This window comes from Rhamphochromis longiceps, linkage group LG23 (assembly GCF_057381845.1).
Source record: "Rhamphochromis longiceps isolate RC_006_pf linkage group LG23, R_longiceps_female_GT1.1, whole genome shotgun sequence".
Taxonomy (NCBI): domain Eukaryota; kingdom Metazoa; phylum Chordata; class Actinopteri; order Cichliformes; family Cichlidae; genus Rhamphochromis; species Rhamphochromis longiceps.
Window position 1 is genome coordinate 10685040 of NC_140578.1, and position 61307 is coordinate 10746346.

At 39.4% G+C, this 61307-nt stretch overlaps 4 protein-coding genes across 5 annotated transcripts; all 4 read right to left on the reverse strand.

Moving 5' to 3' along the window:
* Positions 1-21201: 21201 nt before the first annotated feature.
* Positions 21202-23114, reverse strand: LOC146641334 (granzyme B-like). The gene is made up of 5 exons (XM_085398720.1): positions 23057-23114; positions 22831-22984; positions 22448-22586; positions 21946-22170; positions 21202-21838 (listed from the first exon to the last, which is right to left on the reverse strand). Exons 1-5 carry the CDS (start codon positions 23112-23114, stop codon positions 21611-21613), a joined length of 804 nt encoding a protein of 267 aa, XP_085254846.1. The 3' UTR covers positions 21202-21610.
* Positions 23115-23590: 476 nt separating this feature from the next.
* On the reverse strand, positions 23591-29277 carry LOC146641335 (granzyme G-like). The gene is made up of 7 exons (XM_085398129.1): positions 29220-29277; positions 28994-29147; positions 28689-28821; positions 28312-28539; positions 28099-28216; positions 26420-26488; positions 23591-23658 (listed from the first exon to the last, which is right to left on the reverse strand). Exons 1-7 carry the CDS (start codon positions 29275-29277, stop codon positions 23591-23593), a joined length of 828 nt encoding a protein of 275 aa, XP_085254255.1.
* Positions 29278-32998: 3721 nt separating this feature from the next.
* Positions 32999-34221, reverse strand: LOC146641336 (granzyme G-like). Its single transcript, XM_085398131.1, has 5 exons — positions 34164-34221; positions 33935-34088; positions 33630-33762; positions 33256-33483; positions 32999-33160 (listed from the first exon to the last, which is right to left on the reverse strand). The coding sequence occupies exons 1-5, from the start codon at positions 34219-34221 to the stop codon at positions 32999-33001; spliced, it is 735 nt and encodes a 244-aa protein (XP_085254257.1).
* A 14544-nt stretch (positions 34222-48765) lies between these two features.
* Positions 48766-60513, reverse strand: LOC146641337 (sterile alpha motif domain-containing protein 9-like). 2 transcript variants are annotated; one of them, XM_085399337.1, is made up of 4 exons: positions 60381-60513; positions 55204-55930; positions 54783-55065; positions 48766-53141 (listed from the first exon to the last, which is right to left on the reverse strand). In XM_085399337.1, the coding sequence occupies exons 2-4, from the start codon at positions 55918-55920 to the stop codon at positions 49516-49518; spliced, it is 4626 nt and encodes a 1541-aa protein (XP_085255463.1). In that variant the 5' UTR covers positions 55921-55930; positions 60381-60513; the 3' UTR covers positions 48766-49515. The 2 variants fall into 2 exon arrangements, with proteins under 2 accessions (XP_085255463.1, XP_085255462.1); XM_085399336.1 differs by having other exon boundaries at positions 54783-55068.
* Between the last annotated feature and the right edge of the window lie 794 nt (positions 60514-61307).

Consider the following 61307-nt stretch of genomic DNA (forward strand, 5'->3'; position numbering starts at 1 on the left):
GTTGTAAAATCTCAACACACTCACATAATACAACTCATAAATTCTTTAAAATTGTATACAAACCGTCAACATGCATGTAAAGGTTGATAGTAGCATTCTTGAAATTTAAAGCTGTGACTAAACTTCTAATAATACTGAACTAACAACAGTCTTGGCACTGTATTCTTTTTAAGCTGCACAACCACAATTACAGTAAATGAAATTTCTCCAGAGGCCTTATTGATATTTTAGGATTGTCTCTCAAGAAAACGAACAAGGTTGCAAAATAAATCTATACCGTTATTGCCATCATCTTCAAATGGATCAAAGGTCTGTTGAAGTGTAACCATCATGGTGTCACTGATGGAAATGTTAATTGATGGAACAACGATATTATTGTTTGTCTCCAGCTCTGGCAGTGGTCTGCATTCATCAATACCAAAGTCATTTTCACAAATACCATTCATATTTGGGTTATGTATTCCTGCATCGTTGATAATGCCCCTTTGCCACAGCTGAAGAGGGGTTTGCCCTCCTTGTGTTGAAAGTCCATGGTTATTCCACTGGTTCTGAAATTCTGTGGCAGCTCTTTGAATACGTGGCAAATATATATAATGAAGACAAAATAAATGGACCTCATTAAGTGAATCTAATACACCATGCTCCTCCATAAAATTGAAAAGATTAACAAAATGATATGAGACCACTCGATTTAATTTTTAATTAAATTTAATTTGTTCCACTTTTAACAGTAATACACAAAACTCTGGACTCGGACCTCTCTCTCCCACAGTCAACACAATACCCGTCATAATCACAAACAGAGAGCAACAGAATTATCATAAATCCAGTAACTCCAAAAACATTAATAACCTCCGGCCTCTTCAAAAATATCAACATCCATTCAACTCTATTGTCAATAATCCACCAGTCTCAATCAGTATGGCACTTTTAAATGTCCGCTCTCTGTCGAACAAGTCTTTTATTATTAATGATTTAATTTTAGATAATAAACTTGACTGTTTATTTTTAACTGAAACATGGCTGGGTTCGGATGCACCAGTTGTTCTCACTGAGGCCTCCCCACCAAATTTTAATTTCTCTTTTTCTATTAGAAGTGGTAAGAGAGGTGGTGGGACTGCATCTTTAGCCAACAACACACTCACCACCAAACAAATTTTATTTGATAATTTTACCACTTTTGAATTCCACGCTATTGTTTTCAGCAGCCCTCCAGTTTTATCTGTCACAATTTATAGACCACCTAAAGACAGCGCTGCTTTTATCAAGGAATTCTCAGAATTTTTAACAAACATACATTCAAAATATAATATGATAATTTTAACCGGTGATTTTAACCTGCACATAGATAATCCTTCTGACCCTGCAACAAAAGAATTCTTAAACGTTCTTCACTGTTTGGATTTTATCCAGCACGTCACGCAGCCGACTCACAACAGAGGACACACTCTGGACCTGGTCTTCACCCATGGGCTGTCCACCAGCGTGTCCTCTGTTGTTGACTTGGCTGTCTCTGACCACTACTGTGTGTTTTTTAACATCACCGGTTTTATTCAGCGGGAGACCTCGGTGCGAACTGTGAGGAGGCGCTATCTAACCTCTGAAGTGGCTGCAAATTTTACCAGGGTTTTAGTCAAATGCCCCCCTGTGATTTTACCTGCACCCTGCGATTTGATTTTTAGTTATTTTAACAGCAAACTGAAGAAAAGCCTTGACTCCGTTGCTCCACTCACCACCAAAAAGATTAACGTAAAACATGCATCACCCTGGAGAAACAAAGAAGTCAAAAAACTCAAAAGAAATTGCAGGGCAGCAGAAAGGAGATGGAGGAAAAATAAAAATAATATCAACCATCAAATATTTTCCGAGCAACTTAAAATGTACAATAATACATTAAGGAAGTCAAGAAATTCATACTTCGCCAAAATAATCAGTATTAACAAAAATAATCCCAAGGTCCTCTTTTCCACCATAGATCATTTATTTAACCCTGATTTTAAAAGCTCCAAAAGAACCCCCACAGACTCACTCTGAGAGCAGTTTGCAGACCACTTCAGGGGAAAGATCAGCGCCATCAGATCTGATATTTTATCTAATCGCGATATGATTGTAAACACATCTGAGGGCTCGATTGTACCTGAGGAGACACTGGACAGCTTTGTCCTGGTTAATGCTGAGAACCTTCAGAAAGTTTTCTCCACAGTGAGACCCACCACATGTCTTTTAGATCCAATTCCTTCTTCACTCTTTAAAACACTTTATGGATTTTTTGAGGCTGAGCTTTTATACATGATGAATTGCTCTCTTCAGTTGGGTGTCTTCCCTGCTGCCTTTAAAACGGCGTGTGTGAGGCCCCTTCTGAAGAAGAGCAATTTGGATTGTAATGATTTTAATAACTACAGACCTGTATCCAACTTACCATTTTTAAGTAAAGTCTTAGAAAAACTTGTTTTTACTCAGATTACTGATTTTCTGAATGATAGACAGATCCTGGAGATATTCCAGTCTGGATTTAGGGAGAACCACAGCACAGAGACTGCTCTCCTAAAGGTTTTAAATGATCTTAGATGTAACTGGGACGCCCAAAAGCTCTCAGTCCTGGTGCTACTGGATCTAAGCGCAGCCTTTGATACAGTAGACCACGCTATTCTTTTAAACAGACTAAAACACATGGTGGGCCTCTCTGGTGCTGTACACAACTGGTTCACTTCCTATCTCTCTGACAGATCTTTTATGGTGAGTATGGATACATGCTCCTCTAAGATCCATAAAATGACATGTGGTGTGCCTCAAGGGTCGGTTCTAGGCCCTGTACTTTTTAATTTGTATATGTTGCCTCTCGGCAGTGTCATCAGGAGGCATGGAGTGAACTTCCACAGTTACGCTGATGACACGCAGCTGTACATCTCCGTGTCTCCTGATGACACCAGACCAATGGATGCCCTTTTTAACTGTATCTTGGATATAAGATCTTGGATGGCAGAAAACTTTTTACAGCTTAACCAGGACAAAACTGAAGTTTTAATTGTCGGTCCTGAGGCTCAGAGAGAGAAACTTTTTTCTAAATTAGAGGCATTTTCACTATGTCCTTCGCTACAAGTGAAAAACCTGGGTGTTATTTTTGACTCTGAGCTTGGTTTTATCCCACATGTTAAACATGTAACCAAAATTGGATTTTATCATCTAAAAAATATAGCCAGAGTCCGCCCTATTCTCTCTCGGGCCAACACGGAGATGCTGATGCATGCTTTTATTACCAGTCGCATTGATTACTGTAATGCCCTGCTCTCTGGTTTTCCTAAGAAGAATATTTCAACTTTACAACTCTTGCAAAACTCGGCAGCTCGTGTGCTGACGAAGACCAGAGGGCGGGCCCACATTACACCGGTTTTAGAATCGCTGCACTGGCTCCCCGTGTGTTTCAGGATCGATTTTAAAGTTCTTTTATTGGTTTTTAAATGTCTTAATGGTCTTGGGCCTTCTTATCTCTCAGATCTGCTTTTACCATACGAACCCTCGCGGACCCTGAGGTCCTCTGGTACTGGCCTTTTGATTGTCCCTAAAGTCAGGACACATACTCACGGAGAGGCAGCTTTTCAGTGGTATGGTCCTCGTCTGTGGAACAGCCTGCCGGAGGAGCTCAGGGCCGCAGAGAACGTACATGTTTTTAAGAACAGGCTCAAGACCCACCTTTTTAATTTAGCTTTTACTTAGCGTTTATTTATTTTTTATGCTTATTTATTCTATCCTGTTATTCTATTATTAATTTAGGATTTACCTAATATTTATTGATTTTATTCTTATTCATTCTTTAATCTTCTTACTCTATTTATATTTATATTGTATCCTGTTCTTATTTATTTTATCATTTTACCCTGCATACATCGTATTGCGTCATATCTCCAGTGTTTCCTCGGAGGGCGCTCTCTGCACCGGGGCTGTTATTGACCGTGGCTGCTGGGTCTCTGGGGTCCTCTCAGCCTGGCTGGGGGGCTCCTTTGCCTCCCTCCGGCTGTGTGCCCAGCCCGGAGCCTGCGGTCTGTGACCGGCTCCCGGTGCAGACGGCTCTCTGTTATAATGTTTCCTCACTTGGCTCATGCGAGCCCAGCCCAATTTTTTACTCTTTAAGTGTGCGCGTGTGTGTGTGGGTGGGGGGATATATGTGTATTGAGAGTGTGGGGAGTGAGTTGGAGGGTGGGGTGGGCTGCTTTTAACTATGTAAAGCACTTTGTGCTACATTTTTTCTGTATGAAAAGTGCTTTATAAATAAAGATTGATTGATTGATTGATTAATTCTGCCCATAATCGCTCAATTCTTTGATTTTTCACAGACCTGCCAATGATAACACTATGCCTGTTCAGTCCTTGCCTGTAAAGCATGAAACGGGCAACACCAGTGTTTTCTAGTCCATGATCACATCTCACGCTGGATGGCATTCCAAAGTTCTGAACACCAACCATGAACAGTGACAAAACACTTGATGCCCTGTTGTTATCTAAACACGCAAGGTAGATGATGGTTCTACTGAAACCATCCACACAGCCATGGAACACCATCCTCCATCTCACAAGTTTGTGGTTTCCATCTATATGCCTATAGAAAAACGAAATAAGTATAAGTTATGTATGGGGAAACTATGACATGGTCAAGGATATGCACACGTTTGAGTAAATAAAACAATGAGTTATTTTGCTTTAGATAATCCATTTCGCTATAGACTTAGAATCAGGACTGTTTTTCTGTTAGAATTTTCTCACCATAACTGATTGGGGAAAGGAACACTGTACAGTCGTCGACGTATTGCATTGCGTCTTCTGAGGGAACGTCCAAAGGGGTCAATTTCTTGTAGACTTTGTCTTACACGCCACCTTTGGATTTGTAACCCACGTGATCTCAAGCTGCCATGCACATATCGTTCACCTGCATTTGTGGTATACTGAAGAATTTCCCTAACAACCCTGTTCAGGTTTTCATCGGATAATGTTGCATAAGTCAGTGGCTCAATGCCAAGGTCCTCTCTGTGCCTGTACAGAGTACGGGAGCTAACCCCTAAGCATGTTGCAATGCTTTGCCAGTTCATTCCAAGAGATACTAAATGAGATATTTGCTCTCTTGAAATGCTGTATCGCGGTCGACCTTGAGAGCAAGTCATGAGAGGTGGAGGTAGCAAGACAAGTCTGTTCTCAGATGTAGTTCCTTGTCTGGTTTCATAAGCAGTCAGTAAAAAAATTAGCCATCCATTTAAGGACTGTAATGTATTCACTGCTTCTCTATTTCTTGTATCGTCAACAAATCTTGAGTGTATTTATGCAAGGGTAAAGGATAAACACTGGGATTGTATGTATATATAGGAGTACAAATATATATGTGTTGAAAGGTAAAGGGTATGTATATATATGTATGACTAGAAAGGGCTGCACCTGCAAGGAGAATAAATATATGTCAGCATAAAAATATGTAGCATTAAGAAAAATAGAATACATGTGTGTGAAAGGAAGATTAATGGATTTATGTGAGAGTGAATATACATGGATATGAAATAAGAATAAAGGTGTGCGAGATGACAATATATGTATGTGAGAGTGAAAATATATGTATGTATGTGAGAGTGACAATACATGTGCCTGAAAGAAGAATATATGTATGTGAGAGTGACAATACATGTGCCTGAAAGAAGAATATATGTATGTGAGAGTGAAAGTATATGTGTGTGAAAGAAGAAAATATATATGTGAGAGTGAAAGTATATGTGTGTGAAAGAAGAAAATATATATGTGAGAGTGAAAGTATATGTGTGTGAAAGAAGAAAATATGTATGTGAGAGTGAAAGTATAAATTTTGGCTTGTACGGCCCCTCATAAGTTTGCCTAAAGATTTTGGAAGTTGTGCGGGTAGTTTACCCACAGCCATTTCAATGACGTTTTCTAAAATGGCAAAAATGTTGACCTGCTTTGTTGCTGTGCCTGTCTTTAAGGCGACCATGTTGTTCAGCCTAACAAGAAACTGAATTATAAAGTTTCTTTCTTTAGTTTCTTGTGTCCTTTGCCCTGGACTGGGGATCTGTTCTTCAGAAGTTTCAGCAGGACTGGTCTGATTTTCCCAAACAACAGAACCCTTTATCCTTTTCTCCTTTACCTTATTGATCTCTGATATTAAAATTCTTGTGACATTTTCTGCAAATGTTGACTGACGAAATACAATCAAAAATCGTAGCAAGTCCTTGGAGTTGTACATCTTCTGCAGTCCATGGAAAACAGACTTAACCACCCTGTTTATAGATGTTGGCAGTTCTGCAGGTAATTTTCCTGCAGTTTTTTCTGTGACTGTTTTGATGAGTGAAAACATGTCGATGGGTTTTATGACTAATTTAGTTTTTGTTGTAATGGTGTTTGAAAGCTTTACAACAAACTGAACGATAAAGTTTTTTTCATCCATTTCTCGTCTCTCTGCCTGTGTACGGGTCATAAAGACGGATTTGAAGAGAAGTGTCTGCATCTCCTCTTCAGATATTTCTATGGGCCTGGTTTCCTGTGGACTGTCTGCTTTAAAGGAATCCATTTGAGTTTTTTTCTGTGCTGTTCTCTGATCCCGTTACTAGTGTCTGTAATAACTTTTGTTTCTAATGTCTCTGCAAAGCAAACCGTCGGTGTTGAATTGTGCTATATAAATAAACTTGCCTTGCCTCCGCGCCTATTTATGAGCTGGTAGGACCAGATCAAAGCTGAAAATGTATCACGTGACACCGACGTCTGCTCTGGAGTGTGATGTCACTGGAGAGGGTGTAGCGACTGTTTTTATGTGTTGTCATTAGCAACAAGGACGGTAAAACCATCGTGTACGCTTGTTTATTTCCCTTTCACAATAAAGCTCAAGATCCTGTTGAGACTTTTCAAAATAAACTGAATGACGTGAAAGAGTGTTTACGGATGAGTATGGGCTCAAATTGTGGTCATAAATATGTTGTACTTGTAAAAAAGATTTGTATGTGTAAAAAAGATTTGTGTGTGGACTTAGCCAAAAAGTACATGTGAAACTGGAACCGGCAACCTTCCGATTACAAGGCGAACTCCCAACTCTTGAACCACGACCGCCCCACAAATAAATATCAAAATATTTATGACCACAATTTGAGCCCATAGATGAGAGCAAAAAAGAGCCGCCAGGTGCTAAAAATAAACCTTAGACTCAAACGTTAGAACAGGCCTTTCCCCGCAGCACGCCGTTGAATAAATACTCACGAAGAAAACGGCGGCCGTTACAACTTATGTATTGTTTCATGCATCGGTTAAAACACTCAACTCCAGGTACACGATGCCCAGCTGAGTCGAGCTGCCCGAGATTCACAGAATTTACAGAAAATGTTACATTTTTGTGATTTCTATCGTTATCGGGGCTATCCGGTTGTTCAGTGATGACGCGACGAATCCTACTTCCGGGTCTAAAGTAGTCTGCGTTTAATATGGCTTTTGTGTTGTTAACATGTTTAATGTTATGTATTTTCTTCTATTTAATCTCAAAAAGCTCCTAAAACAGTCAGTGATCCCTGTTGACCTCCCTCGGCTTTTATTACCGCTAATCATTTATTTAAGCTCAGTTTTTAAAACCTTAGGATGTAACTACAGCCCAGCCCATGCAGCAGTATATGAATGACTAACCTCGTATTGTGGATGGATTATCTCAGTTGTTCTCCTGGCTGAAGTTTGGTCCTTTTACAGCATCCTGCCATGCGATTACATTTGTTCCTGACCACCGAGAACACTCACGTTAACTTTTATCGAGTGGAAAAAAAGTTAGCTTGTTTATATTATGCTAACATAGCTGTGTCGCTAGCGGTCACGTAGCACATCATTATATACCAGCTAGCCCAACTTCAGTAACCCTACAAACGTCACTGCTGTCTTCATTTATGCTGGAAGTGATAGCAGAGCTGTACGTTTTAATTTGTTTCCAAAACCCCGCAGTCAGGACATGCTATATTGTATTTAGATAGAAGCTAGCGAGCTAACCCCCTGCTAACTTCTAACTCCGTTAAATGTCATAAATTCCGTTTTCATGGATGCCTGGATGTTAAACTCAATTGTTACACCTGGTAGAGCAGAACGCTGATCATTTTATTAAAGATGAAAGACTTTAGACAGTTTTTCAACTCTCAGTAATGCTATAGTGATCGTTTGATATATGGACCTGCAGCGGAGTTTAGACCCAGACACGGCTAGTGACGTCAGACTGAACAACCGGATAGATGCTTATATTGGGATATGTTCGTGATGGGTCGTTCGCGAACGAAATGGCTCTTAGAGCCGATCTTTGACGTGAATGACGCGAGCCGGCTCCTTATTGCGGGCCGGCACGTGGGGTTTTTTTTTTTTTTCCTCTCACTCTCTCGCACTTTTTTCCACTTCACTCTGCACGGGAGCCTTGTGCTTTACGCTGGGCAGAGGGGGGAGGGGCGGTAGTTACACTCAGTAGCACAGGAACAGAGCCAGAGGGAAAGAGAGAGAAAGAGAGCCAGGGACAACAACGTCACATTAGAAAGGTATAGTAATCATTCACAACTATTTTCAGTTGCAGATGATAAAGGATTCAGAAAGTTTATTCATGCAGGCCCATATGACAGAGAATATGCATGTTCTTTTTGTTTTCATATTATAATTTATATTTAATTGTGTTGTGGTTTGCAGTGTTTTGTGTTGTTTTCACTTTAAATTTGTAAAAGGAAAAAGCTGAAAATTTAAATAGTTAAAAGTTGAAATGTGAATAGTTGATTTTTGTATTATATGATTTATTTATTACATTTTATGTGGAGTGAATAAATAAAAGTATATTTACAGTGGCCCCTAGAGACAAAGCACATACAAACTTCAAATCACGTACGAACTCTGAAGCATGTACAAACTTCAAATCACGTACGAACTCTGAAGCATGTACAAACTTCAAATCACGTACGAACTCTGAAGCATGTACAAACTCCAAAACACGTAAAAACACGTACAAACTCCGAAGCACATAAAAATTCCGAAGCACATAAAAACTCAAAACACGTACAAAAGACAACAGAAGTGCTCCAGGATGCTGGGCGCAGTGTTGAGCTTTTGTTATCTTGTGGCTACACAAGCCAGCAAGTACCAACGACCGGATTTGGTGTGTGGTAGTAACAGGTAAATGAACTTTCTTTTTAAATTATTTGAATATATATGAGTGCCTGTGTATAAATACACAAACAACACACATATGCTTTCAATTGTGTAATTTAAGTGATCTAGTAGCTCTGATTTGGAAGTTCAGTTCATGCTAGAAATGTGTTTTGGAGTTTGTACGTGTTTTGTCTCTAGGGGCCACCGCATATATTTTTATATAAACATATATAAATAAAACCACTTTTTTTTTTTACGTTAGTAATTCCTTTTGTGCATAATTTTATATTATTGTTAATAATAAATGAATTAAAGCAACAAAACAACCTGAAGAGCCGGTTCGGAGCCGAAAGAGCCGGCACTTTTTAGCGAGCCAAACCGAAAGAGCCGGATCTCTAAAAAGAGCCAGAAATCCCATCACTAGGATATGTGATTTTGGTCACATCGCACATCCCTACTCTGAGGTCATAGCAAATTAAAACAAATGAAATATTTCACTGGAGCTTTAGATCCCTCTCTGTCCACAACAGAGGAAAAACAAGGCACCAGTGAAGGATCACCCTGCTGTGCTCTGGTCATATTCAAGCTCTGATTAATGTCCTCAGGAATCATTTCAGGGACGTCACATGTGGAGATTTTTTACAGAATCAATGGGTGACACGAAAGAGTCGTCTTCATCAAGCATAGCCATAAACGACCCCAACAAATCCACAATCTCACCCATTTTACGAGCCTGAGCACGAGTAATTGCGCACGCAGGAAACATCTCTGAAGCAGTGGAGCCTGAGTCAGCAGCAAGGGCAGGAACATCAACAACTTCTGGCGGGGGAAAAACATGCCCACCAGCTAGATCATTACCAAGAATGAAGGAAACTCCTTCGATTGGTAATCGCTGGCACACGGCGACTTTAACGTAGCCCGACACTAACGGCGAATGCACGTGTACCATATGCAGAGGGGCTTTGGTGACACTCATTTTTATTCCCCACACTACTATGTTGGAACCACAGGATGTTTTTTCAGACAAAGGCAGCACAGATTCTAGTAAGAATGAGTGGTACGCACCCGTATCTCTAAGAACCGTGACTGGCACTTTATCATTTTCTTCACCCGTCAATGAAACAAAGCCGCATGACACAACTGCGGATCAATGTCAGTTTTCGGGTTTTGTTCAGCCTCCGCGTGCACCTTTGGCGAGCAAGCGGTTTTAATCAAACCCACGCCTGCGGGGAATTTAGTGCCCCTCGCTTCTTTTCTTTTTAATACTGGACACGCAGCAATCAAATGTCCTGAGTCGTGACAATAAAAACATTCTCGACCGTTTGATCTAGCAATGAACGCTGATACATTTTTACGCACTGCTCGTGGTGACTTTTTTCGTTCAGAGAAATTTTCCTGAAACGAATTCTGTGCACAGAACACACTTTTGTGCGTTAAAACAAACTCGTCAGCCAGGAGTGCCGCGTTAGTGAGAGACGACACCTTTTGTTCGTTTAAATAAGTCACGATGCCTTCCGGCAAACACTTTTTAAACTCCTCCAGCAAAATAAGAGTTTAACTCTTCCACGGTTTTAACTTTACATGAACAACACCATTTCTCAAACAACACATTCTTTTCTCGCGCAAACTCAACAAAAGTCTGGTTAGCAGTTTTATTAAGATTCCTAAATTTCTGCCGATATGCTTCAGGGACAAGTTCACACGCCTGCAGCACAGTTTTCTTAAGAGTTTCATAATCTAAACTCTGCTCAATAGACAGGCTTGAACACACTTCTTGGGCTTTTTCCACAAGCTTACATTGGAGTAAGAGGGACCAAAACTCTTTCGGCCACTACCTATAACTATAACTAAACTAAAACACAAGCGGTTCATTAAAAGACATGAGGTTTTTTTTTAAAAACTTTATTATTGCTCAGTAATAAGACAAAAGTATTTATTACCTGAGTACGAGATCCATAAAAATACACCATAGCCATGCATTAGTTTAGTTTGTTTATTTTTAGCAAATGCATTTTGCAATTTAGAATAAATCTGCATTCATGTGCAAAATGTAGCATTTCCCAATGAGATTGAGAACATGCAGTGCCCTCACAGAAAGGGCCAAACAATTTCAACAACAGTGAGAGGTTCTGAATCGAGGTGTTTTAAATTGTAAGGTAAAAACCTTACAAAATTAAAGCTCCAACCCAAACAATCCCCCACGAGCAAGCACTTGGCAACAGTGGGGAGGAAAAACTCCCTTTCAACAGGAAGAAACCTCCAGCAGAACCAGGCTCAGAGAGGGTCAGCCATCTGCCGCGACCTGTTTGGATGGGGCTGATGCGAGACAGAACCAACACTGTAGGATTTTAAAATTGTTGAAATCTTGTGAATTGTATATATCATAGTCGAAATCATAGCCTGATTTCGACTATGATTTTGTAGGGAAACAATGTTTTCAGAAATTTCCCAAAAGAACAACAGTTCCTAGTGGTGTTTGAAGAGGATTGTTCAGATGAATTGTTGTTATTCTCCTTAACAACAAAAACCTTAATCCTCTTCTCCTTCATCCTGTTCACTTCAGATATCAACATTCTTGCTACATTATCTTCAAAGTTTAACTGCCTGAATTCCATGGCAGTCTGTACCATCATTTTAGACTTATATGTCTTCTTTAGACTCTTATAAACGGCTCTAACAAGTTTGTCTAAAGATTTTGGAAGTTGTGCGGGTAGTTTACCCACAGCCATTTCAATGACGTTTTCTAAAATGGCAAAAATGTTGACCTGCTTTGTTGCTGTGCCTGTCTTTAAGGTGATCATGTTGTTCAGCCTAACAAGAAACTGAATTATAAAGTTTCTTTCTTTAGTTTCTTGTGTCCTTTGCCCTGGACTGGGGATCTGTTCTTCAGACGTTTCAGCAGGACTGGTTTGATTTTCCCAAACAACAGAACCCTTTATCCTTTTCTCCTTTACCTTATTGATCTCTGATATTAAAATTCTTGTGACATTTTCTTCAAATGTTGACTGACGAAATACAATCAAAAATTGTAGCAAGTCCTTGGAGTTGTACATCTTCTGCAGTCCATGGAAAACAGACTTAACCACCCTGTTTATAGATGTTGGCAGTTCTGCAGGTAATTTTCCTGCAGTTTTTTCTGTGACTGTTTTGATGAGTGAAAACATGTCGATGGGTTTTATGACTAATTTAGTTTTTGTTGTAATGGTGTTTGAAAGCTTTACAACAAACTGAACGATAAAGTTTTTTTCATCCATTTCTCGTCTCTTTGCCTGTGTACGGGTCATAAAGGCGGATTTGAAGAGAAGTGTCTGCATCTCCTCTTCAGATATTTCTATGGGCCTGGTTTCCTGTGGACAGTCTCCTTTAAAGGAATCCATTTGAGTTTTTTCTGTGCTGTTCTCTGATCCCGTTGCTAGTGTCTGTAATAACTTTTGTTTCTAATGTCTCTGCAAAGCAAACCCTCGGTGTTGAATTGTGCGATACAAATAAACTTGCCTTGCCTCCGCCCCTATTTATGAGCTGGTAGGACCAGATCAAAGCTGAAAATGTATCACGTGACACCGACGTCTGCTCTGGGGTGTGATGTCACTGGAGAGGGTGTAGCGACTGTTTTTAGGTGTTGTCGTTAGCAACAAGGACGGTAAAACCATCGTGTCTGCTTGTTTATTTCCCTTTCACAATAAAGCTCAAGATCCTGTTGAGACTTTTCAACAGTGGCGTGTCTAGAAAATTTTTGTTGGGGGGGCCAGGTAGGGGCACAGATTTGGAGAAGCGTGGCAGATGTAATTGGCAGATAATGTTAAAAACAATTCTACCAACCGTTAACCATAATTCAATAACCCTATAAACCTAATAACCGAATGCGCTTTTAACTCTTATTAGAATGAGATTTTAACCACTACGGTGCAAAGTTTTTAGATACTGCGTTGATAAAGTACAAGAGATACAATCAGTCAGTGTTTATTCAGTATTCAAGGACATCAATATTTGCATAGTATTTTTACTGACATGTAGTGCACATATGTTTTGGGCAAAAACATTTTTAACATACAATTGGCAAATTAGCCAATGTCAATGCAAAACCAATGCCTGTTAAAAAAAAGAAGATAATCTTCTCACAAACTGGTGTTTGATTTTGAAACAGGAAAAAAGTGGGGAAACAACTGAAAAGACTAACATTTGAATAAAACCTGAAAGCAAGTAAATACTTTATATGCTGCCTCATGGTAAACTTTGGTAATATTGATGTATAAAGAACAGCACTGGCTGATGATGAAATACAGTCAGCTGGCACGGTGACACTGCCAGTATTAACCTGCAGGGCTGGACTGGGACAAAAAATCGGGCATTTTGACTACAGACCGGCCCACCAGGTATTAAAGCCATAAACCCTTTGAATGAAAACAAATGTTGCTGTGACAGTGATGTACAGTCTTTTTGGTATATGTATGATTTCTATACATTTTACGTCAGATAAAAACTTTGTTCGCAAGATTCAGATAATTATTTAATAAAAGCTAAATATTTGAATTGGGAATAAAAAAGAAAAGTATTTCTTTGTGCCCCCCTCTCCCTGTTAATGCCCTACCTGGGCCCCTCGCAACACTTTGCTAGACCCGCCCCTGCACAGTTACCAGCTGTCAGCTACTTAGAAAAGGATCCTGGTGTTATTTGTCTCTCAGAAACAGTTCATAACTTCAACTCATTCATGTCACCTAAAAGGTAAAGCTGTTTCTCCATCACCTGTTCAGCTCTGATGATTCAGTAAGGACATCTCCTGGTTTCATCTTCATGTTTCCCTCTCACCAGATAACCAAACAGATATCATGACCACCAGCTTTACGGTTGATACTAGAAATTAATATTAAATAAATTCTAACAACAGCTGATCAAGCTTAAACATGCTGCTGTTGTTTAGCGCGACATCCGCTGGTTTCCTGTTTCTGGCGCAAAGTGGGCGATAAACAAACAAGAGAGATGATCAGCTGATCATTGATCAGTTTCATGATTGAAGTAGCAATAGAAGAGGCAGCTGTAAAGACAGAATAACTCCAGCTTTGTGTCTTTTTCCATCCTAGCTGAAGTACGGGACAAACTGTGTCTCTTCTCAGCTCAATACGAAACGCGTAATATTTTCTCTAAATGAGGGACCATTGCATTTTTTAAGGAGCTGTTGGCAACTCTACTAACTAAACTTATGAATAAAATAAAGTTCACTATCAGTAACATCATAGCAACCGAACAGCTGTATAAACTCATCATGCTAGCTCACGCAGTACGAGTTATTGTAACTGACTGTAAAAACTCAGCACAACGAAAATAAACTCCACCTAAACTTGGTTTATATCTGACCCAGATAGACTGCAGGTCATAACTTCTTACCTGAAGTTCAGTTCACCTGACACTCGGACCGGCAGCCGCCTCGGGTCTCTCCTCCTGCCTCACCTTCCCTCATCCACCTGTTGCCTCTGTGGAAGCTCCGCCATAGCCACCACCTCTCATTGTTCATGCCATTACAAAAAAAAAAAAAAAAAAGTCATCAGCCCACCATGCAAACGTCCAATGGCTAGTCCAGCTATGTTAACTTGTTAATCTTTCGCAGAAAAAATGTTTTCTGCGGTGCCGTCTTTCGTGCTTGGCTCTCCTACCTTTGCTAACATGATGCGCATAGTGCGGAAGCCGGTGCTGCATTCACTTACCCTCGGATATCTGAGCTTCACTGTGAAACCATAATCGTACATTTGATATTTCATTAAATTTTATTGTTTTAGCTTCGGGGTGGCACCTGGGGTGGCCAGTCTGGTTGGAGGGGTGGCCTGTGCCCCCCCAGGCCACCCCGCTGGACACACCACTGCTTTTCAAAATAAACTGAATGACGTGAAAGAGTGTTTACGGATGAGTATGGGCTCAAATTGTGGTCATAAATATGTTGTACTTGTAAAAAAGATTTGTATGTGTAAAAAAGATTTGTGTGTGGACTTAGCCAAGAAGTACATGTGAAACTCGAACAGGCAATCTTCCGATTACAAGGCGAACTCCCAACTCTTGAACCACGACCGCCCCACAAATAAATAACAAAATATTTATGACCACAATTTGAGCCCATAGATAAGAAGCAAAAAAGAGCCGCCAGGTGCTAAAAATAAACCTTAGACTCAAACGTTAGAACAGGCCTTTCCCCGCAGCACGCCGTTGAATAAATACTCACGAAGAAAACGGCAGCCGTTACAACTTATGTATCGTTTCATGCATTGGTTAAAACACTCACTCTATTTATAGAGTTGCTAATTGTTTTTCATTATTGCAGGCCAACCAGCCTATGCAATGGATGGCACAAATCCTGACTGGGTTCCAATGCTACATATGGGGCACTATGAAATCCCTGCTTCAAACTACACGCTACATAGCATACCACTATGCCAATCAGATTAGTTCTTCCATGTGAGGGTGAAGAGGTGACCCTTTTGGATAAGATAGTGAAGGTTTCTGCGTTTTGGTGAATGAGTGAGTGGTAGTAAAACCAGGGGAAAATGCTCTTGTTAAATACTCTTAAAAGTCTTGTGCTGTGTATGTACTTATAAGTTTTCAAAAGAGACAGGAAATTACAGAACGCTAATAGTGCGTGATATTATTTAAATGTTGTCATGATTTTATGTGAACATTTTGTCATTTGTAAACTATACATTGATTCTACATTGTAACTGATGTGATATTCTACAAAGTGGTTTTAATTAAAAGGCAAAAATAATTTTGTTTCTTTATTCAACTTTTTGAACAGTGTTACTTAGTAAGCACATATACAGTAAATGCAAATTATTTACATGGCAATGCGCTTCAGACACAAATGTAGACCCCCTAAATAAAACATTATGGGTTATTCAGAACAGAACTATGCTTGGAGAAATTCTTGCTTTTCAAGGGACTCAAAGCGCTTTACAATACCACTATTCATTCACTCTCACATTCACACACTGGTGGAGGCAGCTACAGTTGTAGCCACAGCTGCCCTGGGGCAGACTGACAGAAGCGAGGCTGCCCCTCTGGCCAACACCAGTAGGCGGTAGGGTAAAGTGTCTTGCCCAAGGACACAACGACCCGGACAGAGAGCCCACGGATCGAACCGGCGACCTTCCGGTTACAGATGCGATTCCCAACCCCCTGAGCCACAGTCGCGTTATTTATATTTCTTCATACATTTCTTCATACATTCTTATATTGTGCAGTGTTGGGTAAGTTAGTTTAAAATAGTAACTTAGTTACATTACTAGTTACTTCTCTCAAAAGTAACTCAGTTACTTCAAGTTACTCGTTACTTTCAAAGTAACTAGTTACTAGGGAAAGTAACTTTGGTTTTACTCAGAATTTTCTTGTTAATGTGTTGCTTCCATAACTTTGCCAGTCTTCTAGCTTGCTTACTTGCCACAAGTGCACTGTGCCACCTACCAATAGAAAGAAAAAGATAATGTGCATATTTCCACGAGAGAAATCCCACGCCTGGACCGTCATTGACTGCTGCCATGATTCTAGCCTACATCACAGCGTCATGTGTGCCTTTTACATCCAACACAAAATCTGCAGTCGTGGTGCTTTCGATTGTACTCAGAACTCGGAAATTCTGCCTTCTGAATAGGAAGATGTAGGCAACACCAGACTGCAGATGAGCTGCATACAGGGCTGGACTGGGACAAAAAATTGGCCCGGGTATTTTAACTAGAGACTGGCCCACCATTATAGGAAAAATCATAAAGCCTTTGAATGAAAACAAACGCTGTTGTTATAGTGATGTACACTGTTTTGATGGTATATATGCATCAATCTATCAATCGTTTGTTGTAAGATTCAGATAATTATTTTTTAAAAGCTAGACATTTTAAATGAGAATAAGAAAGAAAAGTATTTCTTTGTGCCCACCTCTCCCTGTTAATGCCCTACCTGGCCCACCTGGCAACACTTTGCTAGACCCGCCCCTGCACAGTTACCAGCTGTCAGCTACCTAAAAAAGGATCCTGGGGTTATTTGTCTCTCAGAAACAGTTCATAACTTCCCTTCAACTCATTCATGTCACCTAAAAGGTTAACCTGTTTCTCCATCACCTGTTCAGCTCTGATGATCCAGTAAGGACATCTCCTGGTTTCATCTTCATGTTTCCCTCTCACCAGATAACCAAACCATATCATGACCAGCAGCTTTTTTGCAGCTGTGGCTCCAGCAAACATCAGCTGATACTAGAAATTAATATTAAATAAATTCTAACAATAGCTGATCAAGCTTAAACGTGCTGCTGTTGTTTAGCGCAACATCCGCTGGTTTCCTCTTTCGGCGCAAAGTGAGCGATAAACTCCGTGATAGCCACCACACGAAGTAACGAGTAACGACCCTATCTAAATCCCAGTAACAAGTAATGCGTTCCTAGTTTTGGCATAATAACTAGTTACCGTGCTCGTTACCACAATAATAACGTAGTTACTGTAACGCGTTACTTAATAACGCGTTAGTCCCAACACTGATATTGTGTATTTTGTTGTATAGTTATTTTATTTTCAACTTTAATTTATATATTTTATCTTATTCTTTCCCAGTTTAATTTACCCTTCATTCTAATTTGTGTTGTACAGTTATTTCCTTTTTAACCTTAATTTATATTTTATTCCTTCCTAGTTAAATTTACCCTTTTTAATTTTTCATATTTATTTCCTATCTTATTCATAGCCTTTTCCTTTTTTGTTTTCCTTAGGTCACGAGCAGTTGTCCAAGCATTTCACTACATATCGTACTGTGTATGACTGTGTACGTGACAAATAAAATTTGAATTTGAATTTGATTTGAATTTAGCAGGTGGAATTTTTCTTTTCTGAGGATGGCTTCTTTTACCTGTCACTACAGATGGTCTGTTTGTGTTTTGATTGAGAGCCTTTTTCGGGGCAGCTGAAGAGAAGTCTGTCTTATGGCCAACCTCTGACTGTATCATGGTCATATTGCCCAGCAAAACCCAGTATGCGTATGCAGGTTCATCTGTAACCGTCCTTGTGCCACGGATCAACACTGTTGCTTCTACATTAAACAGAAGAGGGGTGACATGGCTGCAGGCATCCGCGACTCCGGGCACACAGGTGCAGTGGGCGGTTTCAACCTTCCCTGTGATGCTCACAATGACCCATGCCTGCAATGCTGGTTCATTCAGTGCCGTGCACCTGAAACACACACAAAGTTAATTTAAAGACAATACATGTAATTTTAAAAAAATCTTTTTATGTATTTGTTAAGAAATATATTCTAAAACACTTCTTCAGTAAAGACTCAGAGAAGAGAAACACACAGAACTTCTTGCTAGCAAGGGCAGCCTCCAGACTGAGAGACTCGCGCTGAGAAACTGCCCCGGTCTTTTATTTATACTTCAGTGGGTGCTTGTGTGTGTGTGTGTGTGTGTGTGTGTGTGTGTGTGTGTGTGTGTGTGTGTGTGTGTGTGTGTGTGTGTGTGTGTGTGGGGTCAGAGTGTGACCCCATAAAGACTTCCCTAAACCTGCTGGTCTCGAAGTCCAGCAGTTCATCAAACCAAAAGGCACTTAGACTAAAACAGATATAGCTACGTTAATCCTACCGTAAAACAATAAGACAAGGTACGACCTCTCCCATGCTCCTAGGATGTGGGGGTGAACACCCTAGAATGTTACAGACCTCCTAGGATGAGACATTCTTTCAATATGCCACCAACCATATACTTCTACACACAAATAATTACATGCAGCATTCTACCATATGCAAACTTATATCATTAAAAGATTATACTGACTACTAAGTACAATTTTCCTATTAACAGTATCCATCTATAGAATGTTGCATGTTATATTCTAAATCTGCCTGTTTTGTTTTTGTTTTTTTAATCTGCCAGCAAAAAATGAACCTAAATTATGTAATGCAAGGATGTAATCACTTTCAAGAGGGAGAAAGCATAAAGTTCGACTTTAAGTGACAAATATGAATCACTTAATATGATAAGGAGATTCTGCAGGTCATTAATCAATGTATAAAACAAAAAAAGAATGTATTTTAGTGACACAGGACATAAACACGGAAGCAAGATGTATAATTAGGATTATTTATAATAAATATGAATTAATGATTGCAATTTCTTTAACCATAGAGAATGACTAAATGCTTCAGGACAATGTCACATCAATGCACTGAACTCACTATGTTATCCATCTAACAGAGCCTCCACATGTTCTCACTGTAATTTCCCCCTCATTAATGAATTGATGCTTGCACTAATCTGAAAATACGGGGGAAATTAAATGCATTTTACTTGCAGTACTCAAGCTGACTTACCTTTGTTTGAATGACGGCGTATTGACTAAATCCTCCTTCTCTGGTGCTGTTTTGTAGCAGTGTATACACCTGAGACTGTCACCTGTCTGTCTGTCCTGCACTTTCTCTCTGTTTCTTTCTCTCTGATTGTGGAATAAAAGTATGAACATGTATTTATAAGTTACACTTGTGTTTGAATCCTGCAGCTTATCACACATTTGATTTCCATGTGTGACAACAGCAAGTGTCCCGAGTGAGGACAGACTGAGGGACCCACTGCTGCACATCATCTGTGAGGCTTTGCACCCCTGATGATCCACCAGGACAAACTCAGCAGTGTGTGAGGAAGAGGAGGAGGAAGAGCCCGCAGCAGCTGACAGATGAAGAGAATAGACAGACTGTTCCCTGTTTGTGAAGGACTGCTAGAAAAGTTTAAACTAACTGTCTGTCCTGAATCAATCTTATTAGATAATGTTCCCATAATTTTATCATTCAAGTGTTTTCAGTGTGGGAGAAAGTACTCAGGGCTCTGAATTGGGATACAGCCTGCTTGCTTTGATTCGTGGCCTGCCATGTACAGATCATTAAAAAAGCTGATGTATAAAATCACATATAAAAGCAAGTGGAAACCTACAACAGCGCAAGTTATTAGTAAGTTACTACATCTTTCTTCAAAAATAGATAAACAGACCAAATTTATTCTCCACATGAGATGGTATTATAGTCCGTGTGCAGATGGGTGACTGCACTCCAGAGGAGATCCTACCTTTTATACAAACTGCTGTATACATTCTTTATTGTGCTGGTCTGTAAAATCTATATAAAACACAAACCTGACTTCAGTCTTTCTTTCCCTGCTTTGTCTCAGTCTGGCGTGAACAAGCAGATGCAATCAAGTTTTAATTCACTGCACAGTCTCAGTGTTTCTGGCCACCATCCATTAAGCTGTGCTTGCATGAAGCTCACCATGTTTATTAACCGAGGCGATTGATTGAGAGATCATTTATTTCAAGCATATACGTACATACATACAAAATAGAGCATATATACGAAAAGGAAAATACTGTCCTGTAGTACAACCAGTGTTCAAAAAGCAGTGGGAAGAAGTAACACACGTGTTACCACCGCCTTCACATATTTATAGCTCAGTCATGTAATTGTGCAGCTGCTTCCAAATGTTGTATAACCATGAGAATTTATTACATTGGACTGCATGAAAACCATACCTTTATACATTGATTTAAATTTCTGAATATATTTGTCTTGTCAATTAATTTTAAATTTAAATGTAAAAATTCTTTTCAATAAAGACACTAATGTGTTTGTCTTATAGAGGTTTAAGTTGCAGAGAAATGCCGTTACTGTTTGTTCAACTATTGCAGGACAACCACTGTTTAAGTGAAAAGATAAATGTTATGACATTAAATTTTAATGCACATGTGGTAAAACATATTTTTGTTGTAAATCTACACCAACTACCGAGTGAAAGGGTTTTCTGTACTCATTCATGTGCTTTCTATTATTTTATGCATCGCCTTTCTATGGCCACATAAGCCTCTAATTTTGGAGATTTTTAATCCAAGTTTTTACCCATTATAATTATTTAATTACCCTTTTCAGTAAATGAATCATTTAAAGTCCAGTTTGTTTCTCAGTTTCGTGTATCTGGTTTAGTCACACATGTGGAAATGTTCTTGCGTCTCTCATTATTTTTGTAATAATCAGGAAGTGCAGATTGCTGTCACCATTTCCTCTGTCTGATGTGAATCTGCAGTTTATCACCGGAAGGTTTCTCTCGCTGTTTGAGCTGTTTTTTTCTTTTTAAGTAAAAGGACACATACATTACACAATTTGATGACCACAGTTGAGTCCATGTTGATTTTTAAATGCACCTCATGTTGTTTGAAGATTGAAGGATTCCAGCGATTACTATTTTCATTGTTGACAGTTAGTTTCCTGATCAGTTGAGCTTTGTTTTGTGTTTAACTTAATAAACAATGACAAAAAAATGCTCGGAACCAAAGCCTCTGTAATGTTCTCCAGCCGTCTAAAACCCAAAAATATTCCCTTTGCTGTAATCTGTGGAAAATCACATATCTGACAAACTATCAAATGTTCTGTTCATCAGAACAGCTGATTTAATTTCTGTTAATTACCATGTATTATTAGACTAATCAGCATCTCTAACACAAATATGATGTTCCTTAGAAACAGGAATGATGGTTACTGTATCGGTTGTCGGAGAATGTAACTTTCCCTTATGTTCTTTGATGGAGTCTCTGTGGTCAGGTATCTTAGTATAACCCTGAATTGTTGAGCCATCTGGGTTTGGTATGCCGGCGGATATCACCCCATATGCCTTTCCATCTTCACAGACTAATGGACCACCAGCGTCTCCCTGGAAGTATTCAGTATTTACACAGTATTTAGTGATTGCTTTGGAAGAGAATTTCCGTTGTTGACCAAAGTTTTTTTCTCGATGTTAGTGTACAAAAATACACTTACCTGACCAGGTTCTCTCTCACCCTCAGAGCAGTACATGTTTGTGTTAGCACACAGCTCATTGTCAGTCAGGGTCACATTTACTTCCAGGAGTTTGACAGACATATATTTGCTGTTTTCTGTGCTTCCCCAACCAGAAATGACACATGCTTTTGGCAGAGATCCATCATCACGGTCAGCAAGAGCGATGGGTTTCACTTTGTCGTTCAACTTTGCCTTGGTGCTCAACTTAAGGAAGAGAGAGAGAAAACCCTTTAAAAGATATTAGCACTGTTAACTACAGTCTGTTTTAGTGCTGTATTCAGTTGGGCTCAATTTCAGTAAATCGAAGAGGGAAAAAAGTAAAATAAAAATCAGTATGTACAGGATTTCAGTACAACTTGAATGAACAGAGCAACAGCCAAAAAAAAAGAGAAAAAAATTTGGAGATTCTGAAAAAAAGACTAAATTAGAGCAATATGGTGAACTTCAAAAGTACAATCATATTTGTTATATATATACATACCTTAAGAAGCATCATATCATTTTTAATATTAACTGGATCGTAGCCTTTCATTGGAAATGCATTTCTCCCAGGCACATTAACATGCTGTACACCATTCTGATCATGATAATTATGAAGTCCCAGAAAAACTTTGTAGGACCTAAAAAAAAAAAAAAAAAAGTGTATTATTTGTTTGATAAAAATAATGAGTTTTTGGTCTTGTGTTCACAAGATAAAATATTTTTGGGTCATTTTATCTAATAACCATGAAGCTGCATAAAAACAGATTTCCTCCTCTCAATATGTGACTTGACTTTAATCTTGAGATTACAGATTCCACAGGAGGCCCCTAAACACTAAACAGGTAAAAAAAAACAAAAAACATAACAGTGTGTTAAACTCACTCGGCTTGGCAGTGTGTAGCAGTCATCACAAAATCCTCATTGAGAAGGAAGCCAGCACAGTGTCCTATATGACCAGCAGCGCTGTTCATCTGCAAAAGCACCATGTAAGGTCTGCTGTGAGGCACAGCCTCGTGACCTCCAATGATCGCATGGCCTGAGACAAAAGTGAAATAAAGTATATACATACAAAATCAAATGTGTGCGTAAAATATGTAAAGATCTTTACCTTGTTGATGAAAGCTCAGTACCAGTGTCAGTAATGTCAGTTTATAGTAAATAATCATGGTGCGATCACAGTCGAGAGTTCAGCTGAGATACTGAAGAGAAATAATAATCTCTGATCATTTTCACCCTGAAATGTTTCCTATATATTTGTGCTATTTGCATACGCATGCTCAGTGATGTGGCTTTGAACCACATTCTTAAGGAAGGTAAATATCGCCTTACTATTTTACATGAAAAATGTCTAAAAATATGATCCTGTGAACTCATTAACGTCACTCCTAAGTCCATTGAGTTTGCACCAAATTGTTTTTATGGTAAATTAAATTTCATTTTAAACAATAAAATGTTAAAATGAATTTAAATTCCGTTTAAATTCCAGGATTCAATAAAGCATCACCATCTGACAAATTAAAGCTTTAATTAATTTTGATAATATTTTGACTCTTGCGGGATTCCAACTAATGTGTGCTGTCATGAGCACCTTTCTCTATAGCGACCAGAAAAACAGTTTACATGTAAAAACAAAGAGAGTAAATCACACCTCATAAACAAGTACAAAGAAATTCAGGAAGATCTTGATGCACGTGACAGGACCGAACTGAACTGGAAACAGACAAACAGAATCAAAAATGACAAAGACGATGAACTGGAGGAAACTCAGGACTTAAATACTCAGGATGATGATGATGATTATAAACAAAGGTCAGGAGAAAAAAGGAGAGCCTGTATTAAGCTTCAAGCCCACAAAAGGCCAGAACATCTAATAATAACAATTAATGGAAATAATGTGTCCCTCTCAGTGACTGTGAGGACTGCTGCTGGCTGAATGACTGTGATTGTTTACACCTGTGTTTGCCGAGTGTCTCGGACAATTTGCGGTTTGATTGTTATTTATACTCATTTTAGGGTTTTTATTACTGTATTCTTCTTTTTTTATTTTTTATTTTTATTTTTTTTACTGATTATTACACTACAGAATACAATAATCAATCAAGAATATTTTGTTTCAGCCTGTGTGTTTCTGTAGATACTTTGAGAAATCACAATGAAATCTTCTTGAATTTTAAATCTTCAATAAGGCAGAGACAGCAATAAGACTGAGAATTGCAAATACAGGAGAGAGAGAGTCGACATTACCGCTGACGGCCAACAGAGAAGAGAGCGTGCAGTAATGCAGAGAGTAGGCAAAGGACAGGAGAAAGAAGGGAAAACCTGTGTCAAGGATCAATGTAGTTTGCAGAGGTCAGAAAAGAAAAAAGCGAGAACCTCTATGCCTTTACTTTTTCACTTTTACTTAAATAAAGTATAATAAGTACTTCTACTTTTACTGTAGTATTTTTTAACACTAGTATCTGTACTTTTTCTTAAGTACAGAATGTCTGTACATGTTAACTCGCCCAGTGTCTGTCTTCAACATTCCTGTGGTGTAGAGAGATAACTTAGATAACTTATGGTGCTCAGCTCAGCCAACGTATTGACAGTTAACCACGTCACACAGTGAACAAGCCTTTTAATCATTTTGTTGTTATTATATTGAAATCTTTACTAAAAGCAACAAACTCAGCTGATTTCAGAATGCTTATGTCAATGTAGAAAAAACAATGAGACTTAGCATTTTTAGCAGATACAGTTTTGACTTGCTATACTGCCACGAAGAGAGCATGGGAACCTTTTGATTAGAGTGCACCCAGCTGCTGCTGACTACGATAAACCCTCGACCTCTGATATAATTTCTCTTTGTGGTTCCTTATCTTCTCTTGCATGTCACTACAGGGAGTGCAGAATTATTAGGCAAGTTGTATTTTTGAGGAATAACTTTATTATTGAACAACAACCATGTTGTCAATGAATCCAAAAAACTCATTAATATCAAAGCTGAATGTTTTTGGAAGTAGTTTTTAGTTTGTTTTTAGTTTTAGCTATTTTAGGGGGATATCTGTGTGTGCAGGTGACTATTACTGTGCATAATTATTAGGCAACTTAACAAAAAACAAATATATACCCATTTCAATTATTTATTTTTACCAGTGAAACCAATATAACATCTCCACATTCACAAATATACATTTCTGACATTCAAAAACAAAACAAAAACAAATCAGCGACCAATATAGCCACCTTTCTTTGCAAGGACACTCAAAAGCCTGCCATCCATGGATTCTGTCAGTGTTTTGATCTGTTCACCATCAACATTGCGTGCAGCAGCAACCACAGCCTCCCAGACACTGTTCAGAGAGGTGTACTGTTTTCCCTCCTTGTAAATCTCACATTTGATGATGGACCACAGGTTCTCAATGGGGTTCAGATCAGGTGAACAAGGAGGCCATGTCATTAGTTTTTCTTCTTTTATACCCTTTCTTGCCAGCCACGCTGTGGAGTACTTGGACGCGTGTGATGGAGCATTGTCCTGCATGAAAATCATGTTTTTCTTGAAGGATGCAGACTTCTTCCTGTACCACTGCTTGAAGAAGGTGTCTTCCAGAAACTGGCAGTAGGACTGGGAGTTGAGCTTGACTCCATCCTCAACCCGAAAAGGCCCCACAAGCTCATCTTTGATGATACCAGCCCAAACCAGTACTCCACCTCCACCTTGCTGGCGTCTGAGTCGGACTGGAGCTCTCTGCCCTTTACCAATCCAGCCACGGGCCCATCCATCTGGCCCATCAAGACTCACTCTCATTTCATCAGTCCATAAAACCTTAGAAAAATCAGTCTTGAGATATTTCTTGGCCCAGTCTTGACGTTTCAGCTTGTGTGTCTTGTTCAGTGGTGGTCGTCTTTCAGCCTTTCTTACCTTGGCCATGTCTCTGAGTATTGCACACCTTGTGCTTTTGGGCACTCCAGTGATGTTGCAGCTCTGAAATATGGCCAAACTGGTGGCAAGTGGCATCTTGGCAGCTGCACGCTTGACTTTTCTCAGTTCATGGGCAGTTATTTGGCGCCTTGGTTTTTCCACATGCTTCTTGCGACCCTGTTGACTATTTTGAATGAAACGCTTGATTGTTCGATGATCACGCTTCAGAAGCTTTGCAATTTTGAGACTGCTGCATCCCTCTGCAAGATATCTCACTATTTTTGACTTTTCTGAGCCTGTCAAGTCCTTCTTTTGACCCATTTTGCCAAAGGAAAGGACGTTGCCTAATAATTATGCACACCTGATATAGGGTGTTGATGTCATTAGACCACACCCCTTCTCATTACAGAGATGCACATCACCTAATATGCTTAATTGGTAGTAGGCTTTTGAGCCTATACAGCTTGGAGTAAGACAAGATGCATGAAGAGGATGATGTGGACAAAATACTCATTTGCCTAATAATTCTGCACTCCCTGTAGTGTACTCGAGCCAGCTTCAGTGAAGCACCTCTGCAAACATCCCTGCACTGAAGAGCATAACACCAGGAAGCCTTTGTTACACTGATCCACTGTTTATCACAGCAGTTTTACAGAAAACCATGTCTTCTGTAGATATTTGTAAAAATATTACATTCCCACTAAACACTGGACATCGGGTAGACGTGCAGATCATGTCTGTCTTGAGTCTGTTGGTCTTAAAACTTGAAATTTGGACTGGGTAATATTTTTGGACGTCATGTGGACATCTATGACAGGTGCAGGAAATGTACATAATTAATACATTTGTTTATTTACAAATATTAAGCTTGTTGTTATCAATATGATATATATGAATACAGATATTTATAAACAAACCTGATTTATTATGTGTTAGCCTGCTGAGCACTCTGCACACCTCCACACATAACTGTTTCTGTCCTCCACCCTCTGGAAACACAGGACTACAGAGCCTCTAGAAGCAGTATAAAATCAACATCTATAATGAGTTGGAGTTTGACTCTGAAAAGACGTGAACAATGACCATATTTGGACTATAAATAGCCCGTGCATGGAGGCCCTAATGATGTCAACACTAGAAGTTTAATAGGCGATGAAATAAAGATGTCATATTGACGTCTATGTCGGCTCATGGTTGGATGTCCAGAATTGGTTAGGGCCTTTGTCTGAGCACAAAAAGAAGTGCTCATTAGTCCATCTGGAGTCATAATTGTCAGCCTGTACAGAATTTCCATAACCTGTATGGACTTTTTCATCGATTTGTATTACTTTTGGATTATTATAAATTTTTGGGGGCTCTGTGTGTGTGTGTGTGTGTGTGTGTGTGTGTGTGTGTGTGTGTGTGTGTGTGTGTGTGTGTGTGTGTGTGTGTGTGTGTGTGAATCTGAGTCGCAACAGAGATGATCAGAAATGACAGAGTCAGATTGTGCAAAGTACGTGACTGAAGCAAGGAATTTATTTATATCGCACTTTCAGAGCAACTCCCAGCTGAAGACAAAGTGCTGTACACTTGACCTGCCAAAAATGATACATTGAATAAGTAAAAAAAATTAATACAAAAATAGAAATACTTCAGTATTACTGTAGTAATACAAGCAGTACAAATGTAAGAATGCAAAGTTATCCGTGGCTTATTGCTGAGTTTTCTTTTTTTAATGGTGTGCTATAAAAAAGTGAACATTTTCCATTATTCTTTAGACTCTGTTCAATTTAAATTGAAAAAGTAAATACAAACAGTCACAAAGAAGTCATTATACAAATGATTCTAATTAATGCTGAACAGAGAAATGTATAAACAGGTACGAAAGTTTTATTTTTAGACAATATGAGATAAAACAACATTAGAGGATCTTATTTTCTCATTAGATTGAAGAATCTCTTTAAAACATATGAAGACGGAACAATAATGACATAAAATATTAAATTCACTGAACAAAATTCAGATTTCAGACGTCTGCAGATATGAAATCAGTTGTAAAGCCCCAGAACTATCCAAAAAAGTAATGCAGCAAGAGATTATTAATTTAATTGTTAGTAAACCTGAGAATCAATGCTTTATTTTAGATTATAGATTTTTTCTTAATTTTGCATTAAGACGTGGTACTTCTTAGATTGTTCTCATTTCTGCAACTTCCACATTAACTGACTAATCAGCAGGTCTAATACAAACATGATGCTGTGTTTCAGTGGATTCAGGAATTTTAGTGAATCTAATGATGTCTGGGCCACCTGAGTGTGGAGTAACTGCACTGGATATCACACCGTATGCCTTTCCATCTTCACAGACCAATGGACCACCAGCATCTCCCTGGAAGTAAATATTCAGCATGTGAAGCAGTGATGCTTCAAAAGTGAGTTAACTGAACGAAGTCAGTTCACTTTATTTTATAAAGATGTACATACCACACTTGGACCAGTGTCTCCCTGAGAGCAGTAGAAGTTTTCCATGGTGCACTCCTTATTGTCAACCAGTGTTATGCTAGTTTCCATGAGTGTGGGAGACAAATATTTATTATTCCTGTCTGTTCGTCCCCAGCCAGAGAGTATACATGATTTTGGCAAAGTACCATCATCATGACTCGCCAGAGGAATAGGCTTCACATTCTCACTGAACTTTGCCTTGGAGCTCAACTGGAGGAAAAAACAAACAAATAAAATAAAATTAAAAATGTAAACTGAACTTTTTTTTTCAAACTCGAATTCAAGGGAGCATTTAAAAATAATAATGTGGGACTCAATATTTTCATTATATTGTACTTTCTGTGCAGGGATACTCTTACCTTCAGAAGCATTACATCATTTTTTAAAGAGGTTTGGTTGAAGTTTTTATGTGGAAATGGTTGTTCCGCAGATATGCGCTGTATTTCGCTATTACTATTCACATTGTGAACTCCTAGTAAGGCAGTGTAAGACCTGAAATGACACAAAATTATGCCAAAAAAATCATCTAAGAATACAATGATTAGTGTTTCTGTGAGAATGTAGAACTCGTGCACCTACAGAGACTATTTATTCATGTATTTAAACTTTCAGTGCATCAGTCTAAAAAAACATCATACAAAAATATGAAGTTACTTAAACTCACTCGGCTTGGCAGTGTGCAGCAGTCATCACAAAATCCTCATTGAGAAGGAAGCCAGCACAGTGGGCTCTTTGACCACCTGCGCTGTTCATCTGCAAAAGCACCATGTAAGGTCTGCTGTGAGGCACAGCCTCGTGACCTCCAATGATCGCATGGCCTGAGACAAAAGTGAAATAAAGTATATACATACAAAATCAAATGTGTGCGTAAAATATGTAAAGATCTTTACCTTGTTGATGAAAGCTCAGTACCAGTGTCAGTAATGTCAGTTTATAGTAAATAATCATGGTGCGATTACAGTCGAGAGTTCAGCTGAGATACTGAAGAGAAATAATAATCTCTGATCATTTTCACCCTGAAATGTTTCCTATATATTTGTGCTATTTGCATACGCATGCTCAGTGATGTGGCTTTGAACCACATTCTTAAGGAAGGTAAATATCGCCTTACTATTTTACATGAAAAATGTCTAAAAATATGATCCTGTGAACTCATTAACGTCACTCCTAAGTCCATTGAGTTTGCACCAAATTGTTTTTATGGTAAATTAAATTTCATTTTAAACAATAAAATGTTAAAATGAATTTAAATTCAGTTTAAATTCCAGGATTCAATAAAGCATCACCATCTGACAAATTCAAGCTTTAATTAATTTTGATAATATTTTGACTCTTGCGGGATTCCAACTAACGTGTGCTGTCATGAGCACCTTTCTCTATAGCGACCAGAAAAACAGTTTACATGTAAAAACAAACTGAGAGTAAATCACACCTCATAAACAAGTACAAAGAAATTCAGGAAGATCTTGATGCACGTGACGGGACCGAACTGAACTGGAAACAGACAAACAGAATCAAAAATGACAAAGACGATGAACTGGAGGAAACTCAGGACTTAAATACACAGGATGATGATGATGATTATAAACAAAGCTCAGGAGAAAAAAGGAGAGCCTGTATTAAGCTTCAAGCCCACAAAAGGCCAGAACATCTAATAATAACAATTAATGGAAATAATGTGTCCCTCTCAGTGACTGTGAGGACTGCTGCTGGCTGAATGACTGTGATTGTTTACACCTGTGTTTGCCGAGTGTCTCGGACAATTTGCGGTTTGATTGTTATTTATACTCATTTTAGGGTTTTTATTACTGTATTCTTCTTTTTTTTATTTTTTTTTATTTTTTTTACTGATTATTACACTACAGAATACAATAATCAATCAAGAATATTTTGTTTCAGCCTGTGTGTTTCTGTAGATACTTTGAGAAATCACAATGAAATCTTCTTGAATTTTAAATCTTCAATAAGGCAGAGACAGCAATAAGACTGAGAATTGCAAATACAGGAGAGAGAGAGTCGACATTACCGCTGACGGCCAACAGAGAAGAGAGCGTGCAGTAATGCAGAGAGTAGGCAAAGGACAGGAGAAAGAAGGGAAAACCTGTGTCAAGGATCAATGTAGTTTGCAGAGGTCAGAAAAGAGAAAAGCGAGAACGTCTATGCTGGAGCTTGGAAAGAAAAGCGTCTGGACTTCTTTAAGTTGCTTGAAGACATTTCACCTCTCATTGAGAAGCTTCCTCAGTTCTTCAGTTCTAGCTGAAGAACTGAGGAAGCTTCTCGGATGAGAGGACGAGAGGTGAAATGTCTTCAAGCAACTTAAAGAAGTCCAGACGCTTTTCTTTCCAAGCTCCTTAGACTACAATGAGCTGGATGACTGAGAACCTTCACAGACTCTGTACTTTTTCCCTTTTACGTGAACAAAGTACTTCTACTTTTACTGTAGTATTTTTTAACACTAGTATCTGTACTTTTTCTTAAGTACAGAATGTCTGTACATGTTAACTCGCCCAGTGTCTGCAGTAAACAGCAATGTCTTCAACATTCCTGTGGTGTAGAGAGATAACTTAGATAACTTATGGTGCTCAGCTCAGCCAACGTATTGACAGTTAACCACGTCACACAGTGAACAAGCCTTTTAATCATTTTGTTGTTATTATATTGAAATCTTTACTAAAAGCAACAAACTCAGCTGATTTCAGAATGCTTATGTCAATGTAGAAAAAACAATGAGACTTAGCATTTTTAGCAGATACAGTTTTGACTTGCTATACTGCCACGAAGAGAGCATGGGAACCTTTTGATGAGAGTGCACCCAGCTGCTGCTGACTACGATAAACCCTCGACCTCTGACATCTGATATAATTTCTCTTTGTGGTTCCTTATCTTCTCTTGCATGTCACTAGTGTACTCGAGCCAGCTTCAGTGAAGCACCTCTGCAAACATCCCTGCACTGAAGAGCATAACACCAGGAAGCCTTTGTTACACTGATCCACTGTTTATCACAGCAGTTTTACAGAAAACCAGGTTTTCTGTAGATATTTGTAAAAATATTACATTCCCACTAAACACTGGACGTCGGGTAGACGTGCAGATCATGTCTGTCTTGAGTCTGTTGGTCTTAAAACTTGAACTTTGGACTGAGTAATATTTTTGGATGTCATGTGGACATCTATGACAGGTGCAGGAAATGTACATGATTAATACATTTGTTTATTTACAAACATTGATTGATTGATTGGTAATTTATTTCAACATGTGAACAATATACAAGTACATTTAGAAAAGAAAATAAGAGAGAAAAAAAATACTATACAAATTACATACAAAAAACCCCCCAAAAAACCCCGTTCTGATTAATTTACATGTTGAAAGGGAGTGGGAAGAAGTAAACACTTATTTAATCCCACCCCTTTGCCATAAATTATCAGTTAATATTTAGTCAGCTTCCTTACTGATATAATTTGTAATAAAAATAGTGAACAGATTTCTGATATACTATATACTATAATATCACATCATGAGTTTTTTGTTTGTTTTTAAATAGAGACATTCACTTAATTTAAATATTTTCCTTTAACATTAACATTGTTGTTATCAATATGATATATATGAATACAGATATTTATAAACAAACCTGATTTATTATGTGTTAGCCTGCTGAGCACTCTGCACACCTTCACACATAACTGTTTCTGTCCTCCACCCTCTGGAAACACGGGACTACAGAGCCTCTAGAAGCAGTATAAAATCAACATCTATAATGAGTTGGAGTTTGACACTGAAAAGACGTGAACAATGACCATATTTGGACTATAAATAGCCCGTGCATGGAGGCCCTAATGATGTCAACGCTAGAAGTTTAATAGGCGATGAAATAAAGATGACGTCTATGTCGGCTCATGGTTGGATGACCAAATTGTGGACCTAGTTTGGATGTCCAGAATTGGTTAGGGCCTTTGCACAAAAAGAAGTGCTCATTAGTCCATCTGGAGTCATATATGTCAGCCTGTACAGAATTTCCATAACCTGTATGGACTTTTTCATCTATTTTTATTACTTTTGGATTATTATAAATTTTTGGGGGCTCTATGTGTGTGTGTGTGTGTGTGTGTGTGTGTGTGTGAATCTGAGTCGCAACAGAGATGATCAGAAATGACAGAGTCAGATTGTGCAAAGTACGTGACTGAAGCAAGGAATTTATTTATATCGCACTTTCAGAACAACTCCCAGCTGAAGACAAAGTGCTGTACACTTGACCTGCCAAAAATGATACATTGAATAAGTAAAAAAAATTAAGATAAAGGTTTCTTTTTAGACAATATGAGATAAAACAACGTTAGAGGATCTTATTTTCTCATTAGATTGAAGAATCTCTTTAATACATATGAAGACGGAACAATAATGACATATAATATTAAATCTACTGAACAAAATTCAGATTTCAGACGTCTGCAGATATGAAATCAGTTGTAAAGGTAACATTTAAAAAACAAAGCCCCAGAACTATCCAAAAACTGTAGAAAGTAATGGAACAAGAGATTATTAATTTAATTGTTAGTAAACCTGAGAATCAATGTTTTATTTTAGATTATAGATTTTTTCTTAATTTTGCATTAAGACGTGGTACTTCTTAGATTGTTCTCATTTCTGCAACTTCCACATTAACTGACTAATCAGCAGGTCTAATACAAACACGATGCTGTGTTTCAGTGGATTCAGGAATTTTAGTGAATCTAATGATGTCTGGGCCACCTGAGTGTGGAGTAACTGCACTGGATATCACACCGTATGCCTTTCCATCTTCACAGACCAATGGACCACCAGCATCTCCCTGGAAGTAAATATTCAGCATGTGAAGCAGTGATGCTTCAAAAGTGAGTTAACTGAACGAAGTCAGTTCACTTTATTTTATAAAGATGTACATACCACACTTGGACCAGTGTCTCCCTGAGAGCAGTAGAAGTTTTCCATGGTGCACTCCTTATTGTCAACCAGTGTTATGCTAGTTTCCATGAGTGTGGGAGACATATATTTATTATTCCTGTCTGTTCGTCCCCAGCCAGAGAGTATACATGATTTTGGCAAAGTACCATCATCATGACTCGCCAGAGGAATAGGCTTCACATTCTCACTGAACTTTGCCTTGGAGCTCAACTGGAGGAAAAACAAACAAATAAAATAAAATTAAAAATGTAAACTGAACTTTTTTTTTCAAACTCGAATTCAAGGGAGCATCTAAAAATAATAATGTGGGACTCAATTTTCATTATATTGTACTTTCTGTGCAGGTATACTCTTACCTTCAGAAGCATTACATCATTTTTTAAAGAGGTTTGGTTGAAGTGTTTATGTGGAAATGGTTGTTCCGCAGATATGCGCTGTATTTCGCTATTACTATTCACATTGTGAACTCCTAGTAAGGCAGTGTAAGACCTGAAATGACACAAAATTATGCCAAAAAAATCATCTAAGAATACAATGATTAGTGTTTCTGTGAGAATGTAGAACTCCTGCACCTACAGAGACTATTTATTCATGCATTTAAATTTTCAGTGCATCAGTCTAGAAAAACATCATAGAAGAACATGAAGTTACTTAAACTCACTCGGCTTGGCAGGTGGCAGCAGTCATCACAAAATCCTCATTCAGAAGGAAGCCAGCACAGTATTTCTTTCGACCATCTAACATGTGCCTCTGCAAAAGCACCATGTATGGTCTGCTATGTGGCACAGCCTCATGGCCTCCAAGGATTGTATAAACTGGAAATATACATACATAATTTGCTATATTATCATTATATTCAGTAAAGTAAAACTGCAGAAAATGTAACTTACCATGACGATCAAGGGTCAGCACAAATATCAGTGTTGCCAGGTTACAGTGGATGAACATGATAGGTTCCCAGTGATAGGTCTGAAAAGAAGTGACACACATCTGCTGTGAAGCTGCAATATGTTTGTGCGATATGCACACGTGTGGTTTTTCACAACATGCTGATTATGATCAGAAAAAGAGAAACTGTGGAGTGAACTGAAACATCAACACACACGACAAACTCACTATAAAGAGTGATTCTGACCTCAAGTCTAAACTTTAACCAATATCAAGGAGCTGAGACTGTGAACTGTGATGTTTAGTGTGTGTTGGCTCCCCTGCACGTGTTGCATACTTTATTTTAAAAATTCCACAATGTCAGAATAAATTGTTAAATTTTGTCATTGTTGTTCTTAAATATGTAAACCGTGACTTAAACTGCATGATTAGATATTCGTCTGTTCCTCGCCTACACATCTATGATTCTGGGGGAGGTAATTAGCTGCAGCTGTTTAACTGCAGGCACATCCCATGTGAGAGTCTGGGTTCCTCGTCTTCTGAGGGATGTCCACCCCCTGGCATTTAGGGGCTCGCGTATGCTTGCACATGGTGAACCATTAGAGTTAAGCCGTATATGCGTGTGGGGAGATGACCTTTGGATAACCAGGAAATGTGGTTAAACAGTTGTAAGCATATTGTGTTCCGCCGGTTCCGTCGTTGTTTTGCTTTCTTCTTGAGTGATGAGTCTCTGAACTAGCGGGTCTGCTGAAGCGCAGATCCAACACACAACACATGCTCAGTGGATAATGAGACTTCTATAGGCCCAGTACAGGACTAGTAATGATAGCTCCTGTTGTCACAGCCCACAGTTCGCTTTTATATATGATACAGCTATAAAAGCGTTTGCGAAGAGGAAGAGAAAAAGTGCTAATGGGTGATATTTTCAGACCAGAAATGAAACTAGATAAAAAGGCTGACTTGCCCATCTATTAAAAGCCTAGAAGAACTGCCAGATACACTTTATGACTAAAACTACATTGCACTGATAAATATTAGCTGCAACTTTGCACTGTGATACAGACACACTTAGACACTGGAAGAAGAGACATGTTTGAACTGGCCTAACACATTTTAAAGTCCTAAAACTTATCTTCAAATTAGTTGCACTTATAAGACTAGATGTGCTCCCTACGATCCCGGGGCGATCGCGGCTGAAGAGTTGGCAGTTTGTCTTGTAATTGGAAGGTTGCCAGTTCGAGCCCCGGCTCTGACAGTCTCGGTTGTTGTGTTCTTGGGCAAGACACTTCATCCCTTACCTACTGGTGGTGGTCAGAGGGCCTGGTGGTACCAGTGTCCGCCAGCCTCGCCTGTCAGTGTGTCCCAGGGCAGCTGTGGCTACAATGTAGCTTGCCATCACCAGTGTCTGAATGGGTGGATGACTGAATGTAGTGTAAAGCGCTTTGGGGTCCTTAGGGACTAAGTAAAGCGCTATACAAATACAGGCCATTTACTCAAATCAACAACTGATATGAAACGATGCAGATGAAGTGCGGACTCTCAGCTTTAGAAAAAGATTGCATAATAATTTGAGGAACGAAAGATTTTTAACACAATCCCTTCATTTCAAGGGCTCAAAGTAATCGGACAAATTAAATAACCAAAAAAAAAGGTTCATTTCTAATGTTGGTTGAAAACCCTTTGCTAGGTTTGCTGACAGCCTGAAGTCTTGAACTCATGGACATCACCAGACGCTGGCTTTCTTCCTTTTAATGCTCTACCAGCCTTTACTGCAGCAGCTTTCAGTTCCTGTGTGTTTGTGGGTCTTTCTGTCCAAGGTTTAGTCTTCAACAAGTGATATGCTCAGTTGGGATAACTGACTTGGTCATTCAAGAATATTCTGCTTCTTTGCTTTCATAAACTCCTGGGTTGCTTTGGGTCAGTGTCCATCTGTATTATGTCCAATCTATCCTATCTGTTCTTGAGGCTTATGAGTGACTTACACTGTAACAGCCACTATGGTGTGGTGTCCCATTAAGACACCCAAGTCGAGGGTTGATGGTGTCATCAGTTTGTGCCACTGCTCTCTCTCTCTCTCTCTGTGATTGTGTGGACATGTGCTTGCACGCTAGTGCATGAGGAGGGACGGATTTTATGTTTTACCTCTCCAGACACCTTTGTTTGCAACATTATGGGTTGTACGAACACTGTGCGCTATGTTTGTTAAGCTGCAGCCGTTCAACCGGGCTTATATGGTTGATGAAGAGAAGGTATATTAAAGAACACACTGTGGAATTCCCAACGCCAGCGTGAGTGTGTATTTTTTTGGCTACCCTGCTAAGTGTTTTGCCGCCTCCTCTCAACCACTAAACGCAACCCGATGTTACAACACCTTGCAGTGAACCCTCTGTATTTACTTTCATTGAGTCTTCTCTTTATGGTAGACTTGGATATCGATACTCCTACCATGGAAATGAATCTGAGATCTTCCACCAATGTCGCCTTCCTTGGACGTCCAGGTCTTTTTGCATTGCTCAGTTCACCAGTGCTTTCTTTCTTTCTTTCTTTCTCAGGGTGTACCAAACCGTAGAATTTGCCACTCCTAATATTGTAGCAATTTCTGTTTTTGTTTTTTTCTGTTTTGGCAGCCTAATGATGGCTTGTTTCACCTGCATGGAGAGCTCCTTTGACCACATGTTGTCTGATCACAGCAAAATTTTCCAAATGCGCCACGCATCAAATCAACTTCAGGCCTTTTATTTGCTTAATTGATAATGCCATAACAAAGGAATTCCCCACCGGGAGTCCTGGAGTCAATTGTCCAATTACTTTTGGTTCTTTTAAAAAGACTGAAAGCTGAGAGTCTACACATCATATCCATGTCCATATAACTATAATTGGAATATGTTTCAGTGAACAATTAAAAAACAAAACTTGTGTTAGTGTCCAAATATATATGGATCTAACAGTATATCTCCTATCACATCTGCCTGGCACATGTTGGGTTGACGTGTTCATCAGAGTAAGCCACAACCAGTAACTACTGCCCAGCTGCACTCATCCAAGCATGGAGAAACTGTAGATACATGAAACTCAAAAGTATTACTGTATTTATTTGTTCTGCAAAATGTGTAACAACATGAAACAGAAGTATAACTTTAGGAACAGATCATGTACAGATCCAATATCTGATTAAAAAACTCTGATCAGCTGGCGATATAAATCTATAGTTAATCAAATGTAATTTACTGAAAAGTTATTTTATTTGAAAATAATCTCTTGTCGTCATTTTTTTTAATCTTTGAGTGTTGCACGCGAATGTCTTGGAAATACAGCAACTGTACATTTAGCATGTTTGATGAGCAAATAAGCCAGTAGCAGGGGTGTCATTTTCTAAGTGCCAAACAAGTAGTGATGAGAGGGAAATGGTGACAGAGATGGTTAAAGAACATTTTACTCTTGAGTAAATAAGCTATTTAGCTAAGAGTCTTGAGGATGAAGCAGTTTCTTTCATCTTTGTCATTGAGAGCTGCATTCTGGCACATGTACACCACAAGTCTTTGATTTTCCGGTCTGAGCTGGAAGTGCAGCTTGTCGCTAACTAAGCGACAGAGCCTTCTACTGGACACTACTCATAAGTATACAACTTATACCAATAAACAAAAACGGACCTTTACACCTCTGAACCTGAGGTGAAGAGAGAACTGTGGGGTTTTCAGTAGTGAGAGTGAAATGATTTGCCTTCAGTAGGTTGGATTTAGTGCCAATAAGGATTTCAGTTTAAACCTCACTGAGCTTCAAAATTAGCACTGAACCAGGATTTTAATTTAGATAAGCATTCTGTAAGAGAAGAAGGTGGGAGGGAGGTATCAGGCCTGCAGGAGAGCTATAACTGGATGTCATCGGCAAAACAGTGAAAGTGAAGATCAAATTTACTGAAAAAATGGTATCAAGAGGGAGGATGTATAATATGAAGAGAAGAGGGCCTAAGACTGAAACTTAGGGTACACCAGAAGTGACTGGCAATAGACAAGAGCGGAATGATTTAAGTTGAATAAACTGGGAGCAAAAGATCATTAGTGACTTTAAGTAAAATTGTATATAAAACGGTATATACATATATATATTAGGGGTGCAACAATACTCGTATCGATATTGATACGATAAAGTGCTTTCGGTTCGGTACGCATATGTATCGAACAATACAAAAATTTTTATTTATTTTATCAACTTTTCTTCTGACGATGCTGTCTGTGTTGAGCGCTCAGTGGATCTGCGTTCGACTACTCCGCCTAGGCTGTAGTGATGGGATTTCCGGCTCTTTTTAGAGAACCGGCTCTTTCGGCTCTGAACGGGCTCTTCAGGTTGTTTTGTTGCTTTAATTAATTTATTATTAACAATAATATAAAATTATGCACAAAAGGAATTACTAATGTAAAAAAAGTGGTTTTATTTATATATGTTTATATATAAATATATGCGGTGGCCCCTAGAGACAAAACACGTACAAATTCCAAAACACATTTCTAGCGTTAACTGAACTTCCAAAACAGAGCTACCTAGATCACTTAAATTACACAATTGAAAGCATATGTGTATTGTTTGTGTATTTATATACAAGCACTCATATATATTCAAATAATAAAAAAAAAAAAAGGGTTGTTTACCTGTTACTACCACACACCAAATCCAGTCATTGGTACTTCCTGGCTTGTGTAGCCACTAGGTAACAAAAGCTCAACACTGCGCCTAGCATCCTGGAGCACTTCTGTTGTCTTTTGTACGTATTTTGAAGTTTGTACATGCTTTGTCTGTAGGGGCCACCGTAAATATATTTTTATTTATTGACTCCACATAAAACGTAATAAATAAATCATATAATACAAAAACCAACTATTCACATTTCAACTTTTAAATATTTAAATTTCAGCTTTTTCCTTTTAAACAAATTTAAAGTGAAACAACACAAAACACTGCAAACCACAACACAATTAAATATAAATTAAAATATGGAAAACAAAAAGAAAAAAAAAGAACGCCCAGATCTTTAATTAAGGGAAAGTTGGCATTTAGAAATATTAATATCACACTCAACTGACCGTGTTTTATTTTCCCATTGCACTGATGGGTGGACAGTTCTCAGGTGCCTGTGCATGTTGTTTGAGGAGCCGGCTCTATATGATATCCTTTTCTTGCAGACTCTACACTCTGCCTTTGTTTTGTCAATAAGATTGAAATGTATGAGGTGCCGTAAGGGACATTATTACTGAAACGCTCTCACACACACTTATAAAATGTGTTCAATGTGCTGCCCATTGTGTTGGATTGTCAATGCAACCCTCTTCTCCCACTCTTCACACACTGATAGCAACACCACAGGAGAAATGCCAGCACAGGCATCCAGTATCCGTAGTTTCAGGTGCTGCACATCTCGTATCTTCATACCATAGACAATTGCCTTCAGATGACCCCAAAGATAAAAGTCTAAGGGGATCAGATCGGGAGACCTTGGGGGCCATTCAACTGGCCCACTACGACCAATCCACTTTCCAGGAAACTTTTCATCTAGGAATGCTCGGACCTGGCACCCTGGCACCCTGTTACTGCGTTCACCAGATATCAACACAATTTCGATCCGCTCCTCATGTGTTAACCTCTTCGACATGTCAATGGCTGTGAACAAAGAGAAACTTGTAAATAACTCATGAAAGAATAAAGTCACGTTGAAACCAAGCACACCATTGTTTTTCTTGTGACATTACCAATAAGTTTGATGTGTCACATGATCCTCTTCCTATTGAAAAAACAAAAGTTGTATCCAAGATGGCCGACTTCTAAATGGCCACCATGGTCACCACCCATCTTGAGGAGTTTGCCCCCTCACGTATACTAATGTGCCACAAACAGGACTTTAATATCACCAACCATTCCCATGTTATTACGGTGTATCCATATAAATGGCCCACTTTGTACTATTTGTGGTTGGAGCTTTAGTCAGTTTTGATTTGGTGTCTATTAAAATAAATTCTGTTTTATTGCCATTAAGTTTAAGAAAGTTGTGAGTAAACCAGGGATGGAAACAGAGACTCTGTGGAAAAACGCCACGCTCACCCGGACCATGACAGGTTACATATTCCATATGTAATAATTATAATAATAATACATTTTATTTATAGGCCCCTTTAAGATCCTCAAGTTCATCCTATAATAGTCTCTGTGCATCTCCACACCTGCTGGCAATTGGGCCGTACATACTTAAGACCAGCACTCGCCACTACTCTCCGCCAAGCTTCAGTTTAACTACAGTTAGTGCTGGTGATCACAGAGCTGACTGCGAAAGAGTATTTTTGTTCTTAGAGAGATTAATCTTGTGCTTTCAACCCATAGTCATTACCTCTGCTGGCCAAACTCACCATCATCTGGACGCTGGTCGGTACAAGACAGCTCAGCGCACCTGGCTGCCCATCTGTTACAGCACCCATGTAGCCCACCACCTGGAATCAGCGCCGGTTCACCTCTTTCCCCCTCTCGTGCGTATAAGCCTCAACCTGCCAAGTAAGACAAGATCCGTTTATACATTTTCGTCATGGCTCCTTGGACACCGCTTTTAACTCTGTCCTCCTGTCGTTCTAGTTCCCTGTGACACCTTGCTGGATCACCTGTTCCAAGGCCCTTGAACATTGCCCCCTGCCACTGAATTATTCTAGTTGCCCAAGTGTTTCGTGTTGTTCATAGTTACTTGTGTACTCACAGTCTGAATCGTTATTAGTTGTTCTTGTAAAAAGAGTTCTGTTTCTCATGCTCACTTGTGCCTCCGTGTGTGGTCTGCATTTCGACACTTTTGCCCAGGTCGGCCCGGCTGTGACATAACCGAATGGAGAGATAGTCTCGATATGTTAGAGAACATAATTAACCCTTAGTGAAACCACATATAAGTTATGGTAACTGGTAAATATTTATGTTCAATATGTTGTGTTATATTTTTTTATCAGTTTTAGGTTTTGTGCAACTGTGTAAACCATCAGTAAAACCACATATTAATCATGGTTCTGTATCTAATAATCACAGTTTTTAAAAAAATTTTTGTCTCAGTATCATGTGTAAGAAGAGCTGGAGACAGTTCTTATCTCCCTGCATTCCTCCAGACACACACAGCTGTCAGCTGAGATCAGCTCCAGTCCTCCCACAGCCTTGAACTGGATAAGTGGCTTAGAAAGTGGATGGACATGTGGATGTTATTATTAGCATTATGGCTAAATAAAAATATTTTATATGATAATAAAAGAAAAATATTAATGGCAAATCAACATCTATTTTAGCTGTGATGGATTTTCACTGTGTTCACAAAAGAAGTCGCATTGAAGTGTTTATGTGGAAATGCTTATGCCACATAAGTGAACTTCATCACTCAAATGTACACCGTGAGCTCCTATTTAGACTGAATAAGACCTGAAATGACAAAAATATATGTGAAAAACTCCCATGATTACAGATTACTGTTTCTGTGACACAGTTGTATCCACAAAACAAATCTATCAGCCATAATAGTTGACATCAACACGACACATATTTTTTCATGCATTTTGAACATTTCAGTGCGTCATGGTTGATTTTATTATGTATGATAAATTAGGTCAGGACCATCACACTTTGTGGCATCATTGGTCCACAGCCTGAGTGGGCAGCAGTCGTCACAAAATTCTCATTCAGAAGGAAAACACCACAAAACTTTTTTCATCTTCTTCATTTTTCTTTTTCATTTTTCTCTCTTGAAGCACTGTGTATGGCTTGCTGTGGGATTTAGCCTCATGACCATCAAAGATTTTCCCTGAGTTAACGACAAGAAGAAAAGAAAATGCCAGTTAAACAGATCCATCCTCATTCATCGTCTGTGAAATGGTGTAAAATGCAACACGTACATGCAACAGTGTAAAACACATTATGTAATAAAAAAAGTTACAGTGATAAAAACATCATTATACTTACCTTGATCACCCAGAGTCAGCACTAGTGTGAGTATGGTCAGTTACAGTGGATAGATGGTGAGTTCAGCTGAAGAGCAGTGGCACAAGTCACGCACACTTTCTGTCTTTAAATTCTTCCTGCAATCAGAGAGAGCAGGACAGCAGATCAGTGTTTACACATACTGTAATTCAATATCATCATATGGCTGTAGGACACTAATTATTTTTCATAGCATGTAAAGTGATCATATTTAAGCTAAAAGAAACTGTGACTGCGAACAGTCTCTTTCTAGTTTCTAAACGCACACACTTCCATTAGATTTAAAGCTCTTGAACAAAAAAAAAGAGCCATGGTCTTGCCTAGGATGCAATCTCTCCACAGGGAGGCAGTGTTGTCTTTATATTTGTGTTCATTCATGCCTGAAACGGAGGACAGCACATACACAGCGAGAGAACGCAACACTTTGTAAAAATATATTACAGAGCAAATTTAAACACAAATGTTCTCATGTTTATGTTATATAAAGGGAATTAATCAAAGGTTTCTGAAATTTGAACCTTACATCACTAACCTCATCCAGTCTTGGGGAAAACTAAGATCAGTTGTATTGGCTCATTGTGAGGAAAAGAATTACAGGTCATGGTCATTTCTGTTGAGAGCTCCAGTAAATTTTCTTAGTGTACAGGCTGTGATCAGCTGACCTGCTGCTCTTTGTGGATGTACACAACTGAATTTAACCAGATGTCAGCAGATGTTTCACAGCTATCTTGGTTGATTTCCATCCTCTACACTGACCAGGGGTCATAAACTCGCACCCGGGGGCCACTTGCAGCACATGTCAGCCCGTATATTGACGTGAAGAAATGTAATGCCTTTGAAGTGACTGTTTTTTGTCACTCCCGATCCTTTGATTCTGACCTGGTAGGACACACACGACTCGAGACAGAATACTTTACTTCCCATGTTCCTTTTTATTTACCCATGCGCATGGGGAGATGTGCACAACGCAAAGCCTCCTGCAAATCTGAAGGGTGCTCCTTCAGCCTGTTAGATTTATACTCTAAGTCACACAATACATTTAAACACTTTGATCTGACCCCCCACATGTGACTGTAATCATCGAATCCATATACTCCATCCCATGACCATTGACATGTGCAGCTGTCTTGTCTCTTACCTACATATATCCTGGCTCCAAATTCCTCCTGCTATTCTCAGACATGAAAAATGTCAAATTTCCCTGTTTCTTTCCTCCTCCTTATTTCCTACTTAAGGCCAGGTCAGAGAGTGGTCACAGTGCAGATACATATGGACAATTTCTGGCACCTCTCTTCATACATTGTCTACACCCACAGTTTCACATGAGCCATAGTTTCACATGATTTCACCCCCCTGCTCAAACTATTCATCTTCTGCTGCATTTCTGCAAACAAAGCCCTCTCATCTTTATCATGCAAGCCCTATATATTTAATTATTTGTGCGTCTCCAAAAATTCATTTCTGTCCACTCTAAGACTGAGGAGAACATCACTAGCTTGATACCTGCAGGCCTGACAACAGGAGGTGTATCACTCCTCCGGTTTTCCACCTGGACTTAGTATTAACACTGCAATCTGCCTTTGGTGGCTTTTTGGCAGCACCTGTGACATTCAGCAGTCACATCATTGTTCTGATACACAAAACAAAACTATCCACTACACTAAACACTAACTACACACTAACTGTACACTCCAAACACGCTAAACGTCACAAATCTCTCATATCTCAAAACCCGCTCTCTTTCGCTTTCTCACTGCCATCACTCCTAAAACGTTCCCCTCTTCCTAAGCAACCAAATGCCCCATGTTGCCATATAATTTTTGATTGGTCCACATGATACATTTTTCCACAAATAAGAAAAGGGGTGTTTTTTGTTTTGTTTTGTTTTTGTTTTGGTCGTAAGAGAGTGCTTGCTACTGCTGTTCTTAGACAGTAAACGTGATGATAGTATTCAGGAAAAAACTTTATTTTTATTTTTATCATGACTCTGGTTTTATGTGGCCTTTCAACACAATTTAAAAACTGGTATATAGCATCTTGTTACTACGTCATCTTACATTGGTCATGTGATTGGTTTACCACAACTACTTTAGTTTTTCTCAGCCAATCAGCAGCACGATTGTTTTGCACCATAGCTCCTGGTAAGCTGAAGACAGCTTCAACTGTCTGTGTGCTGAAAAATAGTAACGCATCCTCCCTGCATTTTCTTGTTAGTAATGGTAACTGCGTTGTGACGATAGAAATAGTAATTAGATTACTTGTTACTGAAAAAAGTAACGCCGTTATTCCCATCACTGGATGTGACATCGTATGAGACCATTGTTTCATCTGCCTCCATAATGACGTCTCTCACCTTCTCAACAAATTCCAAGGTGTTGTGATTGCAGCCATCCCCCAACTCTCTGTGAATGGTACTCATGGCCATTGATCAGTGGTTGTTGATCTATGATCATGACAATTTTCATATATATGTTTAAGGAACTGACCTCACAGCTCATTGTTCATTCAGTGGGCTGGTTTCAGTTATTGTGCAAATGTACTGTACTCTCGTACATCAGGAACTGTGTTGACAATGTCACTGTCAACAAAAGGGTCAGGGTGTTTCCAAATCAAAAACCCTGGATGAATAGCGAAGTGCAATCCCTCCTAAAAAGCCGCAACACTGCCTTCAAGTCAGGGGACAGGGCTGCGTATAGGGCGGCCAGGGCAGACCTGAGTAGAGGCATCAGGAAAGCTAAGGCTGCCTATAGGAGGAGGATTGAAGATCATTTTGCTGACAACGACCCCAGAAAAATGTGGCAGGGGATCAATCACATTACCAACTACAGAAGCAATAACCAGGCAACATCTAGGACTGATGCCTCACTGGCTGAGGATCTAAACTGTTTCTTCGCCCGCTTTGAGATGACCAGGCCCTCAGCTGCCACACCACTTCCACCCGCCCCCAGCACTGGCACACTAACACTCAGGGAGCATCAAGTGAGGTGTGTTCTAAGGTCAGTGAATCCCAGGAAGGCGGCAGGTCCTGATGGAATACATGGAAAGGTTCTCAGAGCATGTGCTGACGAACTGACCGGAGTCTTCACAAAAATCTTCAACCTTTCCTTGTCATCAAACACCGTCCCGCCCTGCCTCAAAACCTCCACCATCATCCCCATCGCCAAGAAGACAGCTGTGGCCAGCCCAAATGACTACAGGCCTGTTGCACTTACGCCTGTAGTGATGAAGTGCTTTGAGAGACTGGTCTGTCAGCACATCAGGGCCGGTCTGCCTCCCACTCTGGACCCCCACCAATTTGCCTACAGGACAAATTGTTCCACCGAGGACGCTATCACCATAGCGCTCCACACTGCGCTGAGTCACCTGGAGCACCGAGGAAGCTATGTGAGAATGCTCTTTCTGGACTTCAGCTCAGCATTCAATCATATCATCCCGGAGATCCTGGTCCAGAAACTGTCTCACCTGGGACTCTCCACCCCCATTTGCCTCTGGATCAAGGACTTCCTGACAAATAGACCACAGTCTGTCAGACTCGGCCCCCACCGGTCCAGCACCATCACACTCAGCACCGGGTCTCCATAAGGATGTGTTTTGAGTCCCCTCCTGTTTACGCTCTACACATCCGACTGCTCCCTTACCCATCTCTCAAACACCATTATAAAGTTCGCGGATGACACCACAGTGGTTGGACTCATCTCAAGGGGGTATGAGTCGGACTACAGAGATGAGGTCAACAGACTGACTGAGTGGTGTTCAGTTAACAACCTCCAATTGAGCTGTACCAATAGCCCTATCTGCCCCAAGACGCGTTCCTCTTTCCCCTCAGAGATGCAGTGAGAAAAGAGCTGCACAGAATGGAAGAAATGGGTGTTATCTCCAAAGTCACTGAGTCTACAGAGTGGTGTTCAGGCAAGGTAGCGATCCCCAGACCAGCAGGAAAGCCCCCCAGAATATGTGCGGACCTCACACCCCTGAACACAGTAGTCAAAAGAGAAAGGCACATCCTCCCAGCAGTAGATCAAACACTAGCGATGATGAAAGACGCTAAAGTGTTCACAAAGCTCGACGCCCGGTCTGGATTCTGGCAAATTCCGCTCACGCCAGAGTCAAGGCCACTCACTACCTTCATCACGCCTTTTGGAAGGTTTCAGTTCAACCGCCTTCCTTTTGGCATTGCATCGGCGCCGGAACATTTCCAAAGGCGAATGTCACAGATGCTGGAAGATTTTGAAGGGGTGATTTGTCACGCCGACAATGTGCTTGTATATGGCAGGCAGGAGCACAACCAGAGGTTGCACTTTGTGCTCCAAAAGTTTCAGAAGGAGGGTCTCACTCTGAATGAGAAGTGTGAGTTTGCTAAAAGTCAAATAATCTTTGTGGGACACAAAGTGTCAGCAAAAGGCATTGAGGCTGATCCCAACAAGGTAACAGCAATCCAGCAGCTGCCGCAGCCTCAGAGTGTGGAAGATGTGCGCCGTCTCATGGGCATGGCCAACTATTTTGCCAAGTTTATGCCACAACTAGCCACAATCACCACACAATTAAAGGAACTGCTAAAAGACAGAAACGGGTGGATGTGGGCGGAGCCACAGGAAACAGCGTTTAGGAGACTAAAAGGGATATTAAGCTCTCCAGAAGTGCTCGCTCAGAACTCCAACCCAGCAGATACACGAGTTGCTGCAGATACATCGCCATACGGTATCAGGGCTGTTCTCACTCAGAAACAGTCTGACAACTCCTGGCGACCAGTCACATATATCTCAAGGTCTCACAGACACCGAGAAATGCTACGCGCAGATAGAAAAGGAGGCGCTCGCTGTAACGTGGGCATGTGAATGACTGTCATCTTACCTCATGGGCCTACAGTTCACTCTAATCTCAGATCACAAACCCCTGGTCCCTCTTCTGAGCACAAGAGGCCTGGACGACCTGCCTCCACGCATCCTGAGATTCCGCCTCAGGCTGCTGCGCTTTACTTTCACCATTGTCCATGTTCCAGGGAAGAACCTCGTCACTGCTGATGCCCTCTCACGAGCACTGCTGGCGGGGCCTCCTTCTGCTGGGGATATTCAGCTGGAAAAGGAGGTGGAGGTTTTTGTGGACTGTGTAGTTTCCCATCTCCCAGCCACAGATAAAAGGCTGGAGGAGATTAAGTTGGCGCAGGAAATGGATGACCTGTGTAGAAAGGTTTTGTCACGTTTGCATGAAGGCCACCAGGGCGTTTCAAAATGCAGGGCCAGAGCAAAAGAGTCGGTGTGGTGGCCGGGCATCTCAACTCAAATACGTCAGATGGTAGACAGGTGCGAAACATGTCAAAAACATAGGTTACAGTGCCGTGAACCAATGCTGGCAACTCCTGTTCCCAACCGCCCATGGAAAAAAGTCGGCATGGATCTGTTCGAGTGGTCAAAGAAACACTTCCTGCTGATTATTGATTTTTTTCTCAAGGTATATTGAGATAGCTGAACTGAGACACACAACTGCAGAGGTCACGATTAATGCTATAAAAGAGGCCTTTGCAAGACATGGAGTTGCCGAGACTGTGGTATCGCATAACGGGCCGCAATTTTCATCAGAACAGTTCAAGCACTTTGCCAAAGAGTACCAGTTCACACATGAAACGAGCAGCTCTAGGTACCCCCAAGCCAACGGGGAGGCAGAATGCGCTGTTCGTACCATTAAAGACTTGTGGAAAAAGGACTGTAACTACAACAGAGCACTGCTGGTGTACAGGGCCACCCCACTGGAACATTGGCTCTCGCCGGCGCAGTTGCTTATGGGGAGACACCTGCATACCTCGCTGCCACAAGTTGTGGCAAAGCTGGTGCCAAAGTGGCCTGACCTACAGGCTTTTCGCAAAAAAGATGAAGAGGGGAGGCGTGAGCAGGCAAAACACTACAACTGCAGACACAGAGTCAGACCGCTTCCGGAACTATCGTCAGGACAGAAAGTGTGGATTACCACTGAAGGAACTACTGGAGCAGTAGTTGGACCTGCCAGTGCTCCCAGATCTTATGTGGTAGAGACAGACAGGGGTTTTCTGAGGAGAAATAGGAGCCACCTCAGACCAACAGGGACTATTACCAGATCTGGTCGAGTGGCGAGACCTCCTGAAAGACTGGATGTGTAATTCTCTGAAGTTATCCATTCATGCCCTATTCAAAGATGGGTTAGGCTGTTAGAGATGTTTACAATAATGTGTTTCGTTTAAATGTAAGTGAACAAATGAGGGATGTGTATAATTTTCACGTTTGATAATGCTCCGCATTTCTGTTCTTGTGAGCTGTTTGAGTTGTTATGCAGTATGTCTTTAGCTAAAAGGAGGAGGTGTAGCGGTAGACTACTGTTCCCATAAGGCTGTGTGTGGGGGAACTTCCGGGTTACTATTAAAGTTGGTAAACATCACCCGAACGCGCTGTGTCCAGTGTCATCATTTATACGCCTTTGAGCATTTTTTCACTTAAATTTGTTGATGCTGTTTTGAATGGATGCAGAATGAGAAATACAATATGTTCTGGTTGAAGGGGGAGCAATTTTTTTTAAATCAGAGTCAGAATATGTTTTGTGAACCAAACTTTATATACCAACATCTGAAACGTAAAAATGGATCATGTCAGAAGCAAAGATTTTCCGCATTTTAGGAGGACAAAATTATACAAACACTATGAGCTCTGAATGTAAGTCCAGGAATTCTGCTGGATGCAAATGTTAAAAACAGAAATTTCATTTCTTTGGGCGTCAGGAGGAACATCCTAACATTTATTACTGCAAAGACAGATGGCCAAATTCAAGTGCATATATCCATTAAAAAAGATGTTCACATTTTGATAAAGACCTCCTAAGTTATGATGATGACAGATAAGACTTGTTTTTTGTTTACCTTTAAACAAAATTTACACATTTTTCTATTTTATTACTCAGAGCTTAGAAAATATTTATCAATAATATAAATCTCTACACATTTTTACAACAGTCAGATAACTGTGCCAAAAAAAAACCCCAAAGCAGATTGCTCCCATCAGTCATCTTATCTGATTACAATTACAATGTTTTTCAAATGAAAGGGAACAAAAAACTTTATATTTCTTACATAATTACAACATGCTGTTCCGAGAGACCACTCAATATTCCACACCAGAACCAAAACTATCTGAAAAGCACTGAATTAAATAAACAGACTAAATTTATATACAAATATATATGGATAGTCCATGAATGTGTTGCAGCAGTGCAAGTTTACTTTTACAGTTTTTCTTACTGTCTCTTCCTACATGTTCTTTTACAAGTAAATTTTTAACAGTAACCAATTGCAGCTAACCCTATTTCATTTCAGTTTCTTGGCTCACTTGTTGCATTTTTAATGTCTCCTTCCTAGTTTTCATACTTAATATCATATGCAATTGGTCCGTTAATGGCAAATCCAAGGTAGAAAGACACTTTTTCTGTGCTGAAGCCACTTCTGATTCCACTTATGCGAGCTGGACGCACCGGAATCTTCTGTGTACCATAGTTTGCATACACCTCGCCTTGCTCAATGGTTCCACTGACCCTGTGTAGGCGACTGATGATTGCCTTTTCCTTAAATATGTCTCCGTTCCTCCAAAGTTGTGCCAAGGTATCACGAGAAATCTTTGGCAGAAAGCTCTCATCTAGTGTGGGTTTGGAGACAAGCCTCTTTAGTCCTTCCTCTTTAGTTAAATAAAAGTAAGCAATGGTGCTTCTATTGTGCAATAACCTGGACAGGCGTTTGTGGGAGGACTTTCGAATGGCTGTGACATATTTCCCGATTTCTGTGTTTTCCTCAGTAGGACTTGGCCAGAATAACAGCAGAGCCAAGTAATAAGCGTCTGGGAGACGATGATATAGTCCTATATCTTGCAGAATTTTTGAAAGGAGAGCAGAAAGGTCTCCATAACTCTTGACATGTTTCGATTTTGGTTTCAGATGACAAAGAACAATGTTTGATACGATGTAATTAATTTTTATTTGTATGTTGTGTTTTTGGCTGACAGCTTTGTGCAGAAATGCGTAGCATTCTGTGATCTTCTCCATCTCTTTGGCAGGTTTGTCCAAATGTTGAAGAATTCCTGAGAAAGTGTCTGCTTGGTTCTTTTCAAGAAACACTTTGCGTTCCTCAATATCCAATTTCAAATTGAGGTTGGACTTGTTTTCTTTTTCTTTCTTCATTTCTTCTGGTGTTGTACAGAAAAGCTGCACATACTTCTTAAAATGTTCAGAGACTGTTCTATGATTCAATGCATCAAATTCAGAGTTCACTTTTATGTAGGCAAAGTAACAGTCAAGAAAATCAAATATCTCTTTGACTTCAGATTTTAGTTTGACAAGAAATCCCTCGTGTTCGTTGATGATCTCAACAAATCTGTTGTTGATCTCATTGTCCTCTTTGTGAACACTTGTCATCCTAATTTTTCCTCTAAGAAAGCTCTGGAGGTACATTTTCTTAATGGGGTCGTGTTCCCCAAAGAAAGGCAACTTACTCAGTATGTCAAAGACAACGAAAGCAATTTCTAGCATGCTCACATAGCCATAAACATTATATGACTTTCTGGGGTAGTCCTCTGAGTTATCATCAGCTGTTTCTTCTTGTGGTTCGTCTGCAAGCTCTGCCAGCTCTTGGGCTCTTTGGAAAGCTTTCATACCATTGATGGCTATTTTAATGTTTGTCTGCAGGTCTTCAGGGTTGTGTGATTTCTCCTGCTTTTCTTTGTCCATGTTATACTTTAAATTGCTTTTGTAAATTTGTCCAATTGTGTCAAAGGTGTAAGGATTTTTTTTAATGTCTTTGGCTTTTTCTGCCCACTTCAGAGCCTCTGGGTAGTCACGCTCATTGATGTACAAATATCTCGCCAGTGCCTGAGGAATAGATGCACTTGTCACAAATCTGGATGAGGCTTTCACAAAGATTTCTTGGACGGTTTGTCTCCCCTGCTGGTTATGGATTTTGTGTACGAGAGGAGAAAATAGTTCTCTCCCATCTCCATCTTTCTTATGTTGCCTTTCAATCAACATTCGTTGAATTGAGAGCATCAGTCGGTCTTTAATGGATCTAGCACTGAAGAACAGATCATAATGAAGCATCTGCATAGTAATTTCATTGACTTTCTTGTAGCAGCTTCTCTCCAACTCAGCCAGACAGGCAGATGCAATGGTCTGATGAAGTATCCGGAGTCCTGCGTATAAACCCAATTCTTCAATCCTGTCTATGATGAGAAGGTTTGAATACTGATTCATTTTTTCCAAAACAGTGTAATTTGTCCAGCGAATTAATTCCATCCCCAAAAAATCCCGAGAGAGAGAGAGAGAGATGTCTGATTCTTCCACGTAAGTGTTCAGTAACGCTAGAAAGGCAAACAGCTGGGAGTCCTTTTTGCTGAAATCAAAATTCTCCAATGTGTTATGAGCAAGGTCATCTATGTATTTTTGGTCAAAATTGTTCTTCATGATCATGAAACTGTAAAAGTTTTCAGGTTTGTCATGAGTTTCTTCAAGCTCTTTGAGTTTCTTTTCAAAATCTTTCTGCTCTTGTGGGGTCAAAGAAGCAGTTATAAACTGATTCTGTGTTTGATTGTGCTGTCTGTATTGCTGCTTTGGACTATGGGAACGAACGCAGTTAAGCATGATAACTTTGCAGTTTGGCGAATCACCCAAACATATATTTAAGTGTTCATCTACTGCAGCTTTATGTATGCAGTTCACAAGGTCATAAGGTTTCTCAGTTTCTTTTGAATCATCGACTAAGAGCAGAACTGGAGACGGTTTCTCACTTTCAAGTTTCATTAGTTTAATAACTTGGATGGCAACTTCTGTTTTGGGCATGGAGTTGTCTTTCAGCGCGGCACATCTGAATTCATGACGGAGGTCCCACATCACATGCATTGCTAAGGTGGTGCCGCCACAGCCAGGATGGTGAAACAGGTTGAGCAGAACACACATGTCGTTTGAAGCTCTCCACTGAGATCTGATCAGCTTCATCACATTCTCATACTTGTCTCTCTTGATAAATGGCTTCTCTTTGTCTTTGTCACAGAAGTAGAAGTTCCACCATTTCACTTTGCCACCTCTGTAGAATTCTTCTTCAACACTGATTCTAAATTCATGAAACTCTGAACTGTTTTCATCATATACGCTTTCACATTGGTTCGTACACAAAACATCTAGAGCTGTCAATAAATCTTCATCCTTCCGTGTTAGGACAACAGTACTGGAACCAGAAGAGGGAAGCAGCCGTACAGATGACTGACTGAATGGTCCCATCGCCATTATGGTGCCATTGATCTCACTCAGGGTTAGTTCATTTATGGACAGATGCTCAATGTCAAAGTCACACTTCTCCTTGATCAGCTCCCTCCATTTCAGATATGTGCTCTGAGACTCACATACGCTGATGATGTTTTCCTCCTCAGTGTGCTTTATGAATGACTTGTAGATATCAAAGACTGGGTCTTTCTCAGTGTCCACAGGTGAAAGTAGGAGAAAGATGATCAGATATCTTCCACGGAGGAGAACTTCAGGGTTGCAGATGAATGAAACTAACTGTTCTACATCTTTACAGGATTTCCTGAGCCAGTTCTTATAATCCAGCGCCAAGTTTGAGTCACTGTTCAAGTCATGCCGGCCATTACAGAATACCCAGCTGGTCTGTTTGTAGAGGTTGAGGTTCTTTATCACTGACTCAGTCTGTCCTTGAAATTGTGGTGGTGTATGCAGGTTGGCCACCCTTGACTCTCTGTATGAGTGACACAATCCACCTGAGGCAGCAGAACTGTGGTCAAAGTCTAACACGCAGAACAGTTTCAACTTTGTCAGAAACTGAAGATAATGTAGTTGTTCTGGATTGCTCTTGTTTACAACAACAACAAATTTGTCATAGTTATCAAGTGAGTTTCCACCACAACTTAACAAAGTCTTCAGCTTTTCTCCCTGGTTTGCTTCTTTCCTCACAGATTCTTTTGATAGAGTCATCTGCATCAGCCGACCTGTATGAACAGAAAAATAAATCAAAGTAAAAAGAAAGTGTTAGAGTGTATGTTAAATCTTGCCATTGTGGTACTTAAATTTGTAAACCTTGTCCTAAATGGCATGTTTAGATATTTTTCTGTTCCTCCACTGTCTCTAGGTGGGGGATGCAATAGCTACAAGTGTTTAACTGCAGGCACATTGCATGTGAGGTTCTAGGTGTCCTTTTTTAGTAAGGATGTTTTCTTCCTGCCCTTTATGGCCTCACCTATGCTTGTGTATGGTGAACCTTTAAAGGAATTAATCCATATACAGGATGAGGGGAGATGGCCCTTTGTGATCAGCAGGAAGTTACACACACACGCTCGCACATTCACACACACACAGTGCCTTAATTTTATGATGCACCACAGGTTTTTATTTTTTTTATTTTTACAATGGGTGGTGCTTGTATTCACTGAATAAAAGGCTGCAGGGAAAGCGTTTTCTTTGAAGTTGGCGGTAAGAGGTGGTAAGTCTCTGAACCAGCAGGACCTGCAAGCGCAGACCCAAAAGAAAGCATAAACAGGATCACTCTGAAGGTGAACGGTTCAGCTTGATGTATTTTATATATTATTGTGATTTTCATAAAATCATAAGAGAAATAAAAATTAACGATATCTGTCACTCAAAACTTTGAATTTTCCAGTATATAGAATACAAGTATGTCCTGACAAGTGCTTTCTATGGTAATTTAAACTGGGGCTACAACAATTCAATGAGTAATTTGAATAATTTTATTATTAAAAATAAGACAAATTATTTGCTTTAAAGTTTCCTTTTAATGCGCAGCTCTGTAGTGCTCAGTTGTCACCATGTAAATGCGAGTGTTTCACCCATATTTGGAACTTAAAATAGACCTGCAGTGGAAACGTATCTAGGAGCAAAGTGTGAATAGAAAGTAGGACAACATTAAGCAGCCATCAGTTTTTAATCAAAAACACTGATGACTCAATAACAGCACCAAAGATTGGGTCAACTTGGGAAAATAAATCTGTTCTGAATTTATTTTGGCCTTCAGACAATAATTCTGATTGCTACATTGCTGGACTTAACAGACAACCAGAAATCCTGGATGACCACATAGGTGCGCTCACAGCTGACAGCCTGAGATGTGGCTTTCAGGACAGGGGATCAGAGTGCTCCTTGCAGGGCCAGGACTGCACTCTAACAAAGGAATAAAGGCTGCAAAATGCACTTATGCAGAGAGAATCCAGGGACACCTCTGTGAGACAGGAAATACCAAGCGAATGTGACAGGGAGTACAGGCACTGACAAATTACAAACCTAGACAGGCGGTCAAGAATGATGAGACTACTTTCCCAGACAGGCTGAATAACTAGTTTATTTTGCGACACCACAAAACAAACGATAGCGTAATATGAAACGGTAGACATTTTCATACAGTCATCCGACATATATTGTTATATCAAACATCCCTATGCCGTCGTATAGTACTACAGGAATGCGGTTGGTTATACTCTAAACCACATCCCAAAGCTCTCAGGAATTTATAGCTTATACCTAAGTTGCACATTTTATTATTTGAATAAATTCTTACTCGGAACAGGCTTCAGCCACTACATAACCATGAATTGAAAAGTTAGTTGATTCATACTTACTTATTCTTTCTTCCAGCTGACGGGCAAGTTTCAGCTGATTTATCTCTTTTAGAGTTTGTATTGCGACCTGTGGAGCTTCATCACTTCCATAGTGGTCAGTCATTAATGTAGCTATGTCCCTGCTGTCCTTATCCTCCAGTTTACTCTGACAAATAGGTTTACGTTTGGAATCAGTGTGTAATCTTAAATGAAAAATAAATGTTTTAAGATCCACTTTCAAAAGGTCATCAAGGATGTTCTTGATCTCCACAGTAATCCTGGATGCATCGGGTGACACTGTGGTCTGCTGGAAGAAAGCAATATTTAAGAATCCAACAGCTTTATTGATTTTTATTTTTTCATTTTCATTTGTATAAAGCTATATTAATATGTATATAATATTTGATGTAGTGTGGTGTATAAATAATAACAGAAACTTTACCACAACAGTTCCTTTGTTCCAGACCCCTGTGTTCTGTGGCTTTGGTTGTTGAATTTCTTTTTTCCCTGAAGTTTTATCAAATGGTAACTGAATCTGTTTGGAGTCTTTTTCCACTATCCCATCTCTTTTGGATTCAGTGTTTTCATATGATTCTGGACGGTTTATTTCTTTGGCCTGAGCATTTCCTGGTTCAGTGGGTTTGGCAGCTTCTTTTTGGTCTGTAATAGGTTGCAGAGTTGGCTCCGGTTTCTGGTTCAGTTGTTTGAGTGCTGAAAAAATTCTTACAGCAGGACCACCTTTTACATTTAGATCCACTAAATCCTGCTTCCTGAAGCAAACAAGGCAATCTCCAGACACATCTTCCTCTTGGAGTCGTTCTGCATATTTACTGTATACATTCACATGCTGCACTAACCACTGGCTCACCTGCTCTTTGGTCCATTTTTCCACATATTTTGGGAACTCTGATTGATGCTTACATTCTTTTTTCAGACTTTCCAGATAAGCTGTGATTTTCACAGCAGGACCGTGTTTTATTCCGAAGTCCAAAATGTCTGTTTTATTGAAGGAAACTAAACATGCCCCCGACACTTCCTCTTCAGTAAATCTGTCTGCACAACTCTGTTGAACTTTGACCTCTGTCGTCAGCCACTGGTGAACATCCTCTGTGGTCCATTTTTCAATCAGAGGTGGTTTTCTTGTTGTTGACTGGTTCATTTTGGATCACCTAAATTTGAGAAAAAAAACCACATCATCTCTATGTGTCCATATTTCACTCCTTCATGGCTCAATATTCCACCCGTTCCAGCCTGCAGCAATTATTTATCTTTTATCCAAGTACAATCTACTAGCTGCTACGTTAATAATAATAATAAAAAATGGCTGATGTGGCTATCAGATAACTAATAATAATTAAATGGCAAATATTAATGTGTGCACTGGCTATTCTTTTTTACTTTGTCTTTACATATTATTTAGAATGTTAGTTTGTTTTAATAGCTTTCTCTTAAACATGTGGGTTGAGAGAGTTTTTGTTCTCCTTGTTGCCATGGAACTGTTACTTTTATTGAGGAATTGGACCTCAGTGCAGCAGCTACACAATGCAGGTGTTCTTTAATCCAGAGATCAGCTGATTAGCCTGGTCCTGGCTGGCTTGTCAGCCAGACTGATGGATGTAGAGGTGAGGGACACAGGAGGAGAAAGAGGGAGAGTGTGAGACAGCGGAGGCTTGAAGAGAGAAGGTACAAACAAACGAATAGTTATGTCTATAACTTCTGTTCCCTGAAGGAGAGGAACGAGGTTCAGCACATAAGTATGGGATATCACGCTCTCGCGTGTCCTGGCTGAAGAAACCTTTATTCACGCCTTTAAGGCAGATGACGTGTGATGACACGCACACGGCTTCGCCTGCACATATAGCTGCTGTCATCACAGTCATCCCTCAGTTCGATAGCCGCTCTTCACCGAGCCAAACTGCTCAGTGGGGCCACCTTGTGTTGTATCTCGTTCCTCTCCTTCAGGGAACAGAAGTTATAGACATAACTATTCGTTCCCTTTCAGTCGATTCACTCGGTACAACACATAAGTATGGGACATATATACACGCAGAGCAGAGCAGCCACCGAACCAGAATTGGACCACCACATCCTTAGTGAGTGGTAGACCCAGCAGAAAGGACAGTTTGAGCCAAGGGGGGCTGTAACGTCCAACTGATAAAACCGCACAAAAGTGTGTGGTGATGCCCAACTAGCTGCTGCACAAATCTGACAACACAAATGATGTTGTGCAGTGTAGATGATATAAGTTGCCAAGCCTTTGCCATTTGATTTTGAGGAACATTGTTTCTGAAGTATTCCACAATCTTTTTACACACTCTCTGGGGAGAGTCTCTGCCCATCTTTAATTCTGAGAGACTCTGCCTCTCCAAGACATTCCTTTTATAGCTAATCACATTACAGACCTGATATCAATTAATTTCAATTACTTGCTAAATGTTCTTCCAACTGAATCTTTTTAACTTTCTTGCTTTTTCAACCATCTGTAGGAAGCATAAAATTAGGAAATTTCTCAGTTTAAACATGTTATTTTATCTATGTTCTGGTGTGAATAAAATATTGGCTCATATGATTTGAAAGTCTTAGTTTTCATTTTGTTAAAATTTAAAGGATGTCTCAACTTTTCTGGAATTTGGGTTGTACACTATGAAATTTGTCTCTGTGCAAAAGTTTGCAATTAATCAAGCCCCACAAATTAAACGACAAGAAGACCACAGTGCATTGAAACAGGAACAGGAGGTAATACGATGCTGCAGTAATGCTGTCTATTTGCCTCAGAAGTCCAAGGTTGGAGCTGGATGTGCCATCACTCGAGTTGATAATGTTCCAACAGTAAAGCTGGAAAAGCAAGGTTTAACTACCACATGAAAACCATACCCTCCACTGAGTGTTGTACCCTTCTGTCCTGTTGTGTACCAGTATAAATACTGTGCCTTTTCAGTGGTTCAGGGTCGGCTTATCTTATCTATTTCATCATTTTTACCGCACATTTATGTTTTATCTTTTATACTACAAAGATATGCATTGATAGTAGAATTATACACACTGACACTAACAGACAGAGAGAATTTGTGGGGGGGTTCTAATACCTGCAAGAAAACAAGGCTATAAATATGGCGTGTTTGTTAGAGGGAAGCATCCCCTCCCCCCGGTGTCTCATAGTAAAAGTATTTACTGCTTGGGTGTGGCATTCTTGTCTCTCCAGTCCCTTTAAAGACAGCTTAAAAACTGAGTTGAAATTCCAACTGTGTGATAATAACACCCAACAATAGTCTGGTCAGTATTTAGTATTTTAGTATTTATTTATTTATTGTCATTGTCAAGAACAATGAAATTGCGTTTGGGGCTTCCATACAACCCAAAAAAAAGAAGTGCTCAGCATATGGCTCATTTAGTGAGTTTTATCTTGGATTGTAATGTTGGAGTTGTAGGGGCTTCTTGGACTTTTTAGATTGGAAGTCCGACTTAAGGGAGTATTTTCAACAAGCACACTTGAGTGTACTTGGCTGAGATTAAAGTTAAACTTCATAAATGGATTTGGTTTTTTTTACTTTAATGTCTTACTGGAGCTGTCGGTATATTTTTAATTGAATATTTAGTTTGAACCTTATGTCTGTGAAGGTTCTCAGTCATCCAGGTCATTGTAGTCAACGGAGCTTGCAAAGAAAAGCGTCTGGACTTCTTTAAGTTACTTGAAGACGTTTCACCTCTCATCCGAGAAGCTTCTTCAGTTCTAAGGTCAAATGGTGGAGAGTCCCAGATATAAACCTAGTGGGAGTGACCCCCCACAGAGGGACAAAAGGACCCCCTGATGATCCTCTAATCGCCTGAGCCAAGGTGTGAGACTGGGTGTGGGTCCCAATCAGCCAGAGTTTCGGGTGAGTTCATTGTGAAACCTGGCCCCACCTTATCAAACTTAAAGAAGTCCAGACGCTTTTCTTTGCAAGTTTGAACCTTAGTTCCCCAATGTAGAAATGTGTTATACTAGTTTAAAAAAACAACAACTCAGATTTGATTAAAACTAACATTAAAGATTTTTTAATCCAGGGAGAAAAGCAAGAGCATATTCAGCATTTTTGGACCAGCAATGAATCAAGCTCATTATGAATAAACCTGTTCCCTGTTAGCAGTTAACCATTTCACAAACTGCGCAAATCTTTTAATTCACTTGTCATGTTTTTGTTATCAATATATTTTACAAACATGGTTATACAGAATATGATGCTGGACATTAAACAGAATTCAGTATTTAAAATGGGTTCAAACGTAAACATCTAGCAGTAATATCGGTCTATATAATAAAAAAAAAAATTTTGTGCAGAGTATTTTACTTTTTGTTCATTTATTTATAATTTTCCAGTTATACAGTTTCATATGTAGTGGGGCGTTTTCAAAGTGTTTTATTGCTTCTTTTACAAAAAGGAATGGTTCTAAAAAAAATCCTCCACCACTCCTCATTTCTAATAGCAATTTTTTTTTTGCAATACAGTATATTTATTTAACAATACAAGTAGTACAAGTAATATTATTTAATTATTCTTCAGCCAGGAATGAATACAGAAAGGTGAAGATATGGATGTTGAAGGATCCTCTCTGCTTGCCTTTCTGTAAAAGTCACTGAACACCACGGGATTAAATTATGTATTTTTTTAATACTTCTTGAAATGTATCATAAATACAGACTGTGTATTGTAATATTCAGAATTGTAAAAGGTAAAAATAAAATCATTTTCAAATCTGAACGCTTTGTGTTGAACAAGCAGAATGAGCTGCATGCATGAATGTCGTTATTAAAACAGGTGAAGCCTGTCTTTCAGTCATGTAGTGACTGCTGTTGCTCAACAGTATTATGCTTGACACTATGAAACACATCACATAAATATCTGGATGTTGGAAGACAAATAATAAAGGTCACGAATAAGACTAAAGATATGGAGGTGTTCTTTAGATCTACAGATGAAATTCATATAATTGTAGTTGGCAGCTTTAGAATTAAAATATAGTTTCTACATCAGAAACCTATTTCAGTATAGTAGTTTCCAGTTGTTAACCAGTTCTAAGTTGACAATGTAAATTAATGCACAAGTCAGTCTAGAGTAAACTGAAATCTTCCCAAATTGTTTTGCCAAAGTCCGTAGAATACATTTTTAAAAATAAAAACAAGCAAGCAAGCAAAGAAAAACCCCTGGGAATTAGATTTATCGAGCAGCCATTGTAAAAGGGTAGTGAGTAAAGAAAAAACACACTGTAGCTGAGCTGTGTTCTCGGAAACTGAAAGTGAACTGGGCAAGTTCGAACTTATTTGCACCAAGTTTGCATATACAAATGACTAAATGTAGCCTACTTGGTATTGAAAAACTCCCCGAGTGAACAATATTTCGGTGTTGAATTACCGTTTCAGTGTGTTTAAAGACTTTCCTTTAGAATCTAATATAAGAAACTTTGCAAGTTCGTCTACGCTCACATTAAAAACGATACTTTTAACAATTTCTAAACATTAAAATTTTCCACAATCATATCTACTAACTCATTCTTGAATGATTCTCTTTGCCTCTACTTAAACATTTATCCGATTTACAGGAACATAGAAAAACGAAAAAAAATCATAAACAAAATTCTCACCTCAGGCTTCGTTTTGGCAGTCGACTTAGTGAATATGAAATATGATGGCGTCTACTGTGTGCACAAATATAGGTGCACGGTCATTATAACGGAGGTACTATGTAGCCTACATTCTGTTTTCCTTCAAATGGTCAAAGCGTCTGCGTGAAAGAGCTTCCTTTCACAGGAAGTCATGTGAGGTGCAGTTTCAAATCATAGTCGCACCCACCCACAGGTGGTTTAACATGGTTTTGTTTTAGCAATGTGTGTGCGCATTTTGGTCTGCGTGGAAATAAATGTGTACATATTGAAATCCGTTTGTGTGTAACCAGATTTGTAAATGTGTCAAATCTGTGAGCATGCGTAGATATTAATGGCTGAAAAGTCTTAAATCTTAGCCTGAAAACACACTGCGTTCCAAATTATTATGTAAATAATATAGTTGATACAAATGGCAGTCTGTATAATTTTCAAGTCATCAGCCATTAGAGCACAATTCAAATTGCATTAAACAAATCTCCCAATGATATCTACGTTTTTGCAAAAAAGAAAAAAAAAACACCTCAAAATGCACTGTTCCCAATTATTATGCACAACAGAGTTTAAAAACATTTTATTGGTTGTAAAGAATTGAAAGCTGTTATTTCTTGAATTTGCTGTCTTGCAAACTTCAAAGGAAAGACGAAATACTTGTGGAACAGTCACTAAGGGATCATTGTGTTGTGTTCATCCATGTGTCCAGTTTTTGTATTGCTTTTTGTTTTTTGGTTCATGCATTAGGTGTGTTGCTCAGTTTTGTTTTACTAAATGTTTGAGCTCATACACGTGTTTTAAACAAGTCGTATGTACATTTAACTCGGTACTACTTGGACTCAATGGGTATTTATGTATTATCATCTGGCTCGCCTTTTTCCTAGGACCAGTCCTGTATTTGCATTTGGGCCCTTT

What these genes read in the sequence shown, in the direction of transcription:
- LOC146641334 (XM_085398720.1), bottom strand. Translation starts at nt 23,114, where the DNA reads ATGATTATTTACTATAAACTGACATTACTGACACTGGTACTGAGCTTT. An exon ending in ACTGAGCTTTCATCAACAAG is followed by an intron (nt 22,985 to 23,056) that starts GTAAAGATCTTT and finishes CTTTTGTCTCAG; the next exon opens with GCCATGCGATCATTGGAGGT. An exon ending in ATGATATGATGCTTCTTAAG is followed by an intron (nt 22,171 to 22,447) that starts GTATGTATATAT and finishes CTCTTCCTTAAG; the next exon opens with TTGAGCACCAAGGCAAAGTT.
- LOC146641335 (XM_085398129.1), bottom strand. Translation starts at nt 29,277, where the DNA reads ATGATTATTTACTATAAACTGACATTACTGACACTGGTACTGAGCTTT. An exon ending in ATGATGTAATGCTTCTGAAG is followed by an intron (nt 28,540 to 28,688) that starts GTAAGAGTATCC and finishes TTTTTCCTCCAG; the next exon opens with TTGAGCTCCAAGGCAAAGTT. An exon ending in GTGCAGGGATGTTTGCAGAG is followed by an intron (nt 23,659 to 26,419) that starts GTGCTTCACTGA and finishes GTCTGTTTCCAG; the next exon opens with TTCAGTTCGGTCCTGTCACG.
- LOC146641336 (XM_085398131.1), bottom strand. Translation starts at nt 34,221, where the DNA reads ATGTTCATCCACTGTAACCTGGCAACACTGATATTTGTGCTGACCCTT. An exon ending in ATGATGTAATGCTTCTGAAG is followed by an intron (nt 33,484 to 33,629) that starts GTAAGAGTATAC and finishes TTTTTCCTCCAG; the next exon opens with TTGAGCTCCAAGGCAAAGTT. An exon ending in GAGACACTGGTCCAAGTGTG is followed by an intron (nt 33,161 to 33,255) that starts GTATGTACATCT and finishes ATTTACTTCCAG; the next exon opens with GGAGATGCTGGTGGTCCATT.
- LOC146641337 (XM_085399336.1), bottom strand. Translation starts at nt 55,920, where the DNA reads ATGAACCAGTCAACAACAAGAAAACCACCTCTGATTGAAAAATGGACC. An exon ending in GGAACAAAGGAACTGTTGTG is followed by an intron (nt 55,069 to 55,203) that starts GTAAAGTTTCTG and finishes GCTTTCTTCCAG; the next exon opens with CAGACCACAGTGTCACCCGA. An exon ending in TCAGCTGGAAGAAAGAATAA is followed by an intron (nt 53,142 to 54,782) that starts GTAAGTATGAAT and finishes CTGTTCATACAG; the next exon opens with GTCGGCTGATGCAGATGACT.